This window comes from Cryptomeria japonica, chromosome 6 (genome assembly GCF_030272615.1).
Source record: "Cryptomeria japonica chromosome 6, Sugi_1.0, whole genome shotgun sequence".
Taxonomy (NCBI): Eukaryota; Viridiplantae; Streptophyta; class Pinopsida; order Cupressales; family Cupressaceae; genus Cryptomeria; species Cryptomeria japonica.
Genome location: NC_081410.1, coordinates 426,900,291 through 426,972,379, shown reverse-complemented (window position 1 = coordinate 426,972,379; position 72,089 = coordinate 426,900,291). Strand labels below are relative to the sequence as shown.

The window sequence follows — 72,089 nt, the reverse complement described above, 5'->3', positions numbered from 1 at the left end:
GATGGGTCGAGTTACCTGATGTGTTGATGGAGTAGGCAATCCATGAGATCTGGGTGATGTCGGTAATTTGGCCAAACATAGGGGTTCCAAAGAGTATTCTCCCATACCTTGGTCTTTGATTTGCATTTTCTGCTTGAAATCTCCAGATAATGATTCGGGCCTTCACTTTTTTAGATCTAATGTTGAGGATCTCTGCTTTCCCTATTATGAGGAACCAAACTATCCTGGGCTACCCCCATTGCATTACAATATTGAAATGGATTGTGATCAGTAGATATAGGGACCTCTTGTCCATTATAAGGAAATTTGACACATTGGTGATACGTAGAAGGCACTACATGCATTTCATGTATACAGGGTCGACCTAATAAAATATTGTATGTAGGTGAGGTCTATATCTAAGACCTGACACATAGTATCTTTTTGCACTGGTCCAACTTGAATGGGTAACATCACGGTTCCTTTAGATGACCTTTCCTCATCATCATAGGCCTTTATGGTAATCTTTTTACGGGGATCAATAGACTCCTCCGAGAAGCCTAATGCACGGATAAGCTTTAAAGTACATATATTAAGTCCAACTCCTCCATCTATTAAGACTCTTTTTACTCGGTGTTTATAAACGATGACTTCAATATGGAGAGGAGTGTTATGTGGATGACTCAAGGAAGTATTATCATGCTTTGAGAAGGTGAGATTATGACGCCCTGTCATATGGGCGACCATGGCTTGAAATCTGTCTGCATCCAGATCTTGAGGTACATTTGTTTCCAAGAGCGCTTGTTCTAATATGTTTTTGTGTTTGGGTGACAGTTTCAACAATTCTAGTATAGATATCTGAGCCGAAGTTTTGCGTAGTTGGCTGACTAAATCATATTGGATTTTTGGTGTAGTGGTTGTAGGCACGGTATGTCTTTTCAAGACATATTTCTGAGTTCGAGTTGTTACATTGACAAATTCATGATTTTGCTGGTCTCAGATGGTGATGACATTTACCTAATGGTCTTTAGCTGATATGTGATTGATGGTGTTATTGTAGATGTGGTTGATACGAGCTCCACGTGTATCATTTGAGGTTGAAGCTCCATCTTTGTTGTAATTTGGAAGAGGATTTTTAAAGGCTCTGTGGTCACCATTTGTTTTGAGACCATCTACCGTTAAGTCACCTCGATCAATCATGTCTTGAACAATGTTTTTCAATCTCATGCAATCATTCGTCCGATGACCCTTGTTACGATGAAAATCACAATAGTGTGAATCATTCCACCAAGGTGGTTTGATTTGGGGTTCATAGTTACTGATTGCAGGTAAAGAGAGGATCTTGTTTGCCAAAAGCTCTCTGAATGCTGACTCTAGTGATTGCCCCAGTGGTGTGAAGACATGCTTTTGAAAATTATTAGTGTTGTCGCATGAATTGTTATTAGGTCCTTGATTCGTGGTTTTGTTTTGAGTATCATTGGTGTTGGTTGCGTTGGGTTGTCCTTGATTGGTGTTTGGTGCATATGTGTTAGCATTTGGATTAGCACCTTTAGGATTTTTCATAGCTTGGGGATTTTCGGATAATGCGAGCACTGGTTGCTTAGATTTTGGATCATGCGATTCATTGTTGCCTTCGTTTTTGTTTCAAGTCCAGAATCAAGACTTGTCCAAGTTGCTGTTGTTTTGGTTATTGTAGTTTGATGAATTTGTTCCTTCTTTGAAGAATTTGAGCGTTCCCTTTTTGACACATGCTTCCTCTACTTGAATGTCGTTTTCAATCAATTTAGCGAAAGACGGTATGCATTGGAGTTTGAGCCTGTAACTCATCTCACCATTCAAGTTGTCGATGAAGATTTCCATTTTCTTCTTTTCAGGAATATCTCGAGGATATCGTGATACCATACATCGCCAGCGTTGAAGGAATATCATGAATGTTTCATTGTTCTTTTGTTTGGTATTGCAGACATCTAGCATGGTTATAGCATGTTGAATGTTATAGGAATATTGTGTTATGAACTTGTTAACCAATTCATCAAACGATCTGACAGGTGGCGTAATTTTGGATAACCATTCCATTGTTTTTCCTCCCAAGCTTCTTGGGAATAACCTCATTAGATAGGTGTCATCATGAGCAAATTCAAGACTCATGGTACAAAATTCTCTGACATGATCACGAGGATCACTTTTTCCATCGTATTTGTCAAATTTAGGCACGTCTGAGTTTGGAGGAAAAGGGATCATGTGCAATCTTCTGTCAAAAGGATAAGGACAGATTTCGTTTAATGAGTACCGCACTGTTGTCCCTTGTTGCATGTCTTGCATTTGTCTTTGTAACATTTGCATTTGTTGAGTAAGGGCAACCAAAGGCGCATTGTTTTGCTGAGGGAAAGGTTCTTCCCTTGTATTGATCCTGGGTTGAAACGGTGTATGGAACGACATGTTTTGCTCGGGAATGTATTGTCTTGGTGTATGTTGCTCCGGTATGTTTTGATCCGGGATGTTTTGTCTTGGTGTATGTTGTTCTGGTATGTTTTGATCAGGGATATCTTGTTCAGGGTCACGTGCTTCCCTTTCCAGTTGTCATTCTTGATATTCGTAATGTTGAGGTTGCATTCTAAACACATCTGCGTCAAGGTTTTCAGGGAGTTTTACTCATTTACTTGTGAGCATGAGCAAATATTTTTCTTTGTCATTTTCCATGAGCCTTTCTACAAGCTTTTGGAATGAAGCCCTTTCCTGACATTCCTGAAGAAGCTCTTCAGAAATTTCAGTATCCTCCAGGTGTGGACCTTCAAAAGGATTTGACAACCTTCAATTCATACTGGACTCTTCTTGTGCCTCGCTTTGTTGGTTTTGTTGAGAGCAAGTAACAGGCATTTTAGTAGAAACTTTTAGTGACGAAGGGGACAAAATCCTCTTCGATACATTGCTTGGGGGTTGGTGGTTCAGCTCGGGGTGTGTTATAAGTGATACACTCGTCGGGCAAGAATGCCGGATTGATCCTTCCTCCATGGTTTATGATTTGATTAAAAGTGGATTTTTGACAATATGCCCAAGTCTTTAAAGGCTCTTTGTCAAATTCGTTGGATTTGGTTTAGATATAATGTTTGACGTGATGAAGGAATACTCGATGAGATTTGAAGAGTTGACGATTGATGTATAAAAACTTGTTTCTCTTGATGAATTTGGAAAAACTAGGTTGTTGTTTCTTCAACGTGATGTTATGATAAAGATTCTTTCTTCTCAGAGTATGGAAATTAGTCATGCATAAGTGATCAATGATTTCCTTTGATTTGTTTTGGATTTAGTTGATCTCATTTTGAAAATTTAAGTTTTACTCTATCAAAGTGAAGGTTTAGATGCCCCTTCATGACAAAGCATGTCAAATGATATGGATAAAGTCTCCCGATATGGAAACTTGATTTGACAGCCTGAGGTTTTTAAACAAGTGTTTTTGAGATGAAATCCGTGAGATGATAAAGGATCCTTTTGATACTTGTGACGATGTTTTCCGGATTTTGATAGGATAGATATGTTTTACCGTGCGATCAGTTTCAGATTCTTACAACGTTTGTTTTGACACAAACTTTGCTCAAGAAATAGCTTTTAAAGCTTTGTTTTCGCTAGTCTGCTTTGATGAAAAATGATGCTGATGAAAAGAGGCTTCTGAAGATGTTTTCCAAATTTTCAAAATTCCTCACTATTTTCCCCCTGTCTTTCTATTTTTGGTCACGCGCTAAAACAGAGACAAGATGCGCTACTAAATTTACTCCACGTGCTAAAAGAATGACCACACGCACTAGGCTGCCCCCAGCCACGCGCTAAAGTTTCGACTATTAAAATTTTGTGTTCTGCCTGTTTTGAAAAACTATGTGCTAGTATGGGTCTATGACGCACTAACTATTAAACCCTTGCTAGTATGGGTTTGTGACGCACTAACTGTTAAACCCTACGCGCTAAAGTTTGGCTTCCACGTGCTAGGCTGTTTTCTTGATGCGCTATTTGTTTAACACTGTTTTGGAATTTTGGATAAAACGCTAATGTTTTGACCAGACACACTAACTTGATGCTTGGATGCGCTAACAGAAGTACCCTAGGTGCTAAAAATTTGTTCCCACGTGCTAAATTGCCCTAATTTTTCCTTTGGTTGGTTTCTTTGTAATTTTTCGATTTGATTGTGAGTTTTTCAGTCTTGATGGATGATTTTTTGAAGTAGTAAATGCAAGCACAACACAAAAAAGACAACCATTTTGCCTAATCTAACAAAAAGTGTATGTTCTGCGAGGATGTGTTCAAATCCTCAATGTTTTAACAGGTTTGGACATGAATAATACACTTCAGAAAGACTCTTTATTCAAAGTTCATAAATAACATCATAGCCCACTAGTCTCGATACTCCGTCAGCTCAAACAACCGTGTCACCCACTAGAGGGCACCCGTTTTTTTGCCTTTTGCCAAAAATTAACTCAAAGTGAATTGCTTCACAATTGAGTAGTTATCTTGGGAGATATATGGTGAGTGATCTTGGGGGCGGATTCTTCTCCACCCTTGCACTACAATGTTATAAATGTCTGGTTACTGATTCGGTTCAAGGTTTCTATTTCTAAGGTTCGTAATCAGACTTCCTGTTCGATCGTCAGTGATAAACTCCCTCAAGAGGCTTCCCAACCTTTAGAAAAAAGGCTTTACGTATCTTGAGGATATTGGGGGAAGGCTAATCGCTGTGCGCAACCCTTGAAAAGGACTTTCGTCGTGCCTTCCACTTTTGATTATAGTGGGTTGGAACACTTGGCGTCAAAGTCGTTTCCCACTTAGGTCATTCCCTTCACACCGGCCATAAAAGGCTTTAAGAGTTGATTCCAACTCCTCAGGAAGGCAGGCCTGCTAAAGGATTTATTTGCTTGAAGTAAAGAAAGCTTTTAAGAGTGGTTGGGATTTTTGATCACCCAATTAAGGGGAGAACATATTCCTTCCACTTTCGAGACAAGGCAAATAATTTTTCTTTTTATCCTTTCAAGATAAATGATTTGCTAACTTCTATTGAAAGATGTTGCTCCAAAAAGCATGGTGTTAATTTTATTTCCCCAAATTAGTGATTATTTAATCTAAGAAAATAATCGAGTCAACAAAGCAAAAGGTTCGATTTGGTCAACAAAAGAAAAATCGGTAAACAAAAGGGGAATAACTTCCCTATTTGATTGCAACAAAATTTCTAAGTGAGGTTCTTTCCTTTGCAAAAAAATTGAAAATGAATCTTTTTATACACCAAAGGATGGTGAGGTTCTTTTTATAGCTACCTTTGCAAAAAAGGAAGATTTGTATGGTTCTTTTTAAAGCCCCAAAATATGTTTTCTCCTATGAAAGCAAAAAATGTTCTAATTTGCGGTTCCTTTTATAGCTCAAAGGAAACAAGTGAGTTCAATTTTAAGAATAAAAGAAGTTCAAAATTTTAAACTAACTTAACCAAGTTAGTGAAAATCCTAACTATCTTAATATTTTTAAAATTAAGCTCCCATTTGCAACAAATTTGTTAGAATCCTGCAAGAAAACAAGTTGAAAATGTTAGATGGTTGGTGGACTTCAACAAGTCTACTTTTTTACTCCCGGTTACAGATTTTAAATTTTTTATTTCTGTCTGTTTTCGATGCGCTACAGAACAAACTGTACACGCTACAAAATATCTATAATGCGCTAAAAGAAATTTGTGATGCACTACACTGTTTTCAGGATGCGCTACTCTGTGTTTCAAAAGCGCTGCTCTATTTTTCTCCCGAGCCGAGACCTATAGGAAAAGTTTAATATTCTGATGTGCTAATAAACAGACTTGATGCGCTAAATGATGGACCCAAAGCACTGAACAGTGAACTAGATGCGCTAGGGAATGATTCCCACACGCTGATTCTCGTTTACAGTGGACTTGCAAAAGTGGTTATATTTCAAAACTGATTTGATATATGGGGTAATGCCCCATGGTGGGCGCCAGAAATGTATGCAGGAAAAGCGGGCCGATAGAACTCAATATGTGAAAAAAACCGAGCTCTATGGAGCCTTGCTCACACACCCACAAGACTTCTTGGTGCAAGCTACAGAGTCATGAAGTATGGCTCAGCTTCCCAAGGATGGTTCCATGGTTCTCTATCTTGTACGGTCCCTCAAACAAATGTTTTTGCTCTCATATCACTGAGTAAAATGGTTTAGGGATGGCAAATGCAAGAACAAGGGATGCTTTTGTTGATTTTAATATGAGATGCATCCTAAGCTATGCATGATGCTACAAATGCAATAAACTAGCTATAAGATGACAAGGTTAGTAAACAAAACTATCCTAGCATGCTATATTAGTTCATGATTTAAGCTATATGATAAGGAACATACTCTAAATTAGCATATTTAGATTAATTCCTGTTTTTAAAAGAGAAGCTAAATGATAAGCATATAAAATATGAAAGCTTGAATGGATTTGAGTATAAGTATGATGCTAAAGACTTGGATATATGAAAAATGGAGGAATGAGAGCTCTATTTATAGCAAAAACAGGGCAACGGATGGTCAGGATTGAAAGAGGCAATCAAGGGCCAAGTTTGAAAGTTGGGAATCCATGTTTGTAATTGGCACCAATGAAATGGTGACAATTGTCAACATAAGGTTGGTTGAGAGGAGATGTAAGAAGCATTAAATGCTTGAGAAGACCTCATGGTTACCCTAGGGGTTAAGGGTTAAAGTTAAGTTAGGGTTATCCATTGGATAAAGCTTTTACCCAAAGGATAAACTCTTGTGCAAAGGTTAAAGGATAACCATGGTCAAAGCAATAAATGCTTGATGAGACCCTTGGGTTAGATGGAGGTTGAGTTTATGGAAATTCTTTAACCATGTAAGAGGGTTGAGTTAACCATTAATGGTTATGAAGACTTTGGGGATAACTTTGTAAGAGTCCTTCCAAATTTGGGGGCAGATAAAGGCTTTAATGCCTTTTGAAGACTTTGCTCCAAATTTGAGAAGTGACCTCCTCAAATTTAGGGAAAAGGGATAATGGATGAGTTTGGGTTAATTAATTAGGATTAGAAGAGTCTAGAAGAGGTTAGAAAGAGGGTTAGTATGCAAGTGGGAGGTGTAGGATTTTGCAAGTGGGTGAGGGAAAATAGGTTTTAATTGAATTTAATTCAATTTGGTTGCAATTAAATAAATTAGATTTATTTAATTTAAGATAACCATTTTAATTAAATTTGAATTTAATTAAAAAGTGGATAGGGGCTTTAATTGAATAAAATGAATTTATCCTATTAAATGGTATAGTGAATTTAATTGAGTAATTTGCTTAATTAAATAGAGGAATGTGGATTATTTAATTAAATTAGATTTAATTAAATAGAGAAATGAACATAAAATATTCATTTAGGAATATGGTCATTTTTATACGTCTACAGTTCCAGTCTCAGTCTCTATTTTCATGCCTCCAATCTTATCTCCACCTACCCCTATTCCCAGAATCCTCTTTAAAACAAAAGAAATTCTCCTAAAAATAGTTTGCCATTCATGTCGCAAACTACTTGCCAAACCACTACACAAAACCAAAACATCAATTACAAAATCATAATTAGCTGAACAAAATGGAAACAACAACCACAAAAGGAAAGCCAAAAATAGCTAATCCTTATCTTCACAATTATAGCCAAAAATAGGAAGGAAAATTATGGATGCTCTGCATCATCCTTCCCATTGCCCCATATTTGAATTATTTTGAATTGGGAAGTGTTAGAATTGGAGAAATTAAATAGATCACTATTACCAAAAGTTATCCTTCTAAATTGAAGAATCAAATCATGGGTATTCCCTTCCACCAAATAAGATATTTCTACAAATCATTACATTTTTTCTTCTTTTTCTTCCAACCTCTTGTTTGAACAAAGACCCTCCTCTATTAGATATTTCTACAAATTATCACATTTTTTCTTCTTTTTCTTCCAACCTCTTGTTAGAACAAAGATCCTCCTCCTCTACCGATTTGTTCCTTTTCTCCTTTCCTAGGCCCTTGAAGGCTTAGTAGTCCTACTCCACATAAAAGTATCATTTCTCTTTGCATCACTCCTACTAGCTCCTATCACACTCGCACATAAATCTTTAAAAACAAAAATAAAATTAACCGAATAAAAATTTCCCATAAATACTTTCTGCTTATTTGCACATTATTCCATTTAGGCATGCTTTCCATTTCATATTTTGTGAGGTGGACTTCATTTCTTATCTTAATATAATGTGGTTCACAAGTCAATTCGTTTTGGACATTGTCCTTTATACCATAGTTGAATATATTTCTAGTCTCTCACTCAATCATCCTTGTTCTCTCCTTACAAAATTGCTAATCTTCTACTTGTTTTTCATCACCAATGGGATTCTCTAAAAATTCTTCTAGTTGTTTCCGACAACTTGGGTTCCATAAATACATTAAATATTCATCATATATGGAGCTCCTAAAGACCTTTGTCTCGATTGTAGCTTCCTCTCCAACATGGGCTGCTTCCACTACTACAATATTTTGGGCCTCTCGTGATTGGTTGAATTCTTTCTCATTGTAGTCTACTGTCTTCACACTCTTCTCTTTTTACATTGTAATATTCAAATCCTTCTCCTTCTCTATGGTAACATAACTCAACACCTCAACCAAAATCATCTATATCTACATTTGTATCTCATCCATCTATCTCTTTATCATTGTCCCATTCATCTATTTGTGCTCTTTAAAAACCTTGGAAGACCACATTTAAGGGTCTTACATCCACTAATATTTTTGCCAACCCTTCAATAGATTTAATCTTTCCTCTGTCTAATATTTTCACCCCTTGACTAATTATTAACTCAATGGCTTTACTGTGAAAATGGCTCTTGCTCACAAAGCGAGTATTTAGCTTTACCATTTGTTTTCTTCTTTTCATAACTCTTCAACACCTTTGTTGTAAATTTATTATTCCTTACTTGCTTATTGTTGCATAAGTCACATTCCTTTAATAGGCACCATAACTCTTCCAACTCAATCTCTCATTTTTGCAACTCTTTTCATTGTTCCTTTGTTAGCTTATTCCTTTGCCTTTGTCTTATCTTTTCTTCCACCCCAATTATCCTATTTCTTACATTATAATCTAAATTCATATTTGACTTCACAACCAAAGCTCAAACAAACAACTATTCCTCCTCCTTATTTCCTCACAACTCTCCCCTTTTGCACATAGAAATTCACAACAACAACATTACATCAATCATTTAAACTTGTGAAAGACTTTTGACAATAAAGATTCCATTTCTCATCTTCTTCATAGACATTGAACTTAAATTGGTTTCCTTCAACATAGGATGTAAACTAGAACTATAGAAACATATCAAAACATAGGATGCAACAACATGGTAAACACAAGCATTCCAAATGAAAGACAACAATTAATTACTATATTACAGTAGCAACTCATATACAACTGCTCTTTTCTAATCAAATTTGGTCTCTCCTTGTTTCAGAGTTTATTTATACCTATTTTAATAATATATACTTCCATTGTCCTAGCTTTCCTAACCATTTTCAACCATTTGTGTAAGTGACCATGCTTTCTCTTGTAACCATTGAAGCATAATAGAGCTTAAATAAGCCAAAATAGAGCTCTCACAACAATATTGCTTACACAACTTTCATGCTAACTTCCTCTCATGTGGATATATTTTCTCTAATACCAAAAACAGATGCAATTCAAAACAAGGTGCAATAGATTAATTTGCAAGCAAATAACCCATAATAGAAATGACTAGAGAAAAATTAGATGTTGGAATCCTTAAACAAATTAAATATAATATTATTATTTCCTTGAACTATTGACAAAAAAAACACAACATAAAAATGAGAGAAAAACATCTCCAATACTGTCCTAGTCTTAGTCTTTGTTTTCATGCTTCCAATCTTATCAATATCCTCCTATTCCCAAACCCCTCTTTAAAACAGAAAACCTTGCCTAAAATTAGTTGGCCAGTCATGCCAACAAATACTCGCCAAACCACTACACAAAACCAAAACAATGGTTAAAAAATCATAAGTAGCTAAGAAAAATGGAAACAACAATCACAAAAGGAAAGCCAAAATAGCCAATCCTTATCTCTACAACCAAACTCAAAAATAGCAAGGGAAATTTATAGACTCTCTACATCAAATATGGTGTTGGTGACATAGTTTTTTACATAATAAAAGGATCAAATCAGAGATGGACTTCTTTAAAGATCACATGCTCATGACTAACTATCCTTTTCTCCTCTCAAGAGAACTAGCAACAACAATCAAGTTTATGTACAGAAGGGCGAGGTCCCATGAATGGGGCTTCCTAAAAAATAGAGTTAGAGTTGTTGAGATTTTTAAGGAACATTTTGAAACTAGTGGTCATGTGAATTTTGTAATGCAGTTTAGCTTAAAAGTTTAGGCTCCAAAATTTAAGAAAGTTGGTGTTCTCATGAATACAATACCTTAGGTTGTTGCTAGTCATCTATACTCTTATGTACTATCAAAGTGTATACAAAGGTAAAAACAAACTAAAAAAAAAAATTCCTCCAATTTTTTTTCAATAGAAATCTAAACTTAGATGATTGATAAGTGGCAGATAATTTTCCTAAGTTTGTGGGTCAATTTCTAGCCCTGCCAGTTTTACTTGCTCAAATATGCAATCCTAAAAAGTAGGAGCTCCTATTTTCTAGGGAAAGATTCTAAATAATCTTGTAGCAATTTTTTTCCTTTATGGGACCTCCTATTCCTAAAAAATGAAGCTTAAGTCCTCATGAAACCCAACCTAATAAGGATTTCAGAAACACAGTGCCAAACTTTTCAATTTATCAACATGCATTTTATTGTGCTTTGTAGACTACTTATTATGTCAAAGGCATCTTATACTCGCATATGGATGCAAAATTTAATTTGACCTATTTGTTTCACTTTAATGCATGGAAAATCAAAAAAATAAACATTTTATTTAATTTTATTAATCTCCATCTCATTAGTTGACTAACACTCACTCTTAGTCTACTCATCAATTATTTCTCATATAATAGTTCGCTCATCCATACAATCACTACACTATCTCATGCAACAATTAAATTACTCATGCAATTGGTTAACTCCTAAATTTAGGCTTACAAAAAAATCTAGATTATTTTCAATATCTAATATATAAATATCTAATGTAATAAAATAGTAGTATAATAATAGATTAGAAATAACATTATTAATTATGGGACCTCTTTTCCTAAAAATAGAAGCTTAAACCCCCATGAAACCTAGCTTAATAAGTATTTAAAAAACATAGTGCCAAACTTTTCAATGTCAACATGCATTAGACTACTTGTTATGCGTCAATAAAAACTAGAAGAATTTAATTTGACGTGTTTGTGTCACTTAAATGCATGGAAAAGCAAAAAATAAATCAGTTTATTTTTTTTGTATTAAGTATCATATAGCAGCTTTACAAAATTCAAGAGTCTTGGCTGGAAAACACACAGCAGTCTAACAGATAGCAGTTATAGTAAATCAGTTTATTATTATTTTATTTAATTCTATTAATCTCTATCTCATTAGTTAACTAACACTCACTTTTAGTCTACTCATCACTTATTTCTCATACAATAGTTCACTCATCCATACAATCAATACACCATCTCATGCAGCAATTAAATTATTCATTCATGCAACTAGTTCATTCCTAAATTTACTCTTACAAAAAAATTCTACATTATTTTCAATATCTAATATACTAGCATACCTATCTTTAAAAAAATATAGGTAAAGTAGGCCTAAAGATATCATATTTGTTTATTATTTGACTTAAAAAAAAGGTAGAGTATCATATTTGTTTATTATTTGACTTAAAAAATAATTATATTATAATTAATATTAATTTATTATTATATTATGATTGTAATTAATATTATATTATTATTAAGATATTACTATATTTTAATATTTTTTTATATTTCTATTAAACTCTTCAGCAAAGCAAAAAAATCTATTAAGACTGATTATTATATTATCATATCTTTGTATTATTAATATAAATATAAATAGAGTTGATTAATAGTTAAACTCATATTTGAGACTGATTATTATATTATCATATCTTTGTATTATTAATATAAATATAAATAGAGTTGATTAATAGTTAAACTCATATTTGAGAGACAAATAAATAAAATATTTTTTTTGCTTTTTCATGCATTTTTTTTAACTTAGGTTTTTTAAAGTTATTTAAATTATTTGCATTTTTCTTAAAAATGTGCATGTAATATGATCTATTTATTTATTATTATTAAATTTTAACGCCATTGTACATTGCATGGTAATACATTCTGGAGTCATATAAATTTTATCCAGTTCGCAGCTGTAGAAGTATGAGCAATCTTTTATATAGGAAATCTGTGAACTTATTCTAGGGTAAGATATCAAATAGTGATGGAAAAACTCCTCTGAGTTACATTTTAGGTGATAAGACAGTTTTGAATGTTTACAGGCACAGGTTCATAGTGTATGCTGAAATTTGCTGTGACTTTTTCATTTGAATGCAGGGATAACAAAATGGGTCAGTTATTTTGCTGTGTTAAAGTGGAACAGTCAACTGTGGGCATGACGGAGAAATTTGGACGGTTTGAGAAAGTACTAGAGCCGGGGTGCCATTGTGTGCCATGGGTTAATGGAATTCAAATAAGAGGCTTTCTTTCCTTAAGAGTAAGGAAATTGGATGTCCATTGTGAAACAAAAACCAAGGTAGGGTTTTTTAATATTTTTAGTTCCTGAGTTTGATTTTAAATTTTTAAATAAGAATGTATGTAAAGTTTTTTCGCAAGAATCATGTATGTATGTATTGGGGGTTATTAAATATTTGTGTTTTTAGAGTAAAATGTTCTTCAAATTGCTGCAGGAGGATCATGTTTGTGTTTTGAGAGTAACATGTTCTTCAAATTGTTGCAGGATAATGTTTTTGTGACTGTGATGGCCTCTGTTCAATACCACGCTCTTGCAGAGAAGGCCAGTGAGGCATTTGTTTGTGTTTTGAGAGTAACATGTTCTTCAAATTGTTGCAGGATAATGTTTTTGTGACTGTGATGGCCTCTGTTCAATACCACGCTCTTGCAGAGAAGGCCAGTGAGGCATTTTATAAGCTGAGTGATACAAGGGGACAAATTCAGGCATATGTATTTGATGGTAAAGTTTATGATTATAAATGAATAAATTGTTAGACATGAAAATAAATCACTTAGACAAATGAAACAAAATCTCTTGATTCTTGCAATTGGTAATATTTGGTAATATTAGACCACTATAAACATTTTCACTCTGTTTTTCTTATTCCATGGAAGACAATTGAAAAAAAGAAACCCTAACCAACAATAACCAATACAGTACCTTGTTTCAATGTTAGAAAAAGAAACTCTAACTAACAATAATTAACAAATTTTAAAATTATGAAAGAGGATTTAGGTTCACTCCCTTGTTTCAATGTTTGATTTACAGTTATTCGTTCTAGTGTCCCAAAGATGAATCTTGATGATGTGTTTGAACAAAAGAGTGAGATTGCTAAAGTTGTTGAAGAAGAACTTGAAAAGGTGGATATTTTCATGTCCATATCATTTTATTATTGTTGATTTCTACGGTCAACTGATTGTAAATTGTTTCTTCAATATCACATCATAATATATTTTTTAATATAAGCAAATATTAGGTTTGAATGCTCTATGATTCAAACTTTACTTTTCTGTGTTTACAGGCTATGTCAAACTATGGATACGAGATAGTTCAAACTCTTATTGTAGATATAGAACCTGATGAGCGTGTGAAGAAAGCAATGAATGATATAAATGCAGGCAAGAAGTCAAATTGGACTTTTATGTTCAGTAGTGCATGTCCTTTCATTTTAAAGAATGTAACTCCTACCATTTTTCAAAATCCATTATCAATTGTTTTGTACACTCTTATATCTAACTTTAGGAAACCCAACTCATAATCCTCAAACTTATTTCATATTTTGTTTCTGTTTAGTTTATCTACCTAAAATTTCTCTGAATTTCATGATCATTCATTCCATTGTTTTATATCATCAGCTGCAAGAACAAGAGTAGCCACACAAGAAAAAGCAGAGGCAGAGAAAATTTTACAGATCAAGAGAGCAGAAGGAGAAGCTGAATCAAAGTATCTGTCAGGACTTGGCATTGCTAGACAAAGGCAAGCAATTGTGGATGGGCTGAGAGAGAGTGTACTTGCTTTCTCAGGGAATGTGCCTGGCACAAGTGCAAAGGATGTGATGGATATGGTGTTGGTGACACAGTATTTTGACACAATGAAAGAGATTGGAGCAAATTCCAAATCTTCAGCAGTGTTCATACCCCATGGACCTGGTGCAGTTCATGATGTTGCTCAGCAGATCAGAGATGGACTGCTTCAGGGATCACATGCTCATGAGTAGAAACATGGTGTCAAGCTTTGCAATGCTAATTTGCATTTTATTATACTCACAGTAAATAGGCATAGATTAGTTTAGTATTTCATCTTTAGATTACATTGGTACCCATCATACTTCATCTTGTATGATGAAATTGTGATTCCAGTAAATTAGTATATTTTTTGTGACTTTGCATCCATTAGTTTGGATGTTATGTTTGTCTTTTGATTTATTTGAAGAATATAGATTAATTTGGTTTGTATTATCTGATTGTTACTGCTGATTGACTGAGACTATGAAAAGTGGGATCCACTATTTTTCACTGAAATTTGTGTCTGATGCTTGTTTATACTTTCATTGGATTGAAGATAATCAATAATTTGTCTACTGTTTTCAAATTTCAGTTTGCTTGTTTGTCACAGAATGAGAGAAGTCTCTCTCATCTCTTTTGATCTAATTTTGGTCAAGAATCATTTGAATGAAAAGGCTGCAAAATTTAGACTTCAAGATTTGGGAAAATTGAAAGAAATAAGCACAATTTTGTGTGTAGGTGGTGTTTTGGGGTCTCTTCTATTCAGTCATATATTTAGCACATCATACAAAGGAGATACCTATCTTTTTTTTGAAAAGTCTTTTGTATGATGTGCTAAATATATGGATGGATAGCTACCAGCGTGTTTTGGAAGTGAGTTTTCTCACATAATTATCATGAATTATATTGAATATTGGTGATTCAATGTCAAGTAGATTCACTTTAAGAGCTGAAAAATGTATATTTATTATTTTTCTTCATTCCAAATTATTTTTGTTTTTTGTTTTTTACTATAATGATTAGTATTTAAGAGCTATATTTTTATGTAAAAATTGACAATTAATTTTGTTTTGATTAAATATGATTATGCATATTTAAAATATGATTTTTTAATTTTTTAATTTTTTATTTCACTTTCCAATTTTTACACTGAAGTTTAATTATTGGTTCAATTTAATTTAGTCTCAACTATGTATCATATCATGGGTTCCATCATATTACTAGTCATGATGATGACAAACATCCCATACTACTTGCAATTATCATTGGATTCATATAAGGTCATTAATAAGATTCCCATGGCTTGTAAAACCATTGAGTCATTGGGTTCATCCATCTATTGCACTTAGGCCATAGGCGACATGTTTTTTCCAACTGAAGAGGGGTAGCATTGGATATATATAACCTTGTGTTCTTCGTAATAATGTCAACTAACCCCTTCACAATATGGGTAGCACTTGGCATTGATCACCTTCATTTCCTAACCCTCTTAATACAATAGTCAATTATGTTTTCATTACTTGACAACTAGCCACTACTCCAATATCACATCTAGGATAGCCCACAACAATATTTCACCTTTGTGATATAGGTGAATGTTGGCTGGTGCATAAGATACAATAGTAGCCCTAGACATCAATCATTGGCCCAATCCAATAACAACCCACTAACTAATCTAGTATCATACTCGATATTAACATATGGGGGGTTTTATAGACATGTGCACATCACAAGGGTTCACAAGTATTGGTCAATTGAACCTAGATATGTATGTGATATAATCAAATGATTTAGAAAACTATACATAAAGTGCCATAGGTTTGGGGCTAAATTTTACAAACACATAAGAATCACATTGAACCCACATGAGTTGACCTCTACTCGACACAAACACATAAAAAATACCAACTTATACGATAATCAAATCCACTCTAGTAAAAAATAAATTCTTTATTAAAAAAGATACAAAGGCAAAATTTCAACCTTAATCAACAATACTTATAGTTTATACCTACAAATGACACGATCAATCTTAAATAACGTCATCTCAAAATCTAATGCATAACTATAACAAGTAAACCATTCATAGCTAGTAAAAATACTCATTTTTCATCTCCCATTAGATTCTATTAGTTGAATTTGACAACATTATTACATACAAATTACCAAGTTTCTTTAACTCACTACTATGAGCATTTTTAGATTTTATTGTGAAGTTTGAAAGTGAATATTATTTCATATCTTATGTTGGATTGATATTTTATCTTAGATATAAATTTTTCATAATGAATAAATTGGTCAATGAGATTATTGTGGTCTAAGAGAATAATTGGTCTTGCCAACCTACAAGGTTATTTTAATAGTTGACATGTGAAATCAAATATCTTGAAAAGAGAAAAATAAAATTATGATGATATGACAAAAGGAGGAAAGAAAGCATAAATTGACAACACAGGAAGAAGAATATTCTTCTATGAAATATTCTAAGGACAAGATAAATTGAAAACCCTCATTGAATAAATGATGCTTTCTCAAAATAAGAAAGTCATGGATGCATCTCCAAGAGAAGGGAGTACATCTACAAGTACCCAAGCTATGATTATATTGATACCAAAGTCATCTAAGCATATATTCTTGCAAAGATAGGGAAAATGAGAGAAAAGCTAAAGGCCACTCCCACAAAGGAGATTGATAGAATTTTTTAACAATATCAAGGTAAATCTAAAGATTTAAAAATATTGTTTCATATGTAAATTATTTGGTTATCCTTGGAAATAAAATTCTAAATGGAAAAGTTTATATGGCCACAAAAATGATAGAGAAGAGTACTATAATATAAAGTTACTAAGTTAAGTGCTCCTACATTTGATGGTAGTGAAACAAATTCTACTAGGGCATCATTGTGCAAAAGTTGTAAATATTTTTTAGTCTTGCATCCCTATGGAAGAATAATATGTTATTAAAATTTCTACAATGCATTTGTAAGGTCTTGGTTATAATTTATGACACCATGGAATGATCACACAAGGACACAACCTTGTGCAAACTTTTGATGAATTTGGTTAGATGATTTTGGAGCATTTTGAAAGGAGGAAGATAAGAATTTTAGAGGGCTTGTAGAATTTTTTTTTAAAAATGAATTAGAGGAGTCACATGTTGTAAATTTTTTAGCATGTTGCACTAATGTACTAGATGTTTCTAAAAATATAATTAGTTTATTTTATGTCGAAGGTTTTATTTTCAAACCTTTTAAATATATTGTGAAAAAAAATTCACCTCTTACTTTACAAGAAGCAATCAAGAGATCTCTAACTCCTGAGCCTTATATTCTTAAGAACAAATTTCCATATCATTCTAAAGCATCCACCTTTGGAATACTGAAGTGTAAATAGCTTCTGTATCTCTTTACTTCAATAAATATTGTAGCTATTTTGCTTATAACCATACAATCCCACCACTGGGATTAGTGTTATGTATTTGTGTTTCAAATAAAAGTTTGTGTACTTCCTAAAATAAATATATGCCTGATTCACCAGTGACTTTGTTTAATTTCATTTACCATTTTGATTTTAAATGCTCTTCAAAAAAATGGTTGCTTCGATTTTTTGTTAAAATGGCGGACAAATTGACATTTTAGTAGTATGGGATTGTTTTGCCCATTTGATAGTTCTTTTTACTAGGAATAGTCGGTTGGGTGCCAAGAAGTTGTGTTACAAATATAGGGTATCAACAAAATATGGGATGATTGGGAAAATAGATTTGCAACCATCGACGATATATTTTTCCAAGCTAGTTGTTGATGATTGCAACACTAAAAGGTTCTCACTTGAAAATCGTGTGATGATGTCTGAATGGTTAATTTTTAAATATAAGAGAATATGGGGGAAAGCTGCAAACATATGTGTCATACAAATAAATAGGAAACAACAAAAGGTTCGGGACTTTTCACAGCATTGATGTTCATAAATAAAAAAATTAATTTAATTTAGTCATAGCAACTACATGAACAATACAAAGGATCTGATATATTATTTGATAGGGCTTATTGAATTAGAATGGATGAAGACATACGATTCCAATGTCACTGAATTCACACTTAATTACTAAATAAAATCAAGACATCACATAAATATCAAAATCATAAATCATATAGTATGAACTCTAACATGTATTTTTTCAAACTAATTATAATCATAGGGTTTTAAGAGCTACACAACATGACAAACAAAAACTAAGATTTCATATTTGTAGAGCACATGCCAACACAACTATTGTCATTCTATTTCAAGGAATAAAAAATGTATATGACTACATACTACTAGTGCACAAGACTAAAATTTATGTCCAACCATTCATTGATATAAGAATCTTACTTAAGTTACATAGTGAACACACAGAGTAGGCCAACACTAAAATGTAACAAAAATGAATAAGAATAAGAGGAAAAGATAAAATATTTTAACAAGGATCCCATGAGAGTGAACTTGAAGTTTGACCAAGGTATGCAATATTAAAATTTTGACATAAGGACAATTGGTGAGACCCTAATTATTATTTTTTGAAGCAAATATATATCTCTCTCACAAACACGCGCATGCACACATAATGTTTTCACGTGATTTTTTCATTTCAAATTTAACGTATTAGATCCCCTTTTGTAGGTCTATGTGCTTATACTAAACCTTACAAGATAAAAACTTGAGACATATTTACATTCACATGATTCATATACATTAATTAAGAACATAACTAAATCATGTCAAGTATATTTGCAATCTATATTCAATTTTCATCACAATTTCACTTTTCACATTCATGTTTGTTGAGAAAAGGTGTCTCAACCTCACATTCCCAATGTTTGCATTCATTTATTATTTTTTCCTCACATGAGGAGATGAACATCCAACTTTGAGGTGGCACACTTTATCATATGTTATACAATTTGAAGTGTATGTAAGAGGTTGTACTTGAGAATCTAAATGTCTTGTGAAATTTTAAGGTGAAAATTTCTTACGATGGGTTCTTATGATGCATAAAAACATGATTATAGGCCACATTTAAATCTTGACCAAAATTATGAAAATCATATGATATGTGTCATAAAGAATGTTTTAGTGGAGGAAGAGTAGAAATTGGATGCCCAAGGTAGGTAATCAAATATGATGTTACAATAATATGGCATTTAAGGAGTATCATAAATATCACTTGAAGACCAAGACCAAAAATGGATTACTAGAATTTGTGCCACTTTTGGGCTAATGGATTTGGTACATGGTAAATTTAATGGTTTCCAATTTTATTCATCTATTTATTGGTTCTTGAAAATGGAGTTAGTATGGTTAATTTTATAGGTATCATTATGTTTCTAGAATTACCCTAGATATACATGTTGGTATACTCCTTTAGAGGCATAGCTTGGATATTTTATTGTAACCATTTTTTTAATTAATACAATTGGTCTTTCTTTTGAAGTATGGGTTCTATTCCTATTTTCTTTTTTCCTTGTAAACCTTTGTAATTACTAATACTATATTTTCTATATATTACTTTTGGTAACTACAAATTTACTTCCATATGTATGATGGTATGATGAAAGAACAAGGATCCGATCAACTACTGAGAGGGGGGGGGTGAATCAGTAGATAGAAAAACTGATATTAACTTCACCAATCTCAAAGTAAACTTAGAACTATCAATGCAATATCACTGTCAAGATTAAACTATCAAGTTAAACCGGTTGTCTGTTACAACAAATTAACAGTAAACAACTTGAAACTCATAAACATCCAAATACTTTTACTAACATAAGTAAAAATTCATTTCATATTGTTGTCGTTTATCGTGACTTATCAAAGTGAATTAAGTAGTTACGAAAATCAACCATAATAAAACATAACCACAAAAACATTCACCACTTGACATAATATTTTTGACGTGGAAACCCAAATGGGAAAAACCACGATGAGATGAGACTCACAAGATAACTATCTAAACTCTTTTGAAGTTCGCCCTGTTAGGATCCAAGCTTGTTAAAGCTTTACAAAATGTCCTATTAAGAACAAATCCTGTTAGGGACCACCCGGTTAAGGGATTGACTATAATGCCTTGTTAGAAGCAATACCCTGTGAGGAGTAACCTCAGTAGAGGATTTGAAATCCAAGCTAATGGACCACCCAATTATAGGATTTAAATAACACCAATCTTGTTAGAGCTTACCCGGTTAGTGGATTTAACTATTGTAATTGTTACAAAACAACAAGAGTTTGCTGATCAATTTGAATAGCACTAAACTTGCTTGTTCAGATCCTTTTCATGCTCCTATCTACCTTTACTCAAACTGCAGATACATCATCCGGTTCAACAACCACACACTCAACTGAAACTTTGCCAACTCTTAAAACAAAACAACTCATCGACCTTATAAACAAATCAACTAGGTCGGTAACACAACAAAAACCTAATTCTCTTATAGAGATTACAAACAAGTCGGTTCAAGTATGACTGTTGGATTACATAGCAATCTCTACACATCATTCAAGAAAGCCTCGACCGCTCCTTGATCACCACTTCATCGAACTTAGTAACTCATCACGCACTTTGCATTACATGCAATATACTTGCTCATTCCCTAGACAAAAACCATTACCTCAATGCACCAAAAACACTTTGAAACTCTCTTCATACAATATGCATACATGTCATAATCATTACCGCTCATCATAAAATCATAAACCAATACAACCAATCCACCAAACTTAATCAGTTAGGGTTTATCAAATCAACAAGTAGGGTTTACCGGTTCAACTCTCCAATACTTAGCAATACCAGTTCACTCCACAAACTTACCTACTGGTTATGGTTCCTTTCACTAGCTCTTCCTACCGGTTATAAAACAACATTACAATAATATCATTACCGGTTAATTGACATCAATGACAACATAACATTTCATTAATGCAATCTTCATGCAAATGCCAACAATCTCCCCCTTTGGCATTGATGGCAATACAAATATCAATACCATTGATTGTTATGATTGTGAATAGGAATCCTGCTTTACAGTTTACCATGTACTCTCCTTGTCTTCAACTGGTAGCTGGTTGTACATCTTGCCTCTGTCAATCATACAATTCATCTCCCCAAAATCACATAGTTCTTCTCCCCCTTTAACAACAATGCCAAAGTGAAAGTAAAACATGCAATGTCAAATTTCACTATTCAGCATCAGCAACCTGCAACTTGATGCTCCCCCTGTGGAATAACTCCACTTCTACATCAATCCTGCTATAAAATTTTACAAGTAGCTCCAAGAATGATGTACTCTACATCATGCTCAATTCACCTCATGAATGGGTACAACCCCTAGCTGACTTCTAAGATACTCAAAAGTAGTCTTAGGTAGCGGTTTAGTAAAGATATCCGCAAGCTTCTCCTTGATAGAAACATGTTGTAAGATCACATCTTTACTCTGCACTTTTTCCCTCAAGAAATGATACTTCAATACAATATGCTTGGTTCGTGCATGCAAAACAGGGTTCTTGGAAATATTTATGGCATTGGTATTGTCACATAAGATCTTCACAGGTTCTGTAAACTTCATCTTGAAACCTTCTAAAATGTGCCTCATCCAGATAGCCTGGGTACAATTCATATAAGCTGGAACATACACAACTTCAGTAGTAGACTGTGATATCCAACTCTGCTTCTTGCTACTCCATGAAACAAGTCTTCCTCCAAGAAAGAATGCTCCACCGGTTGTGCTTTTCCTATCATCAACATTACCTTCCCAATCTGCATCTGTGTACACCTTCAAGTCAAAGTTTCCTTCATATGGATACCATAATCCATAGTCAACAGTACCTTTCAAATACTTGAAAATCCTCTTGGTGGTATCAAATGTGTTTCCTTTGGATTCTTCTGAAATCTAGCAACTAGACCAGCTGCATGAGTTATATCCGGTGTGATGTGAACAACATAATGCAATTTTCCAATCATTGACCTATACTCCTTCTCATCAACAAATGTGGATTTATCTTCCTTAGACAACTTACAACCTGTAACCATTGTTGTCACAACTGGTTTGCAGTCACTCATACCAAATGTCTTTAATACCTCTTTCATATACTTAGATTGTGTGATGAAAATACCACTCTTCATTTGTTGTATTTGCAAACCTATGAAAAAATTTATCTCTCCTACTAGAGACATTTCAAACTCACTTTTCATTTCATTTGCAAAGTCATTGCTCATGTCATCATTACCTCCAAATATGATATCATCTACAAACACTTCACTAACCAGTATCTTATCTCCTTCGGATTTGAGATATATATTGCTATCTTCACTGGTTCTCTAAAAACCTATCTTCATTAGGTGTGAATGAATCGTTTCATACCATGCTCTTAGTGTTTGCTTTAATACATATAGTGCTTTGTGCAACTTACATACCATGTCTTTATCATCAGTCAGAGCATAACCATCTAGCTGCTCAATGTATACTTCTTCTTCCAGTATTCCATTCAAAAATGTTGACTTCACATCCATCTAATATACTTTGAATCCCTTATGTGCTACAAATGCAAGTAAAGTTATGACACCTTCTAGTCTTGCTATTGGTGAAAAAGTCTCACCATAATCTTCTCCTTCTTCTTGTGCATAACCTTTGCAAACCAATCTAGCTTTGTTATGAACTACAACACCATCTTCATTCAAATTGTTCCTAAATACCCACTTAGTACCTATCACATTTTTATTTACTGGTCGGGGTACTAGGGTTCATGTATTTTTCTTCTGAATTTGATCAAACTCCTCCTCCATAGCTTTAACCCAATGATCATCTCCAAATGCTTCCTTAGCATTTCTAGGCTCAATAGTGGAGATCATGCGAGAATTTTCTCTAATTCTTCTTCTGGTTAGCACTCCAACATCCTTATCTCCAATGATTTGTTTAGGATTGTGATTGAGTCTCACATACCTCAGAATGACATGATCATTATCTTCAGGTTCTTCTTCTTTATTATCATCATCTTCTTCTGAATCTACCTATTCCAGTTGAACTGGTACAACAACATTCTCTTTACCAGTTTCAGGTTTCATAGGTTTTGGTTCCAAAAACAAAATGCAAGGATCTTCATCCTTTTTCTCCACACTGGTTTCCCCTGAGACTTCGGGATATTCATCCACTCAAACATCAACACTCTCAACGATTCTTTGTGTCTGGTTGTTATAACATTTGTAGGCCTTATTCTTGGTGAAATAACCAAGAAATATACCTTCATCACTTTTAGCCTCAAACTTGCTAACATAGTCACCTCTCTTAATAAAACATTTGATGCCAAATATCTTGAAATAACTAATATTAGGTGATCTACCATACCAGTATTCATAAGGAGTCTTGTCCTTACCTCTTTTTACCAAAATCCGGTTCATAGTGTAAACAGTTGTGCTGACAGCTTCTCTCCAAAAAGTTTTCACTACACCTCCTTGTATCAACATCGTCCTAGCAGCTTCAACAATTGACCGGTTGTTCCTCTCTGCAATACCATTTTTTTGTGGTGTCCTCGGTGCAGAAAGTTGTCATTTGATGTCATTTTCTTCACAATATCTAGTGAATTCCTCATAAGTAAATTCACCACCTTGATCAGTCCTCAGACACTTTATCTTCTTACCACTGTCCTTTTCAACTAAGGCCCTAAATGCCTTGAACTTACTAAATTATTCTATTTTCTCCTTCAAGAATGTGACCCACATCATTCTTGAGCAATCATCAGTGAAGATCATGAAATATCTATCACCTTGAATACGTTTAGTCCTTATTGGTCCATAGAGGTCTATATGAACCAAATCTAATAGATGTTCTGCTGAAAAAGATTTGCTCTTGAAAGGTGAGGATGTCATCTTTCCCAACTGACATTCCTTACATAGAGCATTAACCAGTTTGTCCAACTGAGGCAAACCTCTCACTGTCTTGGACTTACTCACTTTAACAATGTCATCAAAATTTATATGACAAAATCTCCTATGCCAAAGTGAACTATCATCTACTTTAGCAGTTAAACAGTTACTTACTTTAGGATTTAGGTGAAATAGGTTACCTTTAGTCTGCTTGTTGGTTGCAATAAGTTCACCTTTGCTCCCATAGATTTTGCACATACCATCCTTAAACTCCAATGGATATCCTTTGTCATTGAGTTGAGAAACACTCAAATGATTGTGCTTTAGACCTTCAACCCAATAGACATCATCTGCACTACTCTTTCCATTAAGAGAAATAGTTCCCTTACCTTTAACCATGCAGGGTGAGTCATTACCAAATCTTACAACTCTACCATGAAATTCCTTCAAAGAAAGAAATTTGCTCTGGTCACCGGTCATGTGATGTGAACAACCACTATCAATAATCCAATCATTAGAATTATCCATACGAGCAACTAAAGCCTTCTAATCAGATGTCTCCTCTTTAATAGCTACAAACACAATGTCTTCGTTAGCATCACCATCAAATTCCTCATCAATGATACCACCATCAACTGCAATAAGACAATGTCTTTTGCCTTTTCCCTTGTACTTACTGAATTTTTCTCGCTTGTGCTCATTATCACCATTAGGACAATTAGCTACAATGTGTCCAATCTTGTTGCATGTAAAACATTTCAAAGGTAATTTACCTCCATATTTATCGGTTTCTCTAGGCAAACTCTTGACCAACAATGCTTCAAGCTCAACCAAATTGTCTTCATCATCAACTTCTCTACTAGATCTAGATTCATAACTGTGATTGACATCTCTACTTTTCCTCATAGATGGGTTAGAAACTGAAGCTCTAAATGTAGACTCAAATTTATGAACACTACCATCATAACTATTTAATTCAAAAGTAGTGTTCTTACCAATGATGGATTCAAGGGTTACCTTAGTTTTGTCAATAGATTTTAGCTCCTGAATGGTTGCAACACAGATAACGTAGACCGGTAGCAAGGTTCTCAACACCTTACTGACCACTGTGGCATCTTCCACTTTACCACCAGCACTCTTGATCTCACCAACTATCTCTTTTATCCTCTGACCATATTGTTGGATATTCTCACCTTCAGCCATCCGCATGTCATCAAACTTTCCTCTTAGACTCTCTTCCTTGGCAATCTTCACATGTTCATCATCACTATAAATCTCTTCAAGTTTTTTCCACACCTCATATGCAGTCTCTAGACCATGGACATCAACATATTCTACATCAAACAAAGAACTAATAATAGCCTCCAGTACTTGATTGTTTTCTTGTTGCTCTTTCTTCTAATCATCAGTCATAATCCCACTAGGTGCAACATATTGAGTACCAACATGTTCCTAGTATTGATTTTCAAGACTCTTGATATAAATTTTCATTCTATCACTCCATATTCTATATTTCTCTCTATTAAACTTTGGACCTTCCTTCTTCATCATGTTCTGCAATATCTTTACCTCAAGTTGTTAGGCTTGGACCTTAGAGGACCTGAGACACTCTGATACTAATTGATGGTATGATGAAAAAACAAGGATCCAATCAACTACTGAGAGGGGGGGGGGGTGTGAATTAGTAGATAGAAAAACTGATTTAACTTTGCCAATCTCAAAATCAACTTATCAAAGTAAACTTAGAACTATCAATTCAATATCACTGTCAAGATTAAACTGTCAAGTTAAAGTGGTTGTCTAGGTAAGTGCGCCAAGATGGTGAACAGAAAAGTGGCCACATGCCCAAAAAAAACAAAATTTTTCATAACTCGTACGGGTTCTAAAATTTCAAAAACGTGCTAGGCTTGGTAACAGCAACATTTCTTTTAAATAAAAAAATTTAAAGTTTCTCAAAACCCGTACAGGTTTTGAGAAACATATTTCTTTTGTTTAGGCCATGGGTTTTGGCCATTTTCAACACCAAAACCCATGGAACAACAGCAAGGAGAAGCAAAAAAAAGCATCGAACCCGCATGGGTTTGCAACAATTTTTTAGTTTCCCGTCATCAAAAGCAATTTTCAACAATGGCACCCCGTCGAACAGGTAAGATTTGATTTGTTTGATTATTTTTCTTTGCATTTTAATTAAATTGGGGTTTTTTAATTGATTTAAGTTTTGTTTTTATTAATTTGATGTCAGATTCTTCAAGCAATCTCCAAAAATGAAATAGACAACAAAGACCTCCTCCTGCACAAGCAACACAAGAAAACCTTGTTAACATTGCACAAGAGAAACAAGAAAACCCTCAAAATCCCAAAAATGTTGCTCCTCAACAACCACCACCACCCCGAAACCCTCCACGTCATCCATTAGATCATGTAGATGCCACACAAGAGGATCTCATCAATCGCCTTACACAAAATAGCGCCCAAATTTCTATATTGGTGAATAGGTTGAGGACCTCTAAGCTTGAGCACCACTCAACCCTTGCCAGAACACTAGAAACAATGGCTAAAAGTGCAAATGAGGTATCTAAGGAGGTTATGAAATGGGGTTCATGGAGGGATAGATGTCGAACATTTTATGTGGATGGGTTGTCATATGATCAAGTGAAGAAAAAGGGCATAGTTAAAGCTGACATATGTACTCTTTTCACCGATCATGTTACCAGGTACCAACCTAGAACTAAATACGACTCAGTTTCCTATACATTGGTGTGTTCATGCTAGGTTGAAAGATGCTTTTTGGGATAGGTGGTATATGGTCTTTGACCAACCACCTTGTAATAATTGGGAGGTGCCTCTATAATTTTTGAGAAAGTTGTATTGTGAGTTTATCCTCGACGAGAAGCCGAATTACTTTGACATCCGACAATTTCAGGGTAGAGGGAGAGGCTCTATGAAGGATAGACCTAGGGCCCTTAGGGTGGTAGATCCACAACATAGGAGGTGTACAGCTCCTAAACCCATGGTTCATGTCACTGTCCCTATATCCTTGAAGGAGTCTATGGAATTACAAACTCTTCAGGCAGCTGCATCATTGACTGATGTCATTGTTCAGCATGGGACACAGCTGGTCGGAGCAGAGGATGTACCAGCACCTACAACACCTCCTTCATTAGCAACACCTCCTTCATCAGCAGCACCTCCTTCGTCAGCGGCACCTCCTTCATCAACAGCACCTCATGCATCATTTGGCACGAGCCAGCCCATTCAGCATATGTGCCCCACCTACTAGGGTGTATGTTCTGGTGTAGACACTGACGTGGACAAGGATGGTGGGACATCTCATTCGTGTACATGTTGCGGGAGTAGATGCCATGCTTCCACTGTAGAGGATGTGGCCCTCACCGACGAACTACTCAATATGTCGTACCCTCTCTATCAGACACAGGTGCATTTAATTCTATTTATGACATGTTATCAATTAAGTGACTAAATCTTATAAAAAGAAATGAATTTTTATTTTTAGAACAATTTAAAGTGACATATAAATAAAATGCATTGCAAGGTGCAACAGGTGGTGGGAGTACACCACATACTGTTCATTCGACTCCACGGTCACGAGTAGTTTCGCCACCAGAGGTAAAGATTTGTAAATTTGTTAAAAATATAATAATACATTGGATTCAAAATATATTTTGTTAATTATATGTATCATTACTTGATATTTTGTAGGGCTTATCAGTGGCTGAGATGTCCCAACTTGATGATATCACGCTTTCAACCATTGACTTTGGCCAAGATAGCTATGCGGTACCATTTAGATTTATATATTTTTTACTTAAGTGATATATTAAATACATGCTCTTTTCCCTTATGTTAATTTTTTTCCATTAGTTTACCCCACCTGCCTCGAGGACATCTCGTGTGAGAAAGCCATCCTCTAACACTCCGAGGCAGAAAAAGATATCCTCTCAAACACCCAAACGACAGAAGGTAATTCACTAAAATTTAAATTCAATTGTTGATGATTAAACATGTATATGTAGATATTGATAAAAGCACTTAATTTATTTGTTCTATATACAGAAACATATGGGGTTTACAGAATTAATGAATGCACCTGATGTCGATGAGGTTCAGCAGAGGGAAGAGGTGATATCTTCATATTCACTTTGGATTGCATTCTTGCTTGTTCAAAATAACTAAATTCTTTTATGTCTATATCATATGTTATCATTTTTCATATAGGAAATGGTAATAGCTGCATTAGATTCGACAAGGCCTCCTAAGGTTACAGGAGAACTATATGAGGCTTCAATGTGCATTTTTTCTACATATGTTAAAAATATTTGTTTTATCTAGTTTGTCAACAACTTTGGGTTATTAACTTGTATGATTGTCTTTAAACTATTACAGGCCCCTTGCAAACTTCCTACTGTTATTCTACCATTCCATTTCAGTAGAAGTCTTAAACGTATATTATGGGATCCAACACAACCAAGGCAAAAGGTATGTTTGTCTTAGATCAACTTCTTTTCACTAAGTGCACAACGGAGTTGAAACCATCTAGTTAACTCCTTTTAGATCACTTACCATGGATATAGGAAATGGTCATAACTGATTCATCTGTGACTTTGCCTTCTACGACCACAACACATCCATCTGAGGCTCCAATATGCTTTAGTTTTTTAGTCTATTCATTTTTAGTTATTATGTGTTATTTGACATATATGTCATTAACATGTATTAATGTTGTTTTACCAGTTATAGCCTCCTGCAGGACATCCCACGGATCCTCAGCCTCACCAAATTGTAGAAGACAAAGATGAGGTAATCAACATTTCAACTTCAAACAATTTACAGTTCAGTATTTAGTTATTTGATGTTATATTGAGAAAATATATCTGATTAGACATTTGAATTGTCCTTTTGCAGCCACGTACTACTTCGAAGAGGCTCGATTTTGATGATCTGCCACAGTCATAGATACGGATAGAGACATATAGTTATAGTTGTGGTCATTGAAGGGCCAATTTTTTATATATTCGACATTTGTATATGTATATATCGACTTTGACAGACATGGCACATGCCACATTTTTGTAACTATTATCGATTTGGCATCTATGCCATTTTTTGATATATGTACATGATTATTGTTCATTTTGATATATATGAAACTTGATATTCGATCCAATTTGTTCATTGATATATATGAAACATGATATTCTTGAAACTTAGTTATTTGCTATTGAAATGTGATCATATTTGTTAGTTGTGTATATGTCTTAAAATGTGATCTAGTTTGCTCATTACTTGTAACTCATATGGTGTATACTTTTAAACTATCTATTGCTCATATTGTGTATACCCAAGTACTGATACCGATAATGTTGATATTCTATATTTTGATTGAGTGAATTTTCTTTGAGTCCTTCGTGCGTGAAGAGACTGGAGTGAAGTTATTATTTCATAAACTCATGCTTATGGAGTGAATTGCATCATTTCAAGAACCAATTAAGACATTTCATGCTTAAGTTCATCATTTCATGCTTATGGAGTGAAGTTCATCATTTCATCACCTATAAAAGAAGAGTTGAATGAACCGTCATCGCGAGCCCATCCAAGTGGCACTTATGGATGATCTATTTGAACCTATGGGGCCATGTTGTCACTTCCTACAAAATCCTATCTCGGATTCGGGCAACTCGATTTCGTTTTCTTATGGTGAGATTTTTTCTGTTGCATCAAAAACCGTCAAAAGCTGTCAATGAGAGGTGGCAAAATAGTGCATCTTTCGTTCTGCTTGTCGTGGGAACAAACAATCAGCGTGAGTGCATCTGGGTGGTCAGTTTTATGCTAGGTGTGCCCTTGTCTTTCTCTCCAAGGCGTCTGATCGTTACGAGCCACCTCGTATCGACGTTTTCTCTTGAGCCCTCAAAGTGGAAAAAATGGTCAAACTTTGACGTAGCCTAACTCAGAGACCGTGGCACTTATGGATGATCTGTTTGAACCTATGGGGTCATGTTATCTCTCCCTACAGAATCCTACCTCAGTTTTAGGCAACTCGATTCCATTTTCTTGTGGTGAGATTTTTTCTATTGCATCAAAAACCATCAAAAGCTGTTAGTGGGAGGTGGCAAAATAGTGCATCTTTCGTTCTGTTTGTCGTGGGAACAAACCGTCAGCATGAGTGCATCTGGGTGGTTGGGTTTACACTAGGTGTGCCCTTGTATTTCTCCCCAAGGCGTTCGATCGTTACGAGCCACCTCATAGCGACATTTTCCCTTGAGCACTCAAAATGGAAAAAATGGTCAAACTTTGACGTAGCGTAACTCGGAGACCGTGGCACTTATGGACAATCCGTTTGAACCTATGGGGTCATGTTATCATTGCCTACAAAATCCTATCTCAATTTTGGGCAACTCAATTCTATTTTCTTATGGTGAGATTTTTTCTGTTGCATCAAAAACCGTCAAAAGCTATCAGTGAGAGGTGGCAAAATAGTGCATCTTTCGTTCTTCTTGTCGTGGGAATGAACCTTCAGCGCGAGCACATCCGGGTGGCCAGGTTTATGCTAAGTGTTCCCTTGTCTCTCTCCCCAAGGCGTCTGATCGTTACGAGCCACCTCGTAGCGACATTTTCCCTTGAGCGCTCAAAGCAGAAAAAATGGTCAAACTTTGATGTAGCATAACTTGGAGACCGTGGCACTTATGGATGATCCATTTGAACCTATGGGGTCATGTTATCACTGACTACAAAATCCTATCTTGGTTTTGGGCAACTCCATTTCATTTTCTTGTGGTGAGATTTTTTCTATCGCATCAAAAACCGTCAGTGAGAGGTGGCAAAATAGTGCATCTTTCGTTCTGCTTGTCGTGGGAATGAATTGTCAATGTGAGTGCATCTAGCTGGCTAGGTTTATGCTAGCTATGCCCTTGTCTCACTCCCCTAGGTGTTTGATCGTTACGAGCCACCTCATAGCAATGTTTTCCCTTGAGCGCTCAAAGCGGAAAAAATGGTCAAACTTTGACGTAGCGTAACTTGGAAACCATGGCACTTATGGATGATCTGTTTAAACCTATGGGGTCATGTTATTGCTACCTAAAAAATCCTATCTTAGTTTCAGGCAACTCCATTTTTTTTTCTTGTGGTGAGATTTTTTCTGTTGCATCAAAAACTGTCAGTGAGAGGTGGCAAAATAGTGCATCTTTCATTCTACTTGTCGTGGGAATGAACTGTCAGTGCAAGTGCATCCAGGTGGCCATTTTTATGCTAGGTGTGCCCTTGTCTCACTCCCCAAGGTGTCTGATCATTACGAGCCACCTCGTAGTGACATTTTCCCTTGAGCGCGCTCAAAGCGAAAAAAGGGTCAAACTTTGACGTAGCCTAACTCGGAGACCGTGGCACTTATAGACGATCCATTTGAACCTATGGGGTCGTGTTATCGCTGCCTGCAAAATCCTATCTCATTTTCGGGCAACTCGATTCTGTTTTCTTATGGTGAGATTTTTTCTGTTACATCAAAAATCGTCAAAAGCTATCAGTGAGAGGTGGCAAAATAGTGCATCTTTCGTTCTACTTGTCATGGGAATGAACCGTCAGCGTGAGCACGTCCAGGTGGCCATTTTTATGCTAGGTGTGCCCTTGTCTCACTCCCCAAGATGTCCGATCGTTACGAGCCACCTCGTAGCGACATTTTCCCTTGAGCTCTCAAAGCGGAAAAAATGGTCAAACTTTGACATAGCGTAACTTGGAGACCGTGGCACTTATGGACGATCCGTTTGAACCTACGGGATCATGTTGTCACTGCCTACCAAAATCCTATCTCGGATTTGGACTATTCGTACTAGCCCTTCAAATCGGGTAATTCAATAATAACTCAAAACTTTCCCAAAACACTTGGAAAAAAAAATTGCATATTCATATTGAAAATTTGCAAATCAGCCCCATAGACACTTTCATATATAAAATTTGCCATCTTATATAAACTATCAAGCTCATTATTGTTTATATTTACAAAATTTTACATATAAATATGCAAATTACATCTCATTGTTGTTTTTTAATACAAAACTTAGCATCTAGATATGCACATTACAACTCATTGTTGTTTTTTTATACAAATTTTAGCTTCTAGATATGCACATTACAACTCATTGATATTTTTATATACAAAATTTGGCATCTACATATGCACATTATAGCTCATATGCATATTACAACTCATATGCATGTAGATCACATCCAAAAAAAGAAGTTACAACGTTTCACAAAAGATATATACAAAATTGTCAAAATTATTCTACCATATTGTAGAATTATTCTTCTAGATGGCCCAAAATCAATCAAGTGAATCTTTTGGATCAGCTCTAACCCTTAGTGTCTCAAGTATTGCCTCATGGTCTGATTCACAAACTTTCCACAAATCCTTGTTAAGATGTCTACCACGATATTAAATCAAATGAATATTTGTTGCAACAAGAAGGTTTGAGTAATGAAGAATATGTCTATGTGTCTCAAGGTCCTCAAACAACCAGGCATTAGAATTTTTGATAGGGTACCTACATTTTATAGAAGAATAATGCCAAAATCAATACAACGACTGCTAAATAAATGAGTTTAAGAGGTCTCAATACAACTCGACACAACAACGTGGTACCTTCTAAGCCATGTCCCTGTCACAACAACGGATCCTATTGGGTACTCAATACTGTCTCCATCAGCCACTGTAGAAGTCAATTTCTTTTTGGCCTCAATACAAAGACACAAAAAGTAATATGTTCCTTCTTCATTGTTCCCATCCGCAATAACTGCATATACATGACCTGCATTTAATAGAAGGATATAAGTCAATACCAAAATCAACATAAGTTAATACTGTAGCGTCCTAAAATTGTGACACTTGCAATTTCGACTGCATTTCGGTCTTCACGATGGCGACGCAACACGGAACCTGAATGGAGACCCCAAAACTTGTCCACAACACCAAAAACTGCATTTTTCAAGCACCCTGGCCTGAACCTCCTTTGCCCAGGACCATGGCGCCCAGCACCCTGGTCCCTGGCCCTATTTTGGGCCCGGTCTCCTTTGAGACTTCGGGTCTTTTTGTTTGCAATTTGGAAATTATCATTTCCTGGTCGGCCTAAGGTCGGGAAAATCAGTCTTTTAGCCCTAATTGACAAGTATATAAACTACATTTTCTCTCTCATTTTGGGTAGAGGATGAACATATGTGGAAACTATATTCAAGCATTCAAGCATTCAAGCATTCTTTCAAGCAATTGATCATTCCAAGTCTCCATTCAAGGCTAAGTGTTGCATTCAAGACAAGGATTCAACCATTGAAGAGGAGATCACTTACTACATACTACAACATACAACAAACAGCAACATCTATACCTTCGCACATAAGGTTACAAACATCCTTACAACAAGGTATTAGTAATTGTTTTACATTACAGACATTTACATTTACAGCATTTCTCATTTCTTGGTTAATTCCAAAACCGGGGTTTGACCTAAAGGCAAACCCCTAATCCCTAACCCCCCAATCGTCTTCGCTTTTCTGTGTGTAGGTTGCAGGTACGCAGCTGAAATTGAAGATCTGGAATCCTTGTGCCGAGACGAACAGATCCCCCTTCGTTTCGCGGATTTTTCGGAGGACCGTGTGCACGTCAGGTGCCATCGTCCCGTCAACTTTTGCTCAAATTTGCAGGACAGCACCGTATCAACATTTTACTGCTAATTCCAGGTCCGCAGCTTCATCCTATATCCCTATCTCAGTTTATAAGTGAATCTTTCTCACTTTCTATGCATTCCTAGCTTAATTCTCTTATCAACATTCTTTACAAAAGAGGGTAGCCTTGTTGTCTTAACCCTTGAAACTCATTTAGCATCCAATCTTGCATTGTGTGGGATTGGATCTTGTGGGTTTCAACCCCTCTTTTGAATGTAAAGTCTCCTTAAGTGAAAACCATCAACCCTAGCAACCTCCCTTCTCTCTCCTTGGAGTTAGAAGAGGGGAGAGCAACTAGGGTTCAACCGATTTTCCGCTTTACATTTTGGTGAACCCGACGTGAACATCCTTTCTGATTTTTCATGGCTAGATCTGAAAATTGGATTCCTTGATTACATTTCCATGTTTGATCTTTTGCAAATTTTAGAGGTTAATTGCATAAAAACCTTAAATTTTCTTTTTGAAAATTGAACTTGTGAAATGTTTAATTGTTAATGCTTGTTTCAGATCTACCCTTCTATTGCAAATTATCAATTCATATTTGTGCTTTAATTTTGAAAATTAAGTGGTTAAGTGTCAAAACCCTAATTTTTGAAACCTTCTTGATTCAACTTTTGTCTGACAATTTCATTGATCAAAACATTTCCAAATCAGCTGTAACTTTGGATTCCGCAATAAAATCACAATATCTTTCATCCCTGAAAATTTGGAAAAAAGTTGCGAGGACCGTGTGCACTCCGAGCAAGATCTTACTGTATTTTCCTGCTAAAATCCAGAATTTTGGCTGATTTTATCAATTATAACACTTTCAAAATTACAGTCAAAGTTGGTCTTGTGATTGCTTGGTTTAGGGCTTCTAATCATTCAAAAATCATTGAAATTGAAATTTTGTGTCAAAATTGTGTTCTTACTGTCTTAAATCTGAAAAGTGTGTTAGCATTCATTAAAAATTTCAGTGCTTTATTCAAATTCTTGCAATTTGTGACTTTTGAAATTAAGTGCTTAATTACAACAACTTTGATTTCCGCTTTCAAAATTGAATTTTGCATGAAATTGAGTCAATTTTTAAATTTCAAAACTTGCATTGCTTTTGGTATTCCCTCTAAAATCATAAAATTCAAAATTTCAGTTTCCCTCTCTTTTTCAAAATTCAAAATTTTGCATTTTTCGACAATCTTGGTAGGATTCAATTTTGAGATTGCAACTTTAATTTGGCCTATCTACAGATCGTAAAATCACTCAATTTTTTCAGATTAGCTTTAAAATCATCATAACTTTCATCCCTGCAAATTTCGAAAAAAGTTGCAAGGACCGTGTGCACTCCGAGCGCCACGGTCCCGGACATTTTTTCTGAAATTTTGGGAGATTGTCGTGATTGCATTTAACAGCTTAAATCTGGGAGATTGGCTGATTTTACTGACAATTGCTACCTCTAAATTCAAAATCTTTTCTCTCTTTCTAGTGCATGAGTTTTACAACAATAAGCCCTACTTACACTATTCCCGTTAGACGAAGCCGTAGAATTAAGTCTTTCCAAGGTTTAATTACTGAGGAGATGGAACCTAATTTGAATAGCCTTTTTAACGAGGACATGGGTAATTCCTCTAATCCTCCTAATGATGAAGAAGCTCTCCATGAGGTTTCTGTAGAACAACTTTCGAAATTGGATAATCAATTTGACAATTTTCGACAATGGATGTCTCAAGAATACCCTGATAGTCAAGCTCTTCCTTTAATTGAGGGTCTAAAACATATGCTTCAAAGTGATAAGAATGGAATTGATATTTTGCGTGGTATTGCACACAACGTGGATTCGAATGTGATGCCTATAAAGAGTTGTGCTGAAACTTTAGGTTATACACAACCTCCCACTCAAGTCAATCATTCTATTCCTTTGACAACTTCTATTGCTAGCATACCTACCTTTACATCAAACATAATGACTACTTCTATACAAGACATTCCGCCTATGATTACCAGTCATGGGGGCAATCCTTCCTCTTCAATTAATCCTCTTCCTTCATTTAATCCGACTTCTTCATTCATTCCTTCAATGAGTGTCCCTATTAAATCTCCGCAAATGAACATGACGCAAGGGGGCAATACATTCAATCATTCCATTCCTCCTTGTAGTGTTCTTCCTATCCAATCATCTCCTATGACTAATTATCATAGAGTCCCACCACCTTACTCTTTACCTTCTTTCAATAACATAACACCTCCATCTCAATCTAACACATCTAATATGAATTCTTCGACTGAAGCGGCCATTAACAATCTTGCACAAACTGTCTCTTCTTTACAGCAACAAATTGCCTCTATGAATCAATCTAAGTTTAGTGTGCCCACATTTGATGTTGCGAGCCCACTTTCTCTTGACATTGTTCGAGCTATTCCCCCTAAACATGTTGAAATCCCGCATTTGGAGCTTTATAATGGTAAAGGAGATCCTCTAACACATGTTAAGACTTTTCAAACCATATGTACTGATTTTGCTTATGACCAAAGGTTGCTTGCAAAACTGTTTACTAGAACATTAAGAGACAAAGCCCAACAATGGTATTGCTCGTTGCCTTCTTATTCTATTACTTCTTTCGAACAACTTGCAAATGCTTTCATTCAACAATTTCAAAACAATATAAGTCCTAAAGTTACTTTGATTGATTTAATGCATTGTAAACAAGGTGTTAAAGAAAAAGTGACTGATTTCATTGGTAGATATAAGCATTTGTATGCTCAAATTTCTTTTCTAGTGCCTGACAATGATATTCAAAGAATCTTTATTTCTAATTTACAAAAAGATATTCGAGACAAACTTCTGTTTTCTGAGTTTACTTCTTTCCAACAGTTGTGTGCAACTCTTCACAATTATCAACTGACTGTGAGTCAAATGGAACAATCTCATCCTATGGCTCCAAGTGATAAGGGTGATAGCAGTCAACAACCATTTGGGAAGTTTAAACCGAATAGAGATTCCATCAAATTCAATGAAAACATCATCAACAACAATGTGAATGCAGCATCAGGTGTGCCTCCTATTTCTAAATTTTTCAAGAAAGAAAGAAAGTATACTCCTTTGAATGAATCATTGCATAGTATTATGAATAAGTTATTGGAACAAAATGTGCTTACTCTTCCTCCTATAAGGCAAATTGATCCTGCAAAGATTACTTCACCTTATTTTGATAACAAATCTTTTTGTCAATTTCATCGTCAGCCTGGGCATGATACTGAAAAATGTTTTTCTTTAAAGGGTAAAATTCAAGATTTAATTGATAATAATACTATCTCTGTTTCCGGAGTGAATGATAAAGGCAACACATCTGTAGCTCCTCCTAACCAAAATCTTCAGATTTTTACTGATCCATTACCTTCTCATACCTCTAATGCGATTGAGACTAATGATTCCTCTCTCTCATCTGATGGTCTTGTGTCTATGACTCCAAATGTGATTAACTTTGTAGAGCAGCAAGAAAACCCTAAAGAACCTTCCATCACATTTGATTCTAGTGAAACTATTAGGGCACCCGATGGTCCTTTATACATAGTTGCAAAAGTTAAGAATACACCTTGCCGTGGAGTGCTTATTGATCCTTCGTGCATGGTTAATGTTATTACTAAAGAATTTCTTTTTACTTTGCAATTGAATCAAGTGATCTATGACAAAATAGATGTGACTATGAAATTATTTGATGCATTTTCTTCTCCTGCAATTGGTTCTATTACATTACCTATTGAGGTCCATAAAAAATCCCTTGATGTAAGCTTTTCTATTATTCCTTCGTCTGAACAATTTCGTGTGAAGCTTGGCTATCCTTGGCTATCTTCCATGAAAGCTATTGCTTCTCCTATTCATAAGTGTTTGAAATTTCCCCATAATGGTGAAGTTGTTACTATCAATCATAGTCTCTTTAAACCAACTGAAAGAACATCTAGCGTTCCTATTGATTATTTTTGGCCTAAACAATTCCAATCCCTTCCTCCGCAAAGTGATCATCTTTTCAAATCTTATCAAAAGTGGAAAACAGATATGAGCCTATCTTTAAGTGAACCTAGAACACCTAAACTTGACATTCCTATCATTCTTGAGAAGGAAGTTCTTCCTTTGAAAGATAAAACTAATGTCTTTCCTCAAGAAGATTCCCAACCCATCCCTATGGATGTGACTATGCCTATGCCTAATAAACCTTCTAAAAGTAGACCTATACCTCCTCGTCATGATGGACTTGGTCTTCTTCCTAAACCAAAAATTCCTCCTTTATATGGAGCAGTTCCTCCTCCTTCTTTTTATAGAGAGAAGAGACCTTCTTCTTCTCCTATTATCCAGCCTAAGAGACCACAACCTAAACACCCAAGTGATAAGGATGAGAACATTCCTCCTCCTCAATCTTCTTCACTTCCTACTAAGACTAGATGAAATCATTCTGCACGTGAACGCCGACGAAAGCGTCGTCTTAGAGCTCAAGCAGCTGCTTCTCAAACTTTGCAATCTCCAAAAACACCTTCAACAAGCATTATTCCATTTTCTCCTCAGCCAGAAATTGAGCCTAAATCTCTTAAACATAAGATGCATGATGGTCTTGATCCTGTGCGAGTTAAAGATCCTATTTTTATAAATCTTGATGATGATATAGATGAAAATGTTATTCATGATGAACATGTTACTCCTCTTGCTTCTGATAGTGAATATGAACTTGTTGATATTGATAACCATTTATCTAACGAATTTTCTAAAGCACTTATCCTAGCTCCTAGACAAGAACAACGTGGCTCGGAACATGAACATAGCCCTTGTTTGGATCTTGTGATAGCTCCATCTGCTGTGTTGGATGTTCCTCCTCTAGCATGTTCCCTGCCTTCCCGAAACATTGATCAGCAAGATCGGGGGGTAGATGACGTGCTAGACTAGTTTCATTAGCATAGCAGATTCTCTCCTCCTCTCTTTTGTTACTTCTTCTATATGTTATTCTCATTCTTCTATTTGTTGTCCTTAGTGTTGTCTACTTGAGGACGATGCAAAGCATTGAGATCTCTTTTGGTCTCTCTCATGTTGACTCAAAAGACACATGTGTTCCCTTCTTCTAGGTGACCTTCCTTGATTGGGGAATGAAGAACAATTATGCATACATACATATGATATACATGAATTATCATACAGCATACTGACCCCGAGGAAAGCGAATTCACCTCGTGCTTTGTGTTTTGTGTCTATTATCCTTGGGTTTATCTCACACTTGGGGGCTAAATCTTTGTGATAACATGCTCCTTTTCCTTTCTCATTTCTTATGTGTATCACTACGTTAAAACAATCACCCCCGTTGAGGCGTGTGCGATCGCTTTAACGTAGGGGGGCATACACCCTGTCTATCCCTTCAAGATACTTGAAAATTTCTTGGCGAACTTAGCTTTGCCTTGAAAATTTTTGGTATTTCTTTTGCATGACTCATAGTGAGGGAACCTTACTACTGACAGTCATGGTTCTCCCTCGTGATCTTCCCTTTTACTTTGTCAATTGAAGTCGTAAGATCCTTAGTCCACTGGGGGGCTTGGTGTGTCTTGCCTCCTTGACATGGTAAAAGTTTTTCAATGTTGTTTCCTTGTACTTTACCGGAAGTATGAGCATACATACTCCCGCTAAAGTGGGGGCTAAATGTAGCATCCTAAAATTGTGACACTTGCAATTTCGACTGCATTTCGGTCTTCACGATGGCGACGCAACACAGAACCTGAATGGAGACCCCAAAACTTGTCCACAACACCAAAAACTGCATTTTTCAAGCACCCTGGCCTGAACCTCCTTTGCACCCTGCTGTCCCAGGAGGTGGGACCAGAGCGCCCAGCGCCCTGGTCCCCTAGGACCATGGCTCCCAGCGCCCTGGTCCCTGGCCCTATTTTGGGCCCGGTCTCCTTTGAGACTTCGGGTCTTTTTGTTTGCAATTTGGAAATTATCATTTCCTGGTCGGCCTAAGGTTGGGAAAATCAGTCTTTTAGCCCTAATTGACAAGTATATAAACTACATTTTCTCTCTCATTTTGGGTAGAGGATGAACATATGTGGAAACGATATTCAAGCATTCAAGCATTCTTTCAAGCAATTGATCATTCCAAGTCTCCATTCAAGGCTAAGTGTTGCACTCAAGACAAGGATTCAACCATTGAAGAGGAGATCACTTACTACATACTACAACATACAACAAACAGCAACATCTATACCTTCGCACATAAGGATACAAACATCCTTACAACAAGGTATTAGTACTTGTTTTACATTACAGACATTTACATTTACAGCATTTCTCATTTCTTGGTTAATTCCAAAACCGGGGTTTGACCTAAAGGCAAACCCCTAATCCCTAACCCCCCAATCGTCTTCGCTTTTCTGTGTGTAGGTTGCAGGTACACAGCTGAAATTGAAGATCTGGAATCCTTGTGTCGAGACAAACAGATCCCCCTTCGTTTCGCGGATTTTTCGAAGGACCGTGTGCACGTCGGGCGCCATCGTCCCATCAACTTTTGCTCAAATTTGCAGGACAGCGCCGTATCGACATTTTACTGCTAATTCCAGGTCCGCAGCTTCATCCTATATCCCTATCTCAGTTTATAAGCGAATCTTTCTCACTTTCTATGCATTCCTAGCTTAATTCTCTTATCAACATTCTTTACAAAAGAGGGTAGCCTTGCTGTCTTAACCCTTGAAACTCATTTAGCATCCAATCTTGCATTGTGTGGGATTGGATCTTGTGGGTTTCAACCCCTCTTTTGAATGTAAAGTCTCCTTAAGTGAAAACCATCAACCCTAGCAACCTCCCTTCTCTCTCCTTGGAGTTAGAAGAGGGGAGAGAAACTAGGGTTCGACCGATTTTTCGCTTTACAAATACTAATAAATTAAGCTTAAAATTTTAGCACATTGCAACCTAAGTTACCTGGTTCAACTATGTCTGATACATGGTAAAAATCCACTGATGCTTCAATCTGGTTCATTTGTAGTGCTCTAGGAAGTTGATATGTATCTAGGGTTTGCAAAGGTCTACAAGACCATTGGTCAACCCACTCTTTTGATTCACATTCATCCCACAAAAAATGCATACACGAAGAGAAAAAGCATGCAATATGTCTAGTATAAATAACTAGTGATGTTGCATTTGAACTTCTAAATGAATGCATGTCACTTGATCCAGTAAGTGTACAACAATCTAGATAGTTTTCAATGTTAGATTCACTTATTAACCAAAAATATCTAGAAACCATAGACTTATTTGCATCACTTGGTCCCATCGTAGAGCTACACCATTGCACAATTGTTTTTGCATCTATTAACATTGCACCACCTTCGTACTTCAATTCCTCTCTGGTAAGAGTTCTTTTCACACATGCTCCCGCACCATCATGCTCTCCCTTTCCATGCCCTGCCTTAATGAAATTCCAAAAATGTTGCACACCACTTGTCACATGCATCCTAGTCAGCCAATAGAACATCCTTGCATTCTTGAATTTTGCGGTGCAATTGTCCGACCATATTAAGTGTTGGTTGTATCTTATATCTTTTTCCCTTAAACTATCATAGAAGACTGTAAAGCATCCTTGCACAAACTCTAAGGAATGTGTACAATCATCGCTAATTTAGAAATGATATTCTCTTATAACCTTTATGTCCTCCTCGGTGCTATCATGCGCATGCATGAATGCTATGTGTACAAAAATTGTAACTTGTGTAGAGTGGTAATACATAGATTGTACTTCATTTTGTGGCTTTAGTGTATAATTCTCAGCAAAATCAATGACAAAGACAATAGTGCCAAGGGGGAAAGTGTCCTTACACAACTTGAATTGCCCATCTAACCATCTAGCTCTATGTGTGTGACCTATGTACTCATATACTAGTTTCTCTTGAAACATCTTCATAAAATCAATTACACATATATCCCTTTTCACTAACTCACACCTCTTTAATTCTTTTCCATCTTTAACACCATATGTTACTGACTTATATTTTCCAATAGAAACTAGTTCCTTACCAATTTCATGTGTGCTATTCAGATGTAGGCATCTATGCAACTATTGCAAACCACCACATGTAGGACAAAAACCTCTCAAACACATCATCTTATAATAAATGCACCCGTCATCTCATCTACATAGTACACTTGAAATAAATTCTCTCGGTGACTTAGGAGGTGCTTGTAGACCACATTCCTACAAAACATCGTTAGTGTGCAAAGTACAACAGATATAGCGATAAATATCATAATACATGGAAAATTCAACATGGACCCTACAACAACATGTAGTGCGTGCATGATTAATCTTAACATAAAATGGTTTTGTCATCTCAAAAAATCTTTGACTAATTTTAATCTGAGGAAAGCTTTGAAGAAACCTTTCATAAAATTGTGTTTGAGTTGTATCTAAATAGTGTTTTGGATGTGGCTCACGATTACTAATTCCAATTCGCCTTCTAACAACATCTCTTTGGTTGGGTGAAACCCTTGTGTTGTCATGCCAAAATCTCTCAATTAACGTTCTTAGTACATCAACAACAACCTTGTCCTTGTGTGGGAGTCTACCAGAGAATGCCCAAAGAGAATTATTGTTAGGATCCTCAATTTTCCCTCGCCTCTCTAAGGCATAGTGTAATGTGGTTCTACTTATCCTTAATGACTTGCTTGTTTTTCTTATTAAACAAGATTTTTTCATTTCCTTTCCCATTATGGTTGATGTGAGGACACAATGAGTAACATTAGCATCTTTAGTGCATGATTTTGAACCAATGGCTTGGTATGCATCAAAAATATTTCTCACAATGGTTCTTTCACTATTATTTTCGGATGTTCTTAACCCCAAAAATTTCATTGTCTCTCTAAATTTCAGATTTTTTATCATTTCAACAACTAATTGGCATCTTCCACTTTGATTTAAGTTTTCAAAATAGTTATTCCAAATTCTTCTAACCATTCTTCTAGAAGTTCTTTCAAAAAATTTATCATGCATTGGCTTCACAATATTTTCATCAATATCTATTAGGAACTTTGGTTTTCTACGAATTATTCTAAGAGGTGTTAAGATTGGCGCATGCTCTTCGTTTTCATTAGGTGCATTATGTGCATTGATCACATCAAATTCAATTGGTATATCTTCTTCAATTTCATTAACATGTGCATTCACCGAATCATTTTCAAATGGTGTATGTTCATTGCATTCATCATATGTATTTGAATTGGTGTATGTTGATCATTTTGATTTGGTGCATTAATCATATCAATTTCAATTATTGAATGTTCATCACTTTCATTAGGTGCATTAGATGACGTGCCTTCACGTAATCTCTTCATACGCTCCCTTTGTCTTTCCTTTGCTGCCTCTCTTTGTTCATTTGTTCATCTCTTATTCTTTCCCATTGTCCTACACATAACATCATGATGACAATCCACAATCAAATAGAAAAAAAACAAGAAATGATCATCATTTTGTTATAATCTAAAGTAACAATAATAAAATAACTTCAAAAAAAACCAAAATACAAGACAAATAAATCATAATCAAAGCAAAAAAACAACAAATGATCATGATTTTGTTATTATCTAAAGTAACAATTATAAAATAACTTAAAAATCAATCATTCCAAAGCAAAAGTGACAAAAGAATATGAAAACCTGACTGTTACTCTCCCAGAAAATCATGTGCAAAAGCAGTGGGGCCTTCAAACAACTTGCAATGTTGTTTTTTAGGCCTTTGGGGCTAAAATATATAAAGATTTTCCCATAACCCGTACGAGTTATGGAAACCTATATGTCAACGTTCACAATTTCTCATAACCCGTACGGGTTATGTAGAACTAGAAGTTTTGGCCTTAGTTCTACCCGTACGGGCTATGTAGAACTAGGAAAATGAGAGGGGGAGAAGGAGAGAGGGAGGGAGAGGGAGATAGGGAGAGGGAGAGAAGCAGAGGGGGAGGGAGAGAGGGAGATTGGGGAAAGGAGAGGGGGAGAGGGAGAGAGAGGGAGATTGGGAAAAGGGAGATTAGGGAAAGGAGAGGGGGAGAGGGAGAGAGAGGGAGATTGGGAAAAGGGAGATTAGGGAAAGGAGAGGGGGAGAGGGAGATAGAGAGGGAGATTGGGAAAAGGAGAGGGGGAGAGGGAGAGAGAGGGAGATTGGGAAAAGGAGAGGGGGAGAGGGATAGAGGGAGAGAAGGAGAGGGGGAGGGAGAGAGGGAGAGGGAGAGAGAGAGGGAAAATGAGAGGGGGAGAGGGAGAGGGAGAGAGAGAGAGATTAGGGAAAGGAGAGGGGGAGAGGGAGAGAAAGCGAGATTGGGAAAAGGAGAGGGGGAGATGAAGAGAGGGAGGGAGAGGGAGGGAAAAGGAGAGGGGGATAGGGAGAGAGGGAGGGAGAGGAAGAGGGAGAGAGAGGGAGATTGGGAAAAGGATAGGGAGAGAGGGAGATTGGGGAAAGGAGAGGGGGAGAGGGAGAAAGAGGGAGATTGGGAAAAGGAGAGGGAGAGAGGGAGAGAGGGAGAGAAGGAGAGGGAGAGGGAGAGAGGGAGATTGGGGAAAGGAGAGGGGAGAGGGGGAGAGGGGGAGAGAGGGAGATTGGGAAAAGGAGAGGGGGAGAGGGAGAGAGGGAGAGAGGGAGAGGGGGAGGGAGATTGGGAAAAGGAGAGGGATAGAGGGAGAGAAGGAGAGGGGGAGGGAGAGAGGGAGGTTGGGGAAAGGAGAGGGGGAGAGGGAGAGAGAGGGAGATTGGGAAAAGGGATATTGGGGAAAGGAGAGGGGGATAGGGAGAGAGAGGGAGATTGGGAAAAGGAGATGGGGAGAGGGAGAGAGGAAGAGAAGGAGAGGGGGAGGAAGAGAGGGAGAGGGAGAGAGAGATTGGGAAAAGGAGAGGGGGAGGGAGAGGGAGAGAGAGGGAGATTGGGAAAAGGAGAGGGATAGAGGGAGAGAAGGAGAGGGGGAGGGAGAGAGAGAGATTGGGGAAAGGAGAGGAGGAGAGGGAGAGGAAGGGAGATTGGGAAAAGGAGAGGGGGAGAGGGAGAGAGGGAGAGAGGGAGAAAATGAGAGAGGGAGGGAGGGAGGGAGATTGGGGAAAGGAGAGGGGGAGAGGGAGAGAGAGGGAGATTGGGAAAAGGAAAAGGGGAGAGGGAGAGAGGGAGAGAAGGGGAGGGGGAGGGAGAGAGGGAGATTGGGGAAAGGAGAGGGGGAGAGGGAGAGAGAGGGAGATTGGGAAAAGGAGAGGGAGAGAGGGAGAGAGGGAGAGGGGGAGGGAGAGAGGGAGAGGAAGAGAGCGAGATTGGGAGAAGGAGAGGGAGAGGGAGAGGGAGAGAGAGGGACATTGGGAAAAAGAGAGATTTGGGAAAGGAGAGGGGGAGAGGGAGAGAAGGAGAGAGAGGGAGATTGGGGAAAGGAGAGGGGGAGAGGGAGAGAAAGCAAGATTGGGAAAAGGAGAGGGGGAGATGAAGAGAGGGAGGGAGAGGGAAAGAGAGAAGGAGAGGGGGAGGGAGAGAGGAAGGGAGAGGGAGAGGGAGAGAGAGGGAGATTGGGAAAAGGAGAGGGAGAGAGGGAGAGAAGGAGAGGGGGAGGGAGAGAGGGAGATTGGGGAAAGGAGAGGGGGAGAGGGAGAGAGAGGGAGATTGGGAAAAGGAGAGGGGGAGAGGGAGATTGGGGAAAGGAGAGGGGGAGAGGGAGAGAGAGGGAGATTGGGAAAAGGAGAGGGGGAGAGGGAGAGAGAGGGAGATTGGGAAAAGGAGAGGGGAAGAGGGAGAGAGGGAGAGAAGGAGAGGGGGAGGGAGAGAGGGAGAGGGAGAGAGTGAGATTGGGAAAAGGAGAGAGGGAGGGAGAGGGAGAGAGAGGGACATTGGGAAAAAGAGAGATTTGGGAAAGGAGAGGAGGGGAGGGAGAGAAGGAAAGAAGGAGAGGGGGAGGGAGAGAGGGAGAGAGAGGGAGATTGGGAAAAGGAGAGGGAGAGAGGGAGAGAAGGAGAGGAGGAGGGAGAGAGGGAGATTGGGGAAAAGAGGGGGAGAGGGAGATTGGGAAAAGGAGATGGGGAGAGGGAGGGAGGGAGAGAGAGAGAGAGAGAGAGAGAGAGAGAGAGGGAGGGAGGGGAGATAGAGGGAGATTGGGAAAAGGAGAGGGGGAGAGAGAGAGAGGGAGAGAGAGGGGGATTGGGAAAAGGAGAGGGAGAGAAGGAGAGGGGGAGGGAGAGAGGGAGATTGGGGAAAGGAGAGGGGGAGAGGGGGAGAGAGGGAGATTGGGAAAAGGAGAGGGGGAGAGGGAGAGAGGAAGGGAGAGGGAGGGCGGAGATGGGGAGAATATGATAAAGAGAGGGAAGGGAGAGAGAGAGAGAGTATAGGAGAGAGAGAGGGAGAGAAAGAGAGATTTAAGATAACGAAAGGGGGAGGGAGAGGGGGGAGAGGGAGAGGGAGGGGGAGAGAAAGAGAGAGAAGGGGGAGAGGGTGAGAATAGGATAGGATAATGTGTGTGTGTGTGTGTGTGTGTGTGTGTGTGTGTGTGTGTGTGTGTGTGTGTGTGTGTGTGTGTGTGTGTGTGTGTGAGAGAGAGAGAGAGAGAGAGAGAGAGAGAGAGAGAGAGAGATGAGGTAGAGAGAGAACAAGAAGGAGAAAAGGGTGAGAGAATCAAAAAATAGAGAAGTGTGAGGGGGAGAGAGATGAGATAGAACTCAAGGAAGATAATTAGGGCTCAAAATAGACAAAGACAATGACAGGGGAAGTAAGACGAAAGAGAGAGAGGAAAAGAAGAGGTACATGCATGTATACAAACATATATACATATATCTATATAAATATATGTATAAATAACTATAGATATGCATATATACATACATAAACACATATTATCTAGGTATGTCTAAAACATGTGTAGTAAATGCTAAGTTTACAAGCGTACATTATTATGTCTTCATAACCCATACGGGTTTTGTGAAACCAAAAAAAATGTTTCTAGTTCTTCATAACCCGTACGGGTTATGAAGAACTGCGAATGGTACTTTTGGTTCTTCAAAACCCGTGCAAGTTTTGGCTTGGTAAGAGGGTTGGAAAACGACCCTAAGGCTTGCAAGCCCATTTTCCCCCATTTTTTGTTCCTTTACATGTTTTTTCATCCTCCACCATGATTTCTTGACTTCATCGTCATCAGGTTTACAAATGATGAAGTGGGTATCTCTAAAATTACCACCATAATCTCACACATCTTCTTAGTTTTCTAACCATATAATTTTTTTAATTTTTGGACAACATTAGCATAGTAAACTTTAATTTTCTTTATCAGTGCCTTGACAGTCCTCACAGACATATGTCTACCATTTTTTTAATAACTTTTGATATACTTGACCAAATTCAAAATAAATTATATATTATTGTTCTACACTAGATTCTATACACTTTTTTAAAAAAAAAATTGCATTTTTGATTATTTTGATGCAAGTTATGCCCAACGCACAAATAGGTACCAAATTTTCAAGATGCGATCACTTCCAAAAATCATAAAAAATAAAATACTTGACAAAAAATTACAAAAAAATACACAACTTCTAGATCTCAATCTTACCTATCATCCTACCAAAGGGTTTTGTAAAATACTAGATCTAACTATATATTTTGTGCAGCGCACGAAAACAACTATGTTATATTTTTCTGAAAAATCAGGAACAGTTTTTCGTGCGTGAAAGATTTGACCCTCTTAATATTATCCAATTTTTAAAAAAATTAGTAGTTTAGAAACTAGATTCAAAGTACTACAATTCTTATTCTTTTTTCAACTCCTAGTTTTGAGTGCATGACCTTCAAATAGCTCTTTGAAGTTCAAGTTTACCTGTTTTCAGAAAATATATATATATATATATATAAATAAATAAATAAATAAATAAAAAGGGCCACTTATACCCCCCTTTTTGTTCACCATCTTGGTGCACTTACCCATCTGTTACCACAGATTATCCGTAAACAACTTGAAACTCATAAACATCCAAATACTTTTACTGACATAAGTAAAACTTCATTTCATATTGTTGTCAGTTATCATGACTTATCAAAGTGGATTAAGTAGTTAAGAAAATCAACCATAATAAAACATAACCACAAAAACATTCACCACTTGACACAATATTTTTGATGAGGAAACCCAAATGGGAAAAACTACGATGAGATGAGACTCACAAGATAACTATTTGAACTCTTCTGAAGTTCACCCTGTTAGGAGCCAAGCCTGTTAAAGTCTTGTTAAGAACAAATCCTATTAGGGACCACCCGGTTAAGGGATTGACTATAATGCCTTGTTAGAAGCAATACCTTGTGAGGAGTAACCTCGGTAGAGGATTTGAAATCCAAGCTAATGGACCCCCTGGTTAGAGGATTTAAATAACACGAAGCTTATTAGAGCTTACCTGGTTAGGGGATTTAACTACTGTAATTGTTAGAAAACAACAGAAGTTTGCTGATCTGTTTGAATAGCACTACACTTACTTGTTTAAATCCTTTTCATGCTCCTATCTGCCTTTACTCAAACTGCATAAACATCATCTGGTTCGACAACCACACACTCAACTAAAATTTTGCCAACTCTTAAAATAAAACAACTCGTCGACCTTATAAACAAATCAACTAGGTTGGTAACACAACAAAAACTTAATTATCTCATAGAGATTACAAACAAGTCGGTTCAAGTATGACCATTGGATTACATAACAATCTCTACACATCATTCAAGAAAGCCTCTACCGCTCCTTGATCACCACTTCATCGAACTTAGTAACTCATCACGCGATTTGCATTACATGCAATATACTTGCTCATTCCCTAGACAAAAACCATCACCTCAATGCACCAAAAACACTTTGAAACTCTCTTCATACAATATGCATGCCTATCATAATCATTACTGCTCATCATCAGATCATAAACCAATACAACCAATTCATCAAACTTAATCGGTTAGGGTTTATCAAATCAACAGGTAGGGTTTACCAGTTCAACTCTCCAATACTTAGCAATACAGGTTCACTCCACAAACTTACCTACTGGTTACAGTTCCTTTCACTAGCTCTTCCTACCGATTACAAAACAACATTACAACAATATCATTAACGATTAATTGACATCAATGACAACATAACATTTCATTAATGCAATCTTCATGCAAATGCCAACAATGTACCTCTCCTTTAAATAATAGTATAAGAACTATATTTTGCACCTATAGTTCATTTTATTTACTATCAAAACTTGACCACCTCATATTCTAGATTTTAAGGATATTTTTTTTACTAATCTTGGATTGAATGCTAGTTTGTGTAACTTTGAGATATGAAAGCTTAATATGGAGGATATGCTCATAGATAGATATCTATGTGTTGTATTATGTAGATCAAAACTTACTATAATTTCACAATAATAGTTGGATAGAAAAAGGGTCTTATTAAAATTTGTTTGAAAAAAACTATGTTGTTAAATGTGTGTTAAGAATCCATCACAATAGTTCTTTGGAAAAAGTTGGGAGAGATTTATCAAGCTAAATCTTGGGTAAATAAAATTTTCCTAAGAAATAATTTGTACATCCTTAAGATGGAGGATGGTAGTTATATGCTCAAGCACTTGAATGCATTCAATATGATTGTGACCTAACTACACTCCATTGGAGTGAAGATAGAGGAGTAGATTTTTTGCATGACACTATTGTGTTCTTTCTAGACTCATGAGATCACTTGGTGATGGAAATAAAGGGAAATAAATTTGAACTCAAGATGGATGAGATAGTTTCATCACTAATCTCAAAGGAGATGGGGTATTTCTTTGCATCATGGTAGCTAAGAATCACTTCTTACCACTAAATTAGTAACTTTAAGGTAGATGGCAGATTTAATTAATTTCCTTATTGTGTTTGAGTACCCTTATAGGTGCATGTTATCTCCTTGCACCTTTTGACGAGCTTAGAGATAAAAAACCTTAAAATGATATGTCTTGTGTGTTGATCTTTCAAGAGATTTTTTCACATGTAAGATTTGTTATCATACTTCGTGTGATCTCAAAGATCAAAAACACCAAACACCTCTTTCCTTATAGGAAACTTGTTTGGGGATTTCATCATCCCAAGGGATCAACTCAACCATGTCATTTGGAGGGATATGAGTGTTAGGTAGAAGCAATTTCTACAACTTATTACCTAATAAGATGTATTCGACATAAAATATTATCAATAAAACAACAAAACTCCTATGGAGGTTTGGAAAAGAAAAAATACCTCATTACAAAATCATTTTTTGGTTTCAAGGTATATGCTCATGTGCCTAAGGAGAAGTAGTCATTGCTAGGAAATAAGGTAGTTAAGGGTATCCTTATTATCTATAGTATTGGTGTGAAAGGATACAAGATTTGGACTCTGTGTTGAGAGATTTCTATAAAGTAGAAGTTTTATATTTAGAGAGATTAATCCTTCTCCCATAATTTGAGATGAATTTGGAAGCTTCTAGACATATCTTGGGTACATGGATATCATAAGAGATATAGTGAACAAAAATATATGTTTGGGATAGAGAAAGTCTGTGAACTCATTGTTGGAGAGATGAAACATGAAAAATTATAACTATTATGTGTTCTTATTCTAGACGAAACTAAATTATCTTTAGAGAAATATCCATAGGGCTCGAGTATCTTAGGTTAATTTTATTTTGGGAGTTTGATGTATGTTGTGGTTTGTACTAGACTAGACATTTTCTAAACAATAGGAGTCTTGCACGCAATTCCAAGCCTAATCCTAAATGAGTTCATTGGGAAATACTGTTAAGGGGATCCTTAAATATTTGTGTGGTACCTCCAAGTACTCTATTTTATTATAATAATGATTCTATAAGGGATATACAGAGTAGATACTCATAGATTTGTATACTTTGAGTGGAAAAGTGATATTAATAGCAAGAGATCCACAAATGCTTCTATTTTCACTTTGTTCTATGGTGTTTTAAATTGGATAAGTAAGTGATAGTCCCTTTATCTACTATAAAGAGAAAGTGCATGGAAACCGTTCACGCCTATAAGGAGGATATCAAGATTCATATATTATGCTTTAGACTAAGCTCTTGTGTGTTATTCAAACTAATCTTAGGAGTGTCCTCTAGAGTGAGCTATAAGGGTTATGCATAGTGGGAGTGGAAACTGGATTGTACATCAAGTTTGATTTTGATTATAGAAATATTAATATCATATGTGACAATTAGAGTGGTCTCATATGTTTGGAAAAGAACCTAAACTTTCATGGAAGGACAAAACATATTGACATCTAGTACCATTTTTCAATACATGGTAAAGTATGGGAAAATAATGCTAAAATTTTTCGATAGTTTACACATATTGTGCAAATGAATTAACAAAATTAGTGATCATAGAAATTTACAATGGTGTCATGATTCTATAAACCATTCAACCCATAGTAGTTAAATGATAATGTTATTGTTCCCCTTTTTCTCTTGCAAGGTATTCAACAAGTGGAAAAATATTAGGCCAAAGATCTCTCAACCTTGTATTTGTAATGTTCGTATTAATTATTTTATCCGAGCACATGAGAAATGAAGCATCCCATTTTGAGATAGAATTATTTGTCATATGTAGACCATATTAGAATGTGTGTAATAGGTTATATAAGAACTTCTAAATGTAATTATAAAATTGTAAGGTATATCTAAACATATCAAAAAACGTCTTTGAAGGGAGGAAGAGGACAAAAATTGAGTGACCAAGTTTGGTGGCAAACTATGATAAGCTATGATAGTATGATAATGTGTAAGGAATATGCTAAATATTACTTGAACATTAGAACCAACAATAGGACACTGGAATTTGTCCATTTGAGTGCCACTTTTGGTCTCATAGATTTGATACATAATTTTGTAAAACTATTTAATCATTTCGAGTTTAAATGCATATTTTATTGGTGTTTGGAGATGGAGTTAGTATGATTATTTTTGTAGGTAGCATTATGCTTCAAAATTTATACCATGTTTAAATATTGGTGATAAACCTATATAGAAACATAAATAGATATTGCAACTATTATTGCTAAATAAACAATTAGTTTTTCTTTTTAAATATAATTTTTCTCTTGAGAGGTTTTTCATATAAAATTTGTGTTTTGGTGTATTTTCTTGTGTATTATTTTTTGTAATTTCAAAGATTAAATTTATTTGAACATACCTCTTCATCGCAAGCATAATTTGCATTTGTATTTTCTTTCAATGTTTGATTGTCATACACAATTTTCATTCCAAATTAACTTTTTTTTTTCTATTCTTTAATTTGAAAGAATTGCTTTGTATACACAATTTAAAAAAAACATATCATATATTAATTGTATTCCAATTTATGCATAGTTTCATATGTGGTGTTTTTGTTTTGATGGTATAATAAATCCAATAGATGTCTAGTACATATTAAGAATAAAAGGAACACACTTCTTTTAATTATGATACTCTTGTGGATGTATAACTTTAATATTATATTGTAGTATTTTTGTAGCTAGCATTATAGTACCAAAATTATTCCATCTTTATATATTGGTTATACCACATTGACATTTTAATGAGAAACAACATTGACATATTGGTGATACCTATAAAAACTTGACATAGATATTGCAACCATTATTATAAATAATAAAATTGATCTTACTTTTAGAACTTATCTTTTCTTTCGAAAAGATTTTTCCATATAAAATATGATATTATATATTTTATTATATATTATTTTTTTCTAATTACAAATATTAAATGTATTTGTACATAGCTCTCATTATAAAATAGTTACATAAGAAATATATTTTACATATAAATTTTTAATTCATGTAATTTTCAATATTGTTTTGTTAAAGGAATTACTTTGTAATATACAATATTCAAGAGAATTATATTATCTATTAATAACAAATTCAATGGACGTTTATAGTGGGAGTGGGCATTAGATATGGATGCATATGATTTTTTTTAATTGTAATAACAAACTCATGGATGTCTACTACACATTAAAAGCAAAAAGTATTAACACTTATTTCAATTGATAATATTCTCGTAGAGATATAGCTTTAATAATATATTAATTTGTTATTTTTGAATGATACAATGGTCTTTATTTTGAAATAAAGTTTGGTGTGATAATTTTCATGTATACTTCTTTCTATAATTGTAAAGATTAAATTATTTATACATATACTTGCTTTTAGCACTCAATTTTAAACAATTTTCATTCGCAATTAATATTTTTTTCCTCACTATACAAAAAAACACTTAAATTTTTTTAAGATTTTAAATGTACACCAAAGTTAAAGAATTGCTAATTTAATTTAATTTAACTTAAGAATTAAAATTAAATAAGTTGGGCTACCTTCGATCTGTTTTGCACTTCCTTGTCTGTGATCAACTACATAGGTACCCAGTCTTTGCTCTCTGCCTTCACCAATAGGGCCGAAGTTACTCTGGCTCCAAAACAAATCTTTCGTACATTGTGATAGTGACGTATTAGTCAATCGCAGCCGTTTATTACAAAATCGACGGTATGAAGCATGCAACTAACACGTGTGTTAGTCAATCATACTATCGTTTCCCACCAACAGAATGCCGCATTGATGCACTAATGCATTGGACAACTCACTGTAGGGGAGAGAATATGATTGATATTAACGACGGAATGCACAAAACGGGATAATGGAAATGGAAATAAGACTTTGACCATTGTAGAAAGTTGTACCCTTCGAATGTGTTGGTTAAGCCAAGCCCGAAAGAACTTATGCCACAGCTAGTTATTTTAAAAAAATATTATACTGAGATGTAATATATGTAAAAATATGAGAAATATTCTACCTGAGATGCCTTTGAATCAATTTAATATATACATTGCACCTATACATAAAAGACTTTCTTGAAATCCTAGGTGGATGTATGAAGGTATAGGATAAAGCTGGATTTAGGATATATTCTTATCCTCAACAGCTGTTGACTTGCTAAAGAGACAGGCGGATCCTCATCATAAAAATCCACATCAACATCGACGAAGAAGCCGCCTGATTTGTCAAGGAAGAAACGTGCAAAACAACATAAAAATTTGTAGCTTATCCCTTATTTAAGATAAACAAATGATATTCTTCACAAAAATGCATATTCTATTTATTATTAATCATTACTATAACTTTCGATTACGTATTCATACGGTCTCGGGTTTTATCGTTTTGACCATTCCACAGCTTTGGGAATGTCAACGATCATTTTTTATATACAACTTTTGTATTCCATTTATTGCAGAGTGGATATTACATAGTGGTGGAAAACTGCTCTGATTCACATTTTAGGTAATACAGTTTTGGCCTTCAATTTATTGTTCTGAATGTTTAATTACAGAGTTTGATAATGTTGCTAGAAAATCTGTTGTTATGTTGAACATGTGATTTTTCATTTGAATGCAGAATAACAAAATGGGTCAGTTATTTTGCTGCATAAAAGTGGATCAGTCGACAGTGGGCATGGCAGAGAGATTTGGAAAGTTTCAGGGAGTTCTGGAGCCAGGGTGTCACTGTGTGCCATGGGTTTTTGGAACCCAAATCAGAGGTCATCTTTCTTTAAGATTACAGAAACTGGATATCCGTTGTGAAACAAAAACCAAGGTAAGTGTTTAAAATTTCTTTTGGTTTGTTTTAATTTGAAATATATTTTTGTGGAATATTGAAAAAAGACTGTGAATAGTTTTTGTTTAGATTTTGAGAATGATTTGTTTTCCAAATTGTTCCAGGATAATGTTTTTGTGACTGTAGTGGCCTCTGTTCAATACCGTGCCCTTGCAGAAAAGGCCAGTGAAGCCTTTTATAAGCTGAGTGATACAAGGGGACAGATTCAGGCTTATGTATTTGATGGTAAAGCTTGCAAAAAAATAATTCAGAATATAATTGTAAATGAATAATTGTGCAGATATGATTATCAAATGGCTCAGGGATCTTTAAAATCAAAATGAAATCTCTAACCCATATCTAGATAGAATTGTGTTTCTGGTATGCATGGTTAACTTTGTGAAATACAAGCTTTCATATCTATGATCTAACTTTAATATACAGCCTAGAGCAATTTAATCATGGAATCATCTTTGTTCTGTTTTTTTAAATTTGATGGAAGATAATTGGAGAAGAGAAACCTTGACCAACAAAATTGAAATTATGAAAGAGGATTTAAGTCCGACCTCATTTTCATGTTTGATTTACAGTTGTCCGTTCAAGTGTTCCAAAGATGATTTTGGATGATGTCTTTGAGCAAAAGAGTGAGATTGCTAAAGCTGTTGAAGATGAACTTGAAAAGGTTGGGAGTTCCAAAATTTCAAGCCCATTTAATTTCATTATTGATTTAAGTTGTCAACTGGTCACTGTAATCTATTTCACAAATGTTGCACAAGATGAATCATTTTTTTTGTTTATTTATTTCTTAAATTTGTATCCTTTGATTTGTACTTGATATTTGTTTTAAAAGAAGCAAGTATTAAAATAATTTTGAATGTTGTATGATTACAGGCAATGTCAAACTATGGATTTGAGATAGTTCAAACACTTATTGTGGATGTAGAACCTGATGAGCATGTGAAGAGAGCAATGAATGAAATAAATGCAGGCAAGAAGTCAAATTGGACTTTGATATTCAGTAGTACATTTCCTCTGATTTTAAAGCTTTTGGAGCTTGTTGATTCCATTTTGTGAATGAATATATGGTATTTATTTAAGAAATGTATTCTATTTTACTAAACAAAGAAATCACATCAATCTTAGAACAGGGAAGTTTTTTCAAAACCAGCCAATGTGTTTTGCCACAAAAGGCATTGATAAGCTGTGCCAAGTTTTGCCTTAACTCTTTCAACTCCTCTAGACAGATCTGGATCTTTTATTGTTTTTATAAACTCAGACTCTCATTCTGTTTTCCAATCTGATTATTTTATGAGCTTGGATTTACATGCAGCTTTCCAGCCAAATAACAGTTTGACATGCCTGCCACAATCAGTTTGCAGCTATCCTTGATCATTAGACTGCTCCCATGTAGGAGATCTTTACAAAAGATGAATGCAAATAATAAATTAAATTCATCTTGAAACCAGTTATAAAAGAACTTCGCTGCTACCCATCTCCAAAATCCATGACCAATTGTTTCTTCATACTCTAATATCTAATTTTAGGAAAACCAATTCATTATCTTCAACTTTGTTCATATTTTGTCTGTTTAGTTTATTTATCCAATTACTGTTTGTATTCCATGATCATTCATTCCATTGTTTTATATCAGCTGCAAGAATGAGGGTAGCAACACAAGAAAAAGCAGAGGCAGAGAAAATTTTACAAATCAAGAGAGCAGAAGGGGAAGCAGAATCAAAATATCTGTCAGGTCTTGGCATTGCTAGGCAAAGGCAAGCAATTGTGGATGGGCTGAGAGAGAGTGTAATTGCTTTTTCAGGGAATGTGCCTGGGACAAGTGCAAAGGATGTGATGGATATGGTGTTAGTGACACAGTATTTTGACACAATGAAAGATATTGGAGCACATTCAAAGTCTTCAGCAGTGTTCATACCCCATGGACCTGGTGCAGTTCGTGATGTTGCTCAGCAGATCAGAGATGGACTGCTTCAGGGATCACATGCTTCTCATCAGTAACTGTCCTATTCTCCTCTCAACAAAACCAGGAAACAAGCAACAATAATAAATTTTATGGACAGGATAATAGTGTTTTTAGGATTTCAAAAACATGGTTCCAAGCTTATTTTTAATGTCAATATGCATGTTTTTTAAGTGCTTTTACAATTATTGCAATACTATTCTGAGTATGTTACATGATTGCATGAGAATTTGAAAGAATATTAATTTGGTTTTTGGTTCACATGTTCAAATATCACCATATTTTTTGGTGAGGTGTCTAAAATGATCCCAAAAAAAGTAAAACCAATTGTACACTAATCATGTTTAATTAATTGATGTCTTAATGTGCCATCACATAACTGATTGTTTCTTAGATTTAAAGAAAATATTTTTGAAAATAAATATCATTAAATTATTTATATCATTAAATTATTTAAGTACTCCACTCAAAAATACTACTATATCCATTATAAAAACCTCCTGCACTAGAAGACCTAACTTCCTTTGCTTCATTTCAAATGGTTATACATTTTAGAAGCGACTAAAGGCATAATTTCATTGTCTCAGCTTTTACTATTCTGGATGACTGATTTGTTGTTGGCTTAACTCTATGTTAGAAAATTTACCATGGGAACAAAAATAATAAAATCAAAAGTTAATACCAAACCCACTCAGAGACCATAAAGAACCACTTATCTTAAGGAAAAAATTGGCTATTGGATAGATGCACAGATGCATTTCAGTAGAGAACAACGAACATAGATATCTTCAAAAGAAACATTCAAAATAATCGTTTTATTCATTCATTTTTTTGGTACGAACATTTTTTAAAAAACCAATGAAACTGAAGATTTTAAAACAGTTCCAGATAACATAACAGATCTAATTTTATTGCATTATGCATTGAAGCACGCTAGAGAGTTCTATATACATAAACTAAACAAGGAACTCGATAAAACTATAAATCAATTTAGAAACTGTAGAATGGCTGCGTATGGCACTCAGCACTGCTGGAATTGTTAGTTGGCAACATAAAATTTTTGCCTTCAAATCAAAGCCCTCGTATTCAGTAGATTTTTGTGAAAGGAATGAGCAGCTCTGAGAGAAAGGAGTTGCCATCAGATGATTTTGCATGCCCCAAGGAAGCAAAAAGGATGCCGAAAAAGCAGCAATAAAATGGTAGATACCGTTAAAAATCGCAAAATCCATCATGTAAAGAAATGTAACAGTCACCCATAAATAAAAGCTCGAAAGCCAGATATCTGTAAGAAGCAAATATGCCTGCCAAATAATGGAGGAATGGCGCCAGAAGTGATTTTCCCTTATCTAGGTGTGTATTACGCTCTAGACTTCGGCTCCCAAAACGCCACTAATACTTTTGACGCCGGAAATGGAACTAATTAGAAGAAAACCCCCCATAAAAAAGTTCAGTTTTTTTGTTTTTTCTTATTCGTTGTAGAGATTTTTTTATTTTTTTTCACTTTTTCCCTATGAGATTAAGTTTTCTTTTTCAATTAGAAGCTTCAACATGATTTGCAGTTTCTCGGAGAAAAATTAGAAACTTTAAAGTTGACAATTTTATATTGTGAAATTTGGATCATAGGTTTTGTCATAAATGCATGGAGTATAATCCATAAGTGTAAAATTGGCATAGGGTGTAATTTGCAACACTATAACTAGTACTTGTTTTGGCTCAATGGATTGTACTCATTGAAGAAGTTGTAAGTTGAATCTTCTTGAAAGCACCTTCCACACAAATTATTGGTAGAGTCAACTTCTAAGCTATTTCTTTCTACCATTGTTACTTATCATTTTCAATGTTTTTACTTTAAAAGATCGTCTAAAATGTTACCTCTTTCAACCTTTCTATTAGTATTCTATAGTCTTTATATCCTCTCCACTTCCCAAGCTTGAGGTAGTTATCTTAATAGATACCTTTATGTTAGACACAATGTGCCATTGAGAGGGGGGGTGAATCAGTGATTTACAAACTTTTTCCTTTTCTATTCTATGTGTGTATACCGATTAACAAATCTAACAGAAAGAAAACTTAGAGGTTAGATGAGAGACTAACATAAATGCAATCACACACAACGGTACATCACATAACACCAGTATATACGAGGAAAACCCAAGATGGGAAAAACCTCGGTGAGAAATGTTGTTGGAGACTACTGCTCCAATCCAGCCTCACAATGGAAATTTGATTACAATGTTTAGGGCACCAACCCTTGCACCAAGCTTCAACTTAGTGATCTTCAATGAACATAATCAATTACAAAAGTAATAGCCTTGTTACAAATGAACTTTGTAACTCTTCTGCAAATCTCTTCACCAGATCCTCTATCCAATTCATTGTCGGTTCTATGCTCACTCTCTCGTTGCTGCAGCCTTATCTCCTGCTGCAACCTTACCAGTTCAACCTCATCTTCGTCTTTGTCAGTTATGCTCTCTGTCAGTTCTGCTCTCTGTCGATTCTCTCTTCTCTCTGCTACACTGCTGCTCTCCACCACTGGTCTTGATAACTTAGTCAGATGTCTACCATCTGATTTCTATTGGATCTTAGCTTCCCTTCTCTGCAATCTTCTATAGCTCTTTTCTGTCGATTCAGTCACCACCAGTATACTCCTCTCACAGACTCATTGGCAGACTACTAGTTGCCTCACTCTTACCAGTTGAACACTTCAACCCGATTCTCTCTCACACAACCTCTCCTCTTATACTCATTGAGCACTTAACTAATTTCTCCTCTCGCATGCAACAACACTCTATCATTTAGCAACAACAACCTTCATCGATTTTGACTTGCATATTTATAAACAAGTCTTCCCACCAAAAACCAATTCAAACTTCAAGTGGTTAGGGTTTCTTCATCGACCTTGAGGCAAACTAAATCCAATCAGATCTCATCAAATCTGATCGCCATGATTGACGACCTGCAACACATCAATCAACCCTGCCATTGTCATGCCTTCCAAAACACACCTTCCAGATTTAGCAATTTGCTTTTAATCTATCGACTGATCTCTTGGTCAATCACCAAGAATGGTTTTGTGGTTTCCTTCACCTACCTCGATCTGGTCAATCAGTCTGCCCTAGATCTCTATTGTCTGTTTCACCTCGAGCCACAAACCTCTGCTGCACATCCCATGAATCACGCAGTCGACATAAATGTCGACCTACCACCATCTATCTCGCAGACAGACACTTCACCAACACACCACGCCAACCTGTGCATGCATGCTTGCCACTTCAACTCCACATGGTCACTTTATTGGCATCCACCTTTTCTAGGTCATCTGTGTCAGTCTAGATAGGATCACCGACCAACCCCAAAACCGGGTTCATCTACCGGTTATACCCCAACCGGTCAACCTTCAAGCCTGCACTTGGCAGCGCTACTGGTGGAACACTTTTGTCAGTCACCAAACATATCAATCCACCACATGCTCATCTTCATCAGGTAGGAGCACATCACTTAGCCTCTTTGCTCTCTTACTGGTTCACATACTTACCAGTAGGCACCTTGATGACACCATGTCATCAACCTTTAACTGTTTCCATCAGAGGCATCTGCATTCCGGTTGCACTCTCTGTCTATAGCTGCCTGACCTCGCCTTCTTCTTCATCAACCCAAACATCATCTCAACTGGTTTGTCAAGGTGACAAACCCATCACTTCTTTACTCTTCCTTTTTTGTCCTGGTAGCACAGCATGCCAACTCTTTTTGATTCGGTGCACATCTCTGATTTCATGCACCTGAGGCATCCTTTTGTTTCACCGGTGTGAGCCTTCAATCATCTGCCTTTAATATCTCTGACTTATCCCAGAGCATTATCACTTACCAGTGGGAGAGGATCTGTGTCATCTACTTCTGGCATTTGCATCCATATGGCTTCCCTGTTTGAGCAGGTATATCTTCAAACAACCACATATAATCCTGTTGAGCACACTCTCTGTCAGCCTTCTCTTCTTTCTATGATATCTTCTTCATCTGATGGGAGTCCTATTGTTTTTCATCCACGCAGCATACCAGTGACCTGCACATACTTCACCTCCAGTGTTGATGTGATTTTGATAACATTCCCCCACTTCACCACAATCAAACAACCAACATCTTGCTCTCTTATAGATGTCATCATTTACCAGTTGTTATATCATTTTGGTTTCATGTCCATATCTTCAACAGAAGTCAAACACTAACTTGTGTACTGGTGACTCCAATGGCCATAGTGTTAAATGACATTCTATCCTTTACCAGTGACCTGCTAAGCTAGGTGACATCAAAGACATCACATCCGGTATGCATCAATGACAGTACTACACATACATCTCCCATACCAGTTGACATCAATGCCAACACTTTAAATGACATATTTCAACAAATAAAGTAGAGAATCATGTTGACTCAATTTAAGCTATAAATGAAATTAGCATGTAGTTATCTCAATAGATACCTTTAGATGACATATTTCAACAAATAAAGTAGAGAATCGTATCGGCTCAAAAGCTCTAAATGAAATTAGCATTATCATTGCCATATCATATCATTTACCTCCCTATTTCTCCTAGAATAATGTTAATCTTCAATAATCCAAAAAGAATTAAGATCATACAAGCAAGCACTTTTTCCTACTTAACTAAACTTCTTTAACACACTTTAAAGAGACCAAATTACTATACCAAATCATTAATTACTTACTCAAATATGTACATATATTAACATTTATTTATTTTATTAAATAATACACACAAAATATTGATGTCTCTAATCCCTACATAACCTTGACATTAGTGACTTTTGAACATTCATTGATACCATACCAATGTATATCCTACAACCTAAAAGTTAATATAAACTAGTTACCACAATTGTATAAACTTCTATTACACTTTTTCTCCTTGTATAAAAAGTAATGCACTTGTTGGTTGTGGAACTACTGTAGATGGTAGTCATGGTGGCTCTCGGGGTGTCTCAGGGTGTTATTGCAGGGGAAGAGGAACAAGAGAGCAATGAAGGAGGGTTCACTCAATCAATTAATTCGCTCTCATGAACCAGGTGAAGCTTAGTTGAAGTCTTCTTGTATTGACCCATTGATGGGTCTATGATCTTTGGTACTTTGTAGTTTAGGGAGGTGGCCCCCTAATTGTAGCATCACCTGATTTGAACCAAGCTTAAAACCCGATCTCATTTAAATAGATACATTTTTATTGATAAAAAAATTAATTAATTCATTAATTTTTATATATTAAAAAAATAAAATAAAAAATATATAAAAATTAATTAATATTAAATTGAAATACAAATATATATGTTTATTTTCCTATATGTTTACTTTATATTTATATACATTATAATTGTATGTACATCTGACTTATTACTAGTGTAAAACAATTCGACGAAATAAATTGTACAATTAATTAAAAAATATATTTGTTCTCATTCAATTCAACCATATTCAAAATCTGTATATTAGCAAACCAACCTATGCTTTGCAAATGCCATCTTTTGCCACTATCTAGAATGTCCTCTTTCTAGCATCGAGTTAACCCAACAACAAATCAAACCACCAAAAGATCCATTAGACAATAAAATTATGCCACCACATAGCCTTTAGTCACTTCTAAAATGTATATCCATTTGAAATCAAGCCCATTGCAATCATATGTATTTGAAAGGAAGTTAGGTGAGAGGATGTTATAGTGGAGGGGTTCTTATAATGGTTGTAGTGGTTGATGAAAATGAAATTATTAGTGGAGCATTTAAATAGTTTTATAATATTTATCTTTAAAAATAATTTTTTAATCAAAACAATAATCAATTTGTGATGTCACATTAATGAATCAATTGAACATGATGTAGTGTACAATTATGGGTTTTATATTTTTTTGGATCATTTTGGACACCTCAACTAAAAAAAACATGCTGATGTGACATCATCTTTTTTTTGGTCCGTAAAGGCAGAGCCACATTTTATATTAATTTTGAGTAAATACATATGATTATCACTGCATTTCAAAAAAATTCAAAAAACCTCTACTCTTTGGACATCATCTTTGAACATTGAACCACAACCAATTTACTCACATTCTTTCTGATTTTCCTGTACTCAAAACGATATTACAATTATTGTAAAATGTAGACAAATTTTTTTTAAAAAAATACATTTCGACATTAATAAAAAATAAGGAAAGCTTGGAACCATGTTTTTGAAATCTTCAAAACAACATTATCCTGTCCATGAACTTGATCATTTTTGCTGGTTTTGTTGAGAGAAGCATGTGATCCCTGAAGCAATCCATCTCTGATCTGCTGAGCAACTTATTTTGGAACACTTGAACGGATAACTGTAAATCCGGAAACAAAGTAGTTAGCTTAAATCCTCTTCCATAATCTCAAATTCGTTGGCCATTGTCTCTTCTTCAATTGTTTTCCATAAGAGTTATAAAAAAACAGATTAACAGATGATTCCATAATCAAATTGGTCCAGGCTGTGTATATTAAAGTTAGATCATATATATGAAAGCTTGTATTTCATAAAGTAGTTAACTGTGCATACCAGAAACAAACAGTTCTATTAAATATATGGGTTAGGGATTTCATTTTTAATTCTAAAAGTCACTCAGCCATTCAGATAACCATATCTAAACAAATTATTCATTTACAATTATATTCTGAATACAATTTTTCAAGCTTTACCATCAAACACATAAGTTTGAATTTGTCCCCTTTATCATTCAGCTTATAAAAAGCTTCACTGCCCTTTTTTATAAGGGTATGGTATTGAAGAGAGGCCGCCACAGTCACAAAAACATTATCCTACAATAATTTGAAAAACAAATTACTCTCGAAACAAAAATCGAACGGCTTAAATCATACACACTAAGCTTACATTTCTACACTTAAAAGTGTTAAACACTTAAATGTTGCTTAATGTGTGTGGTCAAATTAAGAATACACTTCTAAGCTCTAAAGTGTTAAACACTCAGAATTGACTAACAATAAATTGAAGGTCAAAATTGAATTTCTTAAAATGCGAATCGGAGCAGTTTCCCACCACAATGTTATAGGCTGAAGCTATTCTGGCTCCAAAACAGATCTTTCGTACACCGTGTTAGTGACAGGTTAGTCCATCACAACCGTTAATTGCAAAATCGACAGTGTAAAACGCACCACTAACAAGCATGTTAGACAATCCGTATTGTCGTTTACTCTGCAACGTATATAAATGATCGTTGGCACTCCCAAAGCCGCGAAATGGTCAAAACGATGAAAACAGAGAATGTATGACTACGTAATCCAACGGTGTTGTAATGGGTTTTTATAATAGAGTATATAATTGTTTTGAAGAATATCATTTATATTACTTTAATAAAGAGATGATGCAACACGTTTTTTATATTGCTTTGAGAAGGGAGAAGCATGTTAGTTGTCCATTTCTTCCTAGAAATATCCGGCGGCTGCTTTGTCTGCTAGTCAATGACTTTTGAATATTAGAATATATTCTAAATCCAGCTGTATCCTAGACATATACATAGTTCAATAAAAAGTTCTTTTTTTTTTTTTTATTTAAGTATTATTGCTAGTATCTATTGTGAGATAAAATTTGACTTTATGTTTTGACCAAACTTTAACCACAAATTTAAGATATGTATATTCTCTAGTGTTTCTTAAAAAAAAATTACAAAGAGCTACCTTCTTTTATTTTTTTTTTAAGATTTTTAAAAATATAAATTTAAAATAAAAATCGAAAATTTATGGACTGTAAAACAAATTAATAGAAAAATATAATCTCAATAACTTGTGGAAAACTTACTATAATAATCTGAATTTTATCCTAGACTTTATCTAGTGGGTACCTAAAAACCTAAAAAAATCAAGTCAAAATTCACGTAGTTTATAAATTAGGTGGAAACAAAAATATTGATCGAATTGTAGCTCTAATACCATTGGTTATGATATTTCTTGGAAATAGATGCAAAAATGTGTGTGATAATAGATCACATTAAGGGGGTAACCTCTAAGAATAAGATAATAATATATAAATTCAATATTTAATGACATGATAGTTTTTAAGAAATATCTCTTCCTGATTTATATGATTAATTATGTAGGGACGCATCCCCCATCTTAATTAAGATGGATTAGTGTATTAACTAATATCTATGTTAAGGTGAAACATGTAACAAGTGTGTATCCTTATTATACTTAGGAAAATATCATATTAGATCATAACATTCTATTTGACTACTTATCGAAGCACAAAAAGGTTAAAACAAGGCCTTAACCACTTTAAAAAGCTTTTATATATATAGTTACAACTATTTTTCTTATCCAAATATCTCATAATTGGCTTAATTTAAAGCCTCATTTGATTTCTAATCTCTAACCTCCTTGATGATGAAATAAAACTTACATATCTTAGCATATATTTGTGCTTCATTTCATATTTTCTTGTGGCTATTATGTAAGCACCTTGATTATGGTACTCTATCGTTTTTATTTCTCTACATGGGAGATGAATCCATAGCTAAATAGTATCTACAATCATTATAGTGTTATCTTGAAACAATGATAGTATCCTATCCACTCATGTTCTTTCCTTTTCACCTATTCTTTCTTTCAATATTTGACTTTCATTTGCCAAACATCTAGCTAAGTTCTATTATTCTAGTTTTCTCCAATGTTTCACCTATTTAGAAGAAATTAGTTTCCTTGTTTTTTATTCAAAAGCTAATCCACGTTCCTATTTTGAACTATTTTAATTAGGTTTTATTTCTCCTTTCTCATTTGGAATAAAAATTAGACATTGTTTATGGAGGATACTAAAAATGTTTTTCGGGAAAGCATCTTGAGGATACTAGATTTATTTTATTATACTAGATGATTTTAGTGTTTTGAAATATTTGTTTCTCTTAAGCATTCTATTGCATTCACTTGTTAACCTTTCACAAAGTTCTATCAATAATTTTTAAAATACATTATCAAGATATTTGAAGAAGTTGAGAAATACAACTTCAGAGATCCCAAGAACACCTACAAGCAAAATACCTGGCACAAGAGAAGAATGGAGACAAAAACATAATAATGGCTCTAAAGAAAAAGATTATCATTCAAAGATGGAATGAATAAATGAAATACAATACAATTATTATAAAAGGATATTATGTAACATTAAAGAAACCCTAAAGAGTTAATGTGTATTTAATAATTAAAATAATTATTAAATACTTACAATATTGTTAAATGCCTAAGTTTAGCTTAAGTGTAGATGATAAAAGATTAATAATTAAATAAATAATTATTAGCTAAAATATGATAACTCTAACACCCCCCCTTAAGATGAACTTAGGGAACTTAGCTAAAAACAACTAAGGATTAAAAATGCATGTAAACAAAATGCATAAAAGTAACAATGGGTCCCGACAACTAGGCCTGATGAGGTACCCAAGTACAAAAGATCTTTCACAACTGGATAAAAGGAGAAAACCTCATGGGAAAAACTCCTCTCCTAAAGAGAGAAATACAAGTGAAGGACTGAAGAAGCCTCCAAACAAGATAATATCCCAAAAAAAAGGAACAAAGGATGAACATGAAGAACACCACTGAAGCATGAAGCTGCAAACACTATCAGTGAATTTGTCGATCTAAAGAACCTCCACTGAAATAGAAGATGATCATGTAGAGAAGATTGTAATTTGCATGACTGCCCTCAAATAACACTACTCGAATCAGATGGAAAAACTACCAAAGTCTGAAGAGTTGATCAATCGAAGATGGAAAATTGCCTCCAAAAATAGGAATGAAAGAGTGTCCATATGGTAAACGATCCATCTCACTGAAATGCATAGGTAACCAGCCACTGCATCCGCCTAGTACATAGGAACAAATACTTAATACATAGCTCACTCCAATGAACCAAGGAAGCATTAGAACCAACAACCAACAAGAGAAACCCCCCATAATGCTGGCAAGGGAGAGGTGACACGTACACTGAAACTGAATGCCAAGAAAATCTGCATGACGAAGAACCAGGAACATTGAGAGTGCAACAAAAAGTACAAACACATATAGAGGCTATTGTCATGGAAGGAACACTTACTTGACACACATCATTAGGCTAATGTCGTGGAAGGAACACTCATGTGATAAAGGTAGATGGTAAACAAAGACAAACATCAAACCCCCCATGACACTTTATAATTGAGTGCAAGTATAATAAGGCACAAGATGTGCAAGATCCCAAGCATGCAAAGCATAGTGGCACTTTATCTCAATGTGTTTGCAAAAAGGAAAATGCTTACAAAATGATGTATACAATGCTCAAAGAAGACAAAAAGACTAGAAATACTTGAAGAATGGCCAAAAAAGAGTCATCCTGGACACAAACTAGAAGTTCCACGAGCTCATATGTCCAAGTAATTCACCAGAGTGTGAAAACACACAAAATTGAATAAAATGTACCTGGAGTAAAATTTGGAAAAAGTGCATCGATGGCTATGAAGAGCTTTGAAACACTATCCCAATGCCGCTAGAATCGCTAAAAATGAAGAAACTAGTGAAAAGATACAAGCTCGGAACTGAAAATAGCACCTCTAACTTTAAATGGCTATAAAATGTACCATTGACAAAACCAGGTGATGAAACTCACAAATCTGGAAATTAGACAAAACCAACTTTGTGGCAATATCTCGTTTGCCAAAAAACGATATCGTATGCCCAAGTTATGGCCAAAAGAAGAAAAAAACCCCTCTTTTAGGGCACAAAGAGGGTCTCAAGGGTCATGCAAAGGCTTCCATACTGATGACGTCAACATGATGTTATGTTGATGTCAGCAGAATATTCTAAGAATATTCCTGTGCCTAAAAAAAAATTTGTTGCTTAGAAAAATCCCCCTGACCGCAAAAATCTGCCAAAAAAAAAACCTTGTGCCGAAAAAAAGTTCAACCGACGACCAGAAAAGGCAGATAGTCAGCAAAATCCACCAGAAATTGTTGGTGTGGGCTGAAAAAATCACCATGGCGGCGGTAATGGCAAAGGGTCGGAAAGGTCCGTCGGGGCCGGGAAAAGCCTCCGATCTATTGTGTCAGCGGCGACCTAGGCGGGGAATGTTAAACAACTCAAATAACCAAAGGACAATTGAGGGGGGGAGGGGGGGGTGTGAATCAGTTGTCATCAGATTATAGAACTTTAAGCATTTAAATCCTTATTATCAGAACACATAAACTCAATATTGAAATGCATAAACCAAATATCAGAATAACTAATATAGCAATTAAACATAGACATAAATCACAAAATAGTTACCATCCATCCAAATCACATGACACCAAGATTTGTACGTGGAAAACCTAGTAAAGGGAAAAACCACAGTGGAAAGCCTACCCACAGTCAAATAATACTTCTTCAGTAAGTATGAAATTACAATATGAGGGGCCTGCACATGCAGGAAGGCCAACAACCTAGAGCGCACTGCTCATCATAAAAAGGAGCCTCACTGACTACAAAAACATTGGACTACAATCTGGAAAGAAGAGTGAACTTCAAGTATAGCATCTCCTATGCCTGAGTACAGTTTTGGTTAAGCTCAATACCAGAGGCCTTAAACCTCTCTTACAAACCCAATTCGATCACCTATGATCAACCAAACCTTCTGCATATGATTACAACATTATTCGCACACAAATAAACCTATAACCTTGACCTGTATATCATACATAGAGATCTTACATCATATTTGTACCAACCCAGGAACTAAACGATTAGGTCGGCCACCAAAAAGATAATACAATAAGTTCACAACATAAACCCACAATCCAATGATCAACCAAGTCATCTTAGGTCGAAAACAATGTAATCCAATCATTAAATCCTGTCGGTAACACATCAGGGAAAATCCTCCAACACGTTACAGAATCTGGTCCATAACCTAGATAACACTGGACCAAAAATAGGTCGTCATAAACCAAATCCAACACCACCGATGAATTGGAACACGAACATGATAACCAATAGCATCTTGAAAGCCATCTAGAAGCCGCACCAACACCACTTATCACGTGCATCAAAAGATTTTCAACAAAGATCTGCCAGTAAAACCTTTACCGATGACCAAAAGGCTTACTAGAACAAATGATAGCTCCCAAGTCATCAAATCTCGAACCAACTGATCATGATACACATCTGAATAGCATGAATGACAGATCCAAACCAATTCCACGAACCAAAGCATACCGGATCAATAACATAAACAACTACTCTACTGGAACCAACCGAAAACCGATAAACAACCAAAACAATCGGTGTTGCCATCAATGACAAAACATCAATGCAACACATAATCAATTCCTCCAAATTGCCAACAGGGAAGAGGTATGTCGGCGATGGCTGGGGCGGTGGCCTGGGTGCATGAAGACGATAGCTTGGGCGGGGGTGGTATTGTTGGCCCTGTTGCAGGGCTGATAACTACAGTCCATACAGTACAGACTGCAGCAGGGGGTACGCCCCCCCCCCCCCTTTTGCTTTTTTTTTGGTTAATTTTTTTAAAAAAAATAAACCAAAAAATGAATTGATTTTTTTTTTTTAAATACCAAATTTTTTTCTTGAACTGCATGCAGGCGGTCGTAGGGCCAAGGAGGGAGAACAAGGCCCAAATGCTTATGTCACCTAAAATAGTCAAATTATATATCAAAATTTGTCCAATCAGCCTCTTGAGTCTATCCGTGAGGTTTTGTTTGAGCCTAAAATGACTAGAAACAAAGAAGCACCCCAGATCCAAAAAAAAAAAGGCTTTGAAAAACTTGAAACCCTAGCCTCCAGAAAATTCTTTTGAAAAATTAGGGACAAGTAGTAGCAGATGTAGGCTCTGAGACCATGAAGAAGTTGAGAAATACAATTTTAGAGATAATAAGAACATCTACAAGAAAAATACCTATCACAAGAGAAGAATGGAGACAAAAAAGATAATAATGGCTCTGAAGAAAAAGATTATCATTCAAAGAGGGAATGAATAAATGAAATACGATACAATCCTTATAAATGGAGACTATGCAACCCTAAAGGGATAATGTGTATTTAATAATTAGAATAATAAATAAATAATTATTAAATACCTACAATATTATTAAATGCCTAAGTTTAGTTTAAGTGTAGAGGATAAAAGACTAATAATTAAATAAATAATTATTAGCTAATACATGATAACTCTAACAATTAGCATATAACCTAGATTGGTGTTTTTTCATATTTTAAGTCATCAACTATACTCCAAATATTTTTTTCAACCAAATAAGATAAATATTTCTCACTAATACATCTTCTATGTCAATTAATAGGCTATATAGCCTAGATGGTATTTCCACTTGGTAGTCTAACTATGTTTGTAAGGTCACAAACCTTTCCACTTATGGTTAACTCTATGGCTATCCCAAATTGGAAAAGATGTTTATATGGTTTCCCAAGGCTTTTAATACTTTGATTTATCAACTTATCTATCTAGAAGTTGATTTGGATTTAAAGAATAACCTAATGCTAACACTAATTTGCATAAACCCCCATTTGACCTCACTAGCTCATGCTCAAGCTTATGCATGGGTTTCATGTTTTTAAGTTGTATATTTACAATCAATTTTCCTCACCTCTATGCCCAAGGGTTTATGATTTTATCCTTTACTAATCAAACACATACACACTTTACATTCACATAGCCCATGTACAATCATAGAAACATATCAAACTTAAAAGTGTTAAGCATTTTCCACATATTCTTCAAATTTACATTAATTCAAGACTATTTTCTAGTAATTGGTTTGACCCAATTGATCTTAGTTAGGAAAAAAGTCACAAGTTGAATCTTCTTGAAGATATCTTCCACGTGAATTAAAGGTAGAATCAACTTCCAAGCTATTTCTTTTTACCATTGTCATTATCATTTTCCATGTTGTTACTTCCAATGGTTGCCTAAAATGGTACCTCTTTCAACCTTTCTATTGGCATTTTACAATATTTAAATCCTCTCGACTACCCAAAGCTTGAGATAGTTATCTCAATAGATATCTTTAAATGACACATTTCAACAATAAAGTAGACAATCATATTTACTCAAAAACTCTAAATAGAACTAGCATTATCATTACCATGCCATATCACTTTTAATATATTGAGATCACCAAACCTATGTATTTCTCTTAAAATAGCATTAACCATTTAACAATTCAAACCACATTAAGATGATACAACCACTTTGACAAACTTACTTTACTTCACTTCTTTGACAAACTTTAAAGACCAAAATTATTTATAAATTTTCTCACTTAATTACTTTTGAACATTCATTGAAATTATATCAATGTATATCCTACAACCTAAAAATTAATACAAACCATTCACCACAATTACATAAACTTGTATTACACTTCTCTCCTTATTGGAAATCCACCTATCACCACATTTATCTTTATATCAAAGTTAAGTAAATTTGACAAAGATTAGCCTCACACAAATGAAACAGCCATCTTAATATCAAAGATAGTAAATTTGGCAAAGATTAGCCTCACACAATTGAGACAACTATCTTAATATCAAAGATAGTAAATTTGGTAAAGATTAGCCTCACACAAATGAGACGGCTACCTTTTAAGGGTAAGGACAATATTTGTGACATGAAGGTATATTGATACCCTTTCTTTCCCATTCAATTGTCATGCTTCCCTTGGAACATGACATTACAAGATAGCATGTTAGTGGTGTTGATCTTTTTTATTTTTATGATTATATTTTAAATTTAAAAAATATTTAATTTTAAAAAATATTTATGATAATCTTATATAACAATCTAACTAAAAAAATTCCTTTCATATATTAAATCTTTTCAAAAAATTTAATTATAAATTCCTTTTCATATGATACAATCTTCCAAAAAATAATAATTACATTTTATAATAATTAAAATAATTGAATACAGCCATATGGCCATCAAATCTATGCCTTTCTGGAGATGAGTGTATACAGGGGAAATTAGGAAATGTCGTGGAAATGCCCTAAATATCTTAATCCGAAAACCACTGGATTTGGCTTCTAGGGCCCTGGTCAATAGATTAAATTAAATGGGTTTGTTACAGATAAGCGCCAAGTAACATCGACGAAGAAGTCTGATTTTTTTTCATGGATACCCTGGCACGGCATATTGTGGGTCCATGTAAACTTGTAGCTTGAGGCGTTTGTGAAGAAACCAACGGCTAAGTTTAAGTTTACATGATCTAGGGACCCATTTATTATTATTATTCTCAAGTCTTATCATTTTGACAAAGTCGTATAGGAATTCTAAGTCTTTTTTGTATATATTGGATTGAGCCTAAAGCAATTAAGATATATAAGAATTCTGAAGGTTTTTTGTTTTTGTGTTTTGTTTTTTAATATATATTGAGTTGAGTTTCAAGCTTTACAGATATATAGGAATTCTCTATTCAAGGTAGTGGAGGGTAAGATATTAGATGGTATTAGAAAACTTCTACCAGTGACAGTTTAGGTAATAAGCTTTGGGTTTTTTAAGTTAGAGTTCTGAATGTTTGCATGCGCAGGTTCATAGTGTGG

General features: G+C 35.3%; 3 protein-coding genes across 6 annotated transcripts in view; all 3 read left to right on the top strand.

The window, feature by feature from the left end:
- Nucleotides 1-12,312: 12,312 nt before the first annotated feature.
- On the top strand, nt 12,313-14,634 carry LOC131042999 (hypersensitive-induced reaction 1 protein). Of its 2 annotated transcripts, XM_057976351.2 has the most exons (6): nt 12,313-12,424; nt 12,556-12,754; nt 13,072-13,192; nt 13,502-13,593; nt 13,755-13,851; nt 14,089-14,634. In XM_057976351.2, the coding sequence occupies exons 2-6, from the start codon at nt 12,566-12,568 to the stop codon at nt 14,448-14,450; spliced, it is 861 nt and encodes a 286-aa protein (XP_057832334.2). In that variant the 5' UTR covers nt 12,313-12,424; nt 12,556-12,565; the 3' UTR covers nt 14,451-14,634. The 2 variants fall into 2 exon arrangements, with proteins under 2 accessions (XP_057832334.2, XP_057832333.2); XM_057976350.2 differs by lacking the exon at nt 12,313-12,424 and having other exon boundaries at nt 12,445-12,754.
- A 39,445-nt stretch (nt 14,635-54,079) lies between these two features.
- LOC131043000 (hypersensitive-induced reaction 1 protein) lies at nt 54,080-56,668 on the top strand. Its single transcript, XM_057976352.2, has 6 exons — nt 54,080-54,187; nt 54,302-54,499; nt 54,625-54,745; nt 55,090-55,181; nt 55,391-55,487; nt 56,151-56,668. The coding sequence occupies exons 2-6, from the start codon at nt 54,311-54,313 to the stop codon at nt 56,513-56,515; spliced, it is 864 nt and encodes a 287-aa protein (XP_057832335.1). The 5' UTR covers nt 54,080-54,187; nt 54,302-54,310; the 3' UTR covers nt 56,516-56,668.
- Nucleotides 56,669-71,859: 15,191 nt separating this feature from the next.
- LOC131043001 (hypersensitive-induced reaction 1 protein) overlaps nt 71,860-72,089 on the top strand; it is a 2,911-nt gene continuing 2,681 nt past the window's right edge. Inside the window, exon 1 of one of the 3 annotated variants that reach the window (XM_059207385.1) lies at nt 71,860-71,883. The gene's annotated coding sequence lies outside the window, so the exon portion shown is untranslated. Of the gene's footprint in view, nt 72,025-72,089 lie in introns of all 3 variants that reach the window. The other 2 variants (XM_057976353.2, XM_057976354.2) reach the window with 2 other exon arrangements.

Bases quoted from the DNA above. Each gene is read 5' to 3' on its own strand.
- LOC131043000 (XM_057976352.2), top strand. From the start codon at position 54,311: ATGGGTCAGTTATTTTGCTGCATAAAAGTGGATCAGTCGACAGTGGGC. The intron at 55,182-55,390 runs GTTGGGAGTTCC...GTATGATTACAG, and splicing joins TTGAAGATGAACTTGAAAAG to GCAATGTCAAACTATGGATT. The intron at 55,488-56,150 runs GCAAGAAGTCAA...GTTTTATATCAG, and splicing joins AATGAATGAAATAAATGCAG to CTGCAAGAATGAGGGTAGCA.
- LOC131042999 (XM_057976350.2), top strand. From the start codon at position 12,518: ATGCTGAAATTTGCTGTGACTTTTTCATTTGAATGCAGGGATAACAAA. The intron at 12,755-13,071 runs GTAGGGTTTTTT...AAATTGTTGCAG, and splicing joins ATTGTGAAACAAAAACCAAG to GATAATGTTTTTGTGACTGT. The intron at 13,852-14,088 runs GCAAGAAGTCAA...TTATATCATCAG, and splicing joins AATGAATGATATAAATGCAG to CTGCAAGAACAAGAGTAGCC.